The 72,089-nt window shown below is 41.0% G+C and overlaps 1 long non-coding RNA gene across 5 annotated transcripts; it reads right to left on the minus strand.

Moving 5' to 3' along the window:
- Nucleotides 1-18,284: 18,284 nt before the first annotated feature.
- On the minus strand, nt 18,285-35,389 carry LOC133384812 (uncharacterized). 5 transcript variants are annotated; one of them, XR_009762703.1, is made up of 8 exons: nt 35,090-35,389; nt 33,598-33,687; nt 30,406-30,480; nt 28,013-28,095; nt 25,409-25,555; nt 23,502-23,575; nt 23,030-23,143; nt 18,285-18,536 (listed from the first exon to the last, which is right to left on the minus strand). It is a non-coding gene; the product is annotated as an uncharacterized LOC133384812 (long non-coding RNA). The 5 variants fall into 5 exon arrangements; XR_009762700.1 differs by lacking the exon at nt 18,285-18,536 and having other exon boundaries at nt 22,817-23,143; XR_009762701.1 differs by lacking the exons at nt 18,285-18,536; nt 23,502-23,575 and having other exon boundaries at nt 22,817-23,143.
- Between the last annotated feature and the right edge of the window lie 36,700 nt (nt 35,390-72,089).

Consider the following 72,089-nt stretch of genomic DNA (forward strand, 5'->3'; position numbering starts at 1 on the left):
CACCAATGCTGCCTCTGGAAAATTCTGCAAATTACTTGGGAAGACAGACGGACTAATGTTAGCATTTTGGAAGAAGCAAATACTACCAGTGTTGAAACAATGATCCTTCAAAATCAACTTCGCTGGCCGGCCATGTTGTTCGAATGTCTAATCATAGTCTTCCAAAGCAGCTACTTTACTCCCAACTTAAGGATGGAAAACAGAACATCGGTGGACAGGAAAAGAGGTTTAAAGATGTTCTTAAAGCGAATCCAAAAAAAATGTAACATGAACATCGACAACTGGAAAGTCTTGGCCCATGAACGTCCCAAATGGAGGTTGGCAATTATCAAAAGTGCTGTGGACTTTGAAGAAGCACGAATACAGGGCAAGCAGGACAAATGAGCTAAGCAGAAGGCACGTCAAACAAATCCTCATCACGACCATCTTCCATCTGGAAATCTATGTCCTCACTGTGGAAGGCTGTGTGGATCCAGAATTGGCCTCCACAGTCACTTACAGACCCACTGTTAAAGACCTTATCTTGGAAGACAATCTTACTCGGCCACGAGTGATCGCCAATGAATGAATGATGTTGGTGACTGGTCTATAGTTGTTATAGTCTGTTGGATCCAGTGTGGGCTTTTTAAGAAGTGGGCACACCACTGCCTCTTTAAGGGCAGTGGACATCACACCATCATGCAAATATGGATTTACTGCACCTGTGACCCATCCAGTCACCACACTCCGGCTAGCTTTAATAAACCAGGATGGACAAAGATCTAATGAGCAGGTGGTTGGATGCATCACTGCAAGCATCTTGTCCACATTAAGTGGAATTGATCACAAACACTGGATTCGATATTGCATTGGACCTCAGTTGGAACTGCCACAATAGCAGCGACTAAATCACTGCAGAGCCGAGCAACTTTGACCTCAAAGTGTTTAGCCAGCAGGTTACAGTTGGACACCTTCTGTTCTAGAGGTCCATCCCCCTGGTCAGGAGTGACCAGACCACATGGAACAATTCGGATGGGCGTCTCCTCGAGTACACATTGTTGAATACAGTGGCTGGGCAAGAGTATAAAAGAAGCTGCCCTTCAAATATCCTGGTCCCAAACTCTTTAGGGGTTTTGTAGTGTTTTGAATTGCACCTGGGAGCAAAATGGAAACGAGTGCAGATGAAATAAAATTTGGGTGATATGATTGGCAATGCAGGCTGCAGAAACTATTCTCCAAACTCTTTGTAGAGGTAGCTACATGTAGAGCACATTACAATAATACAGTCTGGTTTTGATCAGGATCACTTCCAGACAACCTGTTTATTGATTTGTTTGCACAAAGTTTGCAAGGAAGTTAGATAACGTCAGCTATTTACTGAATATTCATTCTGATTTCTTTGCAGGAAGGTTATATATTGTGTTATTCATTATCGCACACTTTCCAATGCATTTTTCCATCACTTTCCTTATCACAAAAAGTTTGACTTTGGAAGGAAATGGATTTGTTGTGCAAAACCACAAAATCAGCTTTAATTGTGTAACCTAAATTTGCTGGTATGTGATTGAATCCCACCCATAGTGCTCCAGGGTTGAGAGATAGCAACCAGACCTACTTTATCTAGGGTAAGGAGGAGCAGCTAGGCTACATTAGGCAAGGCTAAGGGAAAGCACTCCTAGCCACCTGAGTATCCAGGAACAGCGATCACATTAAAAAACAATAGTCTCTGAGTTTTGAAATACCAACAGCATACTATTTGGGGAAGTGGGATAAAACACCAAAGGAGATTAGTTAGATGGCTTTTAATTTTAATAGAAAAATTTGGAATGGCAATGGAAATACTGAATGATCTATGACTCCAATTTGAAAATGACAGGGGAAAGTGGGAAGTGGAGCAGTTTTGTAACTAGCCAAACATAGAATGCCTTGTTTCAAACAGGAAGTGTTGCCAACTTTTCCTCTCCTGTTCTATGCCATAACTAAGTGCACGACCAGTAGAAATTAATAGTTCAGAGGTAGTCCTCCCCCTGATGTTTTGGAATGAAACTCCCATCATCCCTGATCATTGGCCATACTGGTTGGGGCTGATGGGAGTTGCAGTCCACTTCACAACACTTGGCAGCTACTCTTGTAATAGATGAAGGTGCATGCAGATGCAGCAACAAAGAAGGGCCCTGCATTTCCCATTTGAATTGCAGCCTCTCAACATTCTCTCCCTTCCAGCACCCTTGTACACGTTGTCTTTTCTACCACCACCACCCCTCCTCCATTCTGTAAACTAGAGATCAAGCTGTCAAGTACAGTAGCTACTGCAGTTTAGGAGATGGCTACAGCTGCTTCCACAGATCCTTCCATCTCCTTACCAGAACTGACCACTGTAAAAAAGTGCCTGTCTTAGACATGTGTTCCCTTGTGGCTGCTACAGTGAAAACTTCAGCATCCTTTCCAAAGGGAACCAGAAGACCTCTTTATCCATCCCACACCGCAACCAGATCTACCTCCTGGACTGACTCCATCATGTTTCAATGCATCACCTTCAAACTCCCCTCTGCAGCATCTCTTCTCCCTGCATACATTGCAAGCCAACTTTAGAGTGATTCAAACCACAGTACTTTTAGATGAAAGTTTCACACCCATTTCGTTTACACAGTCTCTGCCTTCATTTATTTGAAATATTGTTTAGGCTGCCTTTCAGGACGAAAGAGTCCTTCAAATCCAGATTACATAAAAAACCTTCTAATTTAATGCAAGGTTTTCACAGTAGCTTGAAAAGCACAGATGTTTCCTTGCTAAAAATTAAATTATGTACTAAAGGAAGAGTTTGTTCTTACCATAAACGGTGTTTCTTCATGGATGACAAGAGGTCTCCAAGTGGGTATTGTAGCTCCCCCTACAGCTCAGAGACAGGAAACACTTCAGCAAATACTTTTGCTCCTCCCCTCTTGTTGAGACTCAGTTTCATTTCTTGGAAAAGCTTTAGAGATCAGCCTCAACAGAAAACTCATGAATCAAACATAGAACACGAAAACAAAAGGACACTCATCCGTACAACAAACGTGTTAGGAACAAAACATGTTAGGAATAAGGTTAACTGACCATCGACAAATAGAGTAGAAAGGAGTTATGGCACTCTGCTTCAGTCCCAACCACTGGAAAATCAATCAATCAATCAAATACTGTAGGGATGGGCCTTGGAGACCTCGTCATCCATGAAGAAACACAGTTTACAGTAAGAACAAACTGTTCCTTCTCTCATGGATGACAGAGGTCTCCAAGTGGGACTTAGTAAAGCTGCAGACCTAGGGTGGGACAATGGTAGGCCGAAAGGGGAATACGACCTGTTGCAGAACTCTGGCCAAATGACGCCTCCACCAAGGTATAGATCAATTTTGTAGTGCCTGGGTGAAGGTACTGGGAGTGGCCACTTCACTGCCTTACAGACATCTAGTATCGGTGCATTTGTGGAAGAACTGGTGATGTAGCAGCAGACCTAGTGGAGTGTGCTGTAATGTGCAAGTGTAGTGACTCATATGCTAAAGAAAGGCAAGGTTTGATCCAATGAGCCAGGGCCAGACTTGATATATTTTTCCCCATAGTGGGCAGGATGGAAGGACACAAATAGGGACTCAGATCGCCTAAACGGTTTGGTTCTATTGATATACACCTTCAGTGACATCTAATCTCTAATGAATGCCACGCCTTCTCTTTGGTGTGGGAAGGGTTAGGACAGAAGAAGGAAGAATTATTTCCTGTTGCCTGTGGAAGGCCGTGTGTACTTTGGCGACAAAGGCTGGGTTAGTGCATAGCACCACCATCTTTTTTGGAAAATACGTACGTGCTTTTCAACAGATAGAGCGCGCAGCTCAGTCACCCTACGTGCTGTCATAATAACCACGAGAACTGTTTTGAAGGAAATAATTCTTACAGGGACTGACCCCAAATTTCAAGGTTAGCATCAGCATCATAACATTTGAGGGCCAGATCTAACCTGCATCTCCTGCTTTCCTGTGTTGTGGAAAGAAGCATGAGGTAATGAGTCCCTGGTAACTCTTATGCCAGAAAGATGTATGGAGACTCAGGCAAGCAAATGTCTTATGTGCAGGCCAAGGTAAACTTAGAGAGCCCCTCACACAACTAATAAATGCCCAGCCTTCTCTACAGGATAAGCTGGATTGAAATGAATGAAATGGAGCAAAGGAACCACTAAACATCATGGCTGGATTCACTAGAGATGCCATAATGGAGTAAACTCCAACTTATCGTTTCCAGCAAACATGGCCGATGGGTCAAGATGCATTACCTCATACAGTCACCTAGTAGAATTGAAATTCGTATTTGATGAGGAAACCAGTTGCAAGATTAAACAACCAGATTAATTTCAAAATGAAAGAAATATCTCAGAGACTATTGTCCCCATAAACCAATCAGAATTCCTTAATGAGATTTTTGTTTTGTTTCATAAATTTACCATTGTCTTAAGACTACCCCGTGGTTACACAGAGAGATAGCCCACAGCTTGGGTAGCCTTACTATCATCTTACAGCTACCCTGTAGTTTATGCAGGGAGGAAGCCAGCAGCTTTCAGGAGAAACTGCACCTCAGCACATATATGCCAATGTGAGTAACCTTGAACCTAGTTATACAAAGCGAAATAGTGAAGTAAGCCTTACCAAATGCTAAAAGGATTTTTAAACTGTCTTAAGTCAACCAGGTGCCTGCTAGTGAAGGGAAGACTTAACCAAGCAGTCAGCTTAATTTACATTCATCTAGGATGATAACAAGGGAACCCTGAGCGCTTCCAAGGAAGTCACTGGATAAATCCAATATTTACTCAAGACAGTTATGAAGGGCTGCAACTATTCAGAGAAGCAAACTGGAGCTTTGCATTGATGCCCTAGAAATAGATAGGGTAGAAAACCTCATGTAATCGACAAACTATATTCAGCTTAATTTGCGTATCTTGCTTATTTACATATTCCAACTAGAATGACAGCAAGATCCTCCTCCATAAGGAAGTAACTGGATAAATCTGAAAAGTTCACACGGACAGTTATGAAGGGCTGCAAATATTATACAGGGTTTTGAAGGGCTGCCACTGTCCATAGGAACAGACTGGGTGTTCCAACTGCAGCCCATGAGGCAATTCATATACCTTCACTACACTGAGGGCAGGGATTATTCTACTATTGCCTCTGAAGATGGCCTGCTACTGTTCAGGCCTTGGGAGAACTGGAGATTTGAGCTGAGGCTCATGAGGCAATCCATATGCCTTCACTACACTGATGCCCCCTAGAGGAGTCACCACATTATTCTACTGTTGCCCTGGAAATGGCCTGCTGGTGTTCAGGCCTAGGGAAAAAAGGAATCAGGACTCATAGAAATATTGAACCAGCTGTTCTAGTGCATCTCATAAAGAAAGGCAGAAAGGCTTTCCAGCCAAGGACTATGACATGTCTCTGTCCTACAGTTCTGAATGGAAGCTAGACCCTTTCCACAGTAGGATTGCCAGGTTTCTCGCAGGGAGAAGAACGAGAAAGACAGCTGACAGGTGAGGAAAACAGAGAGGGAAGGAGACAAAGAATGTGACAGATTTTTTTTTAAAGTAAGAACAACAAACAGAGGGGAAAGAAGCATAAGAAACAAAGAAAGAGATAAAACACAGTAAGGGAGAAGAAACTATTATCCTTCAGAGAGGAAGGACAACTCAGTAGGATGTGCTCCAAGCTGAGACAGGAAACAAAACTGAGCCTCAACAAGAGGGGAGGAGCAAAAGTATTTGCTGAAGCATTTCCTGTCTCTGAGCTGTAGGGGGAGCTACAATACCCACTTGGAGACCTCTGTCATCCATGAGATAATGTTAAATATCCTCAGTCTACGTTAAAAGCACCTTAAGGTATAATTTTGGAGAATTAGCTGTTGGGTTGTCTGCAGTATGAATCATTCACTGTAATTCTATGGGACTTACTTTCAAACATGCATTTGACTGTACAAATATACTTTGGTTTTTAATTATGGCTCAACAGAACATAAAGGGTGTCTGAGAAATCTGTGCAACTAGCACATGAAAAGGAAGCTGTTCTTACAGTGCAATCTTAATGAAGGATCAGGGTGACAAGGAGTGGATCTGCTGCTGCATATGAAGCCCAGGAATGGTGAGTTTTTGTTGTCTGTTGTAGCCTTGCCAGCTCTAGGCTACCATAGCTGAGAGGCCAGATCCACAGGACTTCTTATCCAGCACTTCCAGCTTACCACCTGCTTGGATGGACCTGGGCCTTCTGCCAACAACAGAATCACCCACAACCAGTGGCACTCTTTTCCACTGAGGGAAGCCAGCAGAGAAACCACTGAGTACCCCAAGACATCAACAATATGGGATTTGGACTGTTATTATGCCAAAAATAATGTACAATTAACTATTTTTATATTAAAGAAGTCTGAATAGGGATCTTTCCTACTAAATCACCCTATGCAGCAATGCATCATACTCAGCAAAGACCCATTGAACTCAACGGAATCACCCATATTGGTTGTTTTTTATCAATGTATCTATACATATGACCAGATAATGTGGCCAGCCTTTTAGGAAGGTGAAGAATCTTAAAAAATGTTGGCTTTTCTAAAGATTACAGCACCACCACAATGTCATGCTTCCTCAAGACATGTGTCTCTAAATATGACTGGACTACTTCTCTGTGTTCAGGAAATATGCCCTCTGGAACACAAATGTTTGGGGAAATATAGCTCAAATGATGTGCTAGAAGAAAACACTTTATAACCTGTCTGTTCCGAGTCACCATGTGCTCAGCTGGGTAGATGGAAAGGCTGAAGGGCTCCATAGCAGCTTGAGTGGAAGGGGTGTGTCCTGATAGCTGTTGATTGAAGAGGCGTATCCTGATAACTGCTAAGTGTTAAGTATCAGCAGTTGTGTGCTGGGAGTTTCATTCTCTTCCCTGAGTCCTGACTGAGCAGAGTAGAGGAACCTGCCTCAGCTGGTCTAGAGGGTATACAAGCAAGCCAGGTCTCAGAGAGCAAGCAAACAGGGAGTGCTAATAGGAGTTTGGCAGCACTGGTCAAGGGGTAGGTACCTAACAAAACTTTTTATTATATACCAGTAGAACTCTTCCCTTAACCTTTGAGGACAGGACAAAACAGAGACCACTCCAATACAAGTAGAAACAAAAAGTAATAAGACACTAGGGATGGAAAGGACACCCCAGTGGCTGTTGTGATCTGCAAGGTGTGTGCAATGTTTACTTCATGTGCATCAAGTGTAAGCTGGTTGCACTGTTGGAAGAAAAAGTGAAAGGCTTGGAGCGGCGAGTGGCCACATTCAAGGGTATGAGAGAAGATAAAGGCCTCTTAGAACATTGGAATAACAACAGCAAAGAGAAGTACAGAAGGTGGAAGAACATCAGCAAGTTGAAGCAGAAAAGAAGTGTTGAGGAGAGGAAAAACAAAGTGGAGGAAACTCAATGGAAAAGTGTGACAGGAGCAGAAGAGCTAGAAGACACTGCACCAGTGGAACTATGGAACTGTTTTCAGGTACTTGAGGATGAGACTGGAGGACAGCCTGCGGAAGAATTACAGATCCCACACAACAGCAAGTGAGAGGCTGAAGCTCAGTCAAGCCAAGATAATGAAACCACACCCTACATCGAGTAGTAGCAGGAGGAGAATCCCTAATGTGTGGGATTGAAACCCAAGTATGCCAAGAAGGCCCATGGACTAGCTGGGTATGCTGTCTCCCTGGAGGATAGATTAGAGATATGACTTACCAATACTCATAAAGCCCACTGACATGTATCCTTTTCTTCTCATCCATGTGGGAATAAATGATATTGTCAAGTGAAACGAAAAAGAAATCACATCAGACTTTGAAGCTCTGGGAAGGAAACTCAAGGACTTTGGGGCCCAGATAGTTTTCTCATCCATCTTCCAATCCTTAAAGAGGAGTAGAAAAGGAAAAAATACTCCAGGCAAATGACTGGCTATGAAGGTGGTGCTGATGCTAGATTTTTGGATTCTTGGACCACAGCCTACACTTCCCAGTAGACTGCTGTCAAGTGATGGGTTGTACCTCACAAGAACTGGGAAGAATGTTTTTGGCCACAGAATGGAGAATTTCATCAAGAGGGCTTTAAATTGAATCCTACATGGAGAGAGCTTTGGATACTATTGACCATGGTATCCTTCTGAATAGACTTGGTGAGATGGATATTGGAGGCACAGTGCTCCAGGGTAGTTTTCAGAGAATAGCATAGGGTGATTGTCTTTCAGGCCCCTGGCTGTTGTGCTGCAGCGTACCATCTTGTCTCCAATGCTGTTTAACATCTATAAGAAGCCTTTGGGAGTGGCCATCAGATTTCGGGCAAGGTGTCAGCAGTGCACTGATGATACCCAGCTGTATTTGTCTGTAGCATCTGTATTTCTCTGTAGCATCTGAATAGGAAGAAGCCATGCTGCCTGGATTCAGTGGTGGGCTGGATGAGGGCCAATAAACTGAGTCTGAAATTTAGTAAGAGTGAGGCTGTGGGTATGTAGTTTCCAAGTTCAGATAACTGGTCAGTTGCCTGCTTTGGATGGGGTTGTACTCCCTCTGAAAGAGCAGGTTCATAGTCTGGGGGTGCTCCTGGATCCATCTTTGACGCTAGAGGCCCAGGTGACCTCAGTGGCTAAGTGCCTTTTACCAGCTTCACTTGGTAAGACAGCTGCAGCCATTTCTGGACTGGGATAGTGTGGCTACTGTTGTCCATGCTCTAGTAACCTTCAGGCTGGATTACTGTAAGGCACTCTACATGGGACCACTCTGTACTGAGGTTGGTCTGGAAGCTGCAGCTGGTGCAAAATGTAGTGGTGTGACGGCTCACTGGGCCAGGGTATCAACATGTCACCCTGCTGCTGAAAGAATTGTGTTGGCTGCCTGTTAGCTACTGGGCTAAGTTCAAGGTTCTGATTTTGGTGTACAAAGCCCTAAACAGCTTGGGGCCAGGACATCTGAAAAATCATCTTATACCCAGTTGATCGCTTTGCCAGTGAGGACCTTCTGCAGATACCATCTTATCAGGAGGTCCATTCTGCACAACATAGGAAGCAGTCCTTTAGCATAGTGGCACCTACCCTTTGAAATCCCCTTCCTTTAAATATTAGACAGGCAGCATCTCCATTATCTTTCTGGTGCCTACTGAAGACCTTTCTCTTGCAACAAGCCTTTTAACTAGAGATCTTATCCCAGTCTGCATCTGTGTTGGAATTGCTTTTTAAGATGTTTTAAAAGCTTTAAAAAAAGATTTTTACAGACGTTTTCTTTTAATATGTTTTTAAAGATGTTTTAATATATTTTAATGTCTGTTTTTATTTTTTATATTGTTTTTGTTTGCCACCCTGGACTCCTAAATTTATTTATTTAATAATAGCAGCAAGATAATCCTTGTCCTGATTGAGGTTGATTCCTATGCACAAAAGAAAAACAGTTGTCTTCTGACTGATTAACAAGGGGGAGGGAATTTTAGGTGACTGGGTTTTCTACAGCAGATATACTACTTTGAGTACAATGCCTTTATTACTCTGAATGTCAGATCAATAGGTATATAGCAAGGCTTTAATTAGATTGAGACCAAATGGAAATAGTGTATTTATACATTCCAGAGGTCCTATGCCTGCTCCATTTCTTCTGTCCATGCTAATTGAGAGCTTGTACACAAAAACAAAACAACTTTAAAAACATTTTTTTAAAAAAACATTTTTTTTAAAAGCATCTTTTTAAAAGGGTTAAAAAACATTGGGTTTTTTTACACATATTAAAAGCAATTCCAACACAGACACAGACTGGGATAGGTCTCAACTTAAAAGGCTTGTTGAAAGAGGAAAGTCTTCAAAAGGCGCTGAAAAGATAACAGATGGCGCCTGCCTAATATTTAAGGGAAGGGAATTCCACAGGGTAGGTGCCACGACACTAAAGGTTTGTTTCCTATGTTGTGCAAAACGGACCTCCTGATAAGATGGTATGTGCAGGAGGCCCTCACCTGGAGAATGCAGTGATCGACTGGATATAATATCCTGATCGATATAATATCCTGATCGACTGAAGCAGAGCCAGCATGGCTTCTGCAAGGGAAAGTCCTGTCTCAGTAACCTATTAGAATTCTTTGAGAGTGTCAAGAAGCATATAGATAGAGGTGATCCAGTGGACATAGTGTACTTAGACTTTCAAAAAGCGTTTGACAAGGTACCTCACCAAAGGCTTCTGAGGAAGCTTAGCAGTCATGGAATAAGAGGAGAGGTCCTCTTGTGGATAAGGAATTGGTTAAGAAGCAGAGAGTAGGAATAAACGGACAGTTCTCCCAATGGAGGGCTGTAGAAAGTGGAGTCCCTCAAGGATCGGTATTGGGACCTGTACTTTTCAACTTGTTCATTAATGACCTAGAATTAGGAGTGAGCAGTGAAGTGGCCAAGTTTGCTGACGACACTAAATTGTTCAGGGTTGTTAAAACAAAAAGGGATTGTGAAGAGCTCCAAAAAGATCTCTCCAAACTGAGTGAATGGGCAGAAAAATGGCAAATGCAATTCAATATAAACAAGTGTAAAATTATGCATATTGGAGCAAAAAATCTTAATTTCACATATACGCTCTTGGGGTCTGAACTGGCGGTGACCGACCAGGAGAGAGACCTCGGGGTTGTAGTGGACAGCACAACGAAAATGCGGCAGCTGTGAAAAAGGCAAATTCCATGCTAGCGATAATTAGGAAAGGTATTGAAAATAAAACAGCCGATATCATAATGCCGTTGTATAAATCTATGGTGCGACCGCATTTGGAATACTGTGTACAGTTCTGGTCGCCTCATCTCAAAAAGGATATTATAGAGTTGGAAAAGGTTCAGAAGAGGGCAACCAGAATGATCAAGGGGATGGAGCGACTCCCTTACGAGGAAAGGTTGCAGCATTTGGGGCTTTTTAGTTTAGAGAAAAGGCGGGTCAGAGGAGACATGATAGAAGTGTATCAAATTATGCATGGCATTGAGAAAGTGGATAGAGAAAAGTTCTTCTCCCTCTCTCATAATACTAGAACTCGTGGACATTCAAAGAAGCTGAATGTTGGAAGATTCAGGACAGACAAAAGGAAGTACTTCTTTACTCAGCGCATAGTTAAACTATGGAATTTGCTCCCACAAGATGCAGTAATGGCCACCAGCTTGGATGGCTTTAAAAGAAGATTAGACAAATTCATGGAGGACAGGGCTATCAGTGGCTACTAGCCATGATGGCTGTGCTGTGCCACCCTAGTCAGAGGCAGCATGCTTCTGAAAACCAGTTGCCGGAAGCCTCAGGAGGGGAGAGTGTTCTTGCACTCGGGTCCTGCTTGCGGGCTTCCCCCAGGCACCTGGTTGGCCACTGTGAGAACAGGATGCTGGACTAGATGGGCCACTGGCCTGATCCAGCAGGCTCTTCTTATGTTCTTATATAAGGGATAAGACAGTCTTTCAGGTATTCTGGTCGCAAGCTGTATAGGGCTTTGTACACCAAAACTAGAACCTTGAACTTGGCCCAGTAGCAAATGGGCAGCCAGTGCAATTCTTTCAGCAGTGGAGTGCTTGGCCTGATCAGTCTCACAGCAAGTCTTTCGCCACTTGTGCTCTAGCCGTCATCCAGCCTGTTTCATTGCCCTTAGCTCACTGGTGTACCAAGGTGCAAACCGGGTTCCACAATGCCAGAGAGTGCTCGGGGGCAACCGTGTCAACAGCCCAACGTGCCTCTCTGTTCCACAGCATGACAAGGACTTCAACAGGGTCACCTGCTGTATCTACTGGGAACTCCACCAGGGCATTCAGCAATGCAGTGGATTCCATTAGGCCCTGGGGGCGGACCATCTTAATCTGTCCACCACCCCTGCAGAGAAGGATCAGAGCCATAAGTCTAAACTTCACCAGGAAGTGATATGACCATGACAATGGGTGACATCCACCCCCACCCCCCATGAACTTGAAATGGAAATAACTGCCTTCAAGTCGATTCCAACTTATGGCAACCCTATGAATAGGGTTTTCATGGTAAGCAGTATTCAGAGATGGTTTACCATTGCCTTCCTCAGAGTCTGAGAGGCAGTGACTGGGGATTTGAACTTACTGGATGGCTTTATGACAAGTCTCAGCAGGGCTGGTCCTACCAGAGGCAGAGTGAGGCAGCCACCTCGGGCTGCTAGTTTGTCATGAAAGGCTGCAAATTGTCAGCTATTTAATTTAGTAAGTCACTTTCTATCTTGCTCTTCATCAAAATAAGATCACAGGGCAGGCTACAAGAAAAATTAAAATACAATTAAAACTCTAATGCAGCAGACTGAGAACCACCACAGACCGAAAGCCTGACTGACCAGATAGGTTTTCAGTGAGCACCAAAAGATGACAAAGAATGGTGCCAGGTGTACCTCAAGGTTAAGGGTATTCCACAGCCAAGGCACCACCATGGAAAAATTCCTAACCTGGGTCACTGCACAGTGCACTTGCCACATTGCAAGACCACAAAAAGGACTTCTCCAGCAGATCTTAATACACAGGCAGGTTGATACAGGAAGAGGTACTGCGCTTCAGGTATGTGTCCCAAATTGTTCAGATCTTGAAATGCTGGGCTCCACATCCTTAATTTATTATTGAATTTTTACACCCAGGGAGATTCTGTCTCAGGTGCCCAAATAATGTAGCTACTAAGAACATTTACAAAAAACACTACATAAATATTGAGTGTATCTGAGTTTCATATACTGGATGTATTGAAATATTCACTTGGTATTTTAAGAAAAGACCTATACATGTCTTCAGTTGGATTTCACACTTAGAAAATTCTTTCAATTCTACCTGTTTTAACTCATTCCTGTTTATGTCTTGGATTGGACTATTAGGGTGCTTCTATGCACTGAACTTGTGCCTAAATGTGCAATAGTTCTTTCTGTATTAAAATTGGAACTAAAACCAATCTGAAAAAATGTATTTCAATTTAAAATTCAGATTTAAATACAGATTTTACAAACTTGTCATGAAAATAAGTAGGTAGGTTTCAAGTCATATTTCATAATCTTTAGACCTTCAGCTTTTGCAGCCTTGAAATCAAATCAAGTAAATCTTTACATGTAGCAAGTTCATTAATTTTCAATCCTGTGCAAATTTCATTTCAGTAGTACTTAGACTGACAAATTTAGATATAACTCCTAAGTGGAAGTGTTATATTAAATCTTTAGACTGAATAATAATCATGTTTAGCAAAAAAATAGCAACAGCTGTGAAACACTGGAGCCACCAACTGTTCAAATTCTGTAACAGCCAGTCTGCTTTCCCACTTAATAGTAGTGTACTGAAGACATAGCACTCATATACTATATATAGGGGTGTGTATACTATATGTGTGTGTTAAATGGGGGAAAAGCTGCCAGTGTAAGATCAGAGTTAAGGCTCTCTTATGTTGGCTCAAGCGCCACAAAGTCAGGAAATTGCAAGGTAAGAGTGATGCCTTAACCAGGGTTGCCTTGTGATCAGTGGTAATGCCACAAACTGTGCTTGCTTACAACTTACTCTCCAGGCACCCAGACTTTTCCTTGATCTTTCAAGCCTAAATCCAGATGGGGAGGATTAAGTGCCTGTGACCAGAAAAATATGTCCTATATTATCCTGGTCCTGTACTGCCTTTTGAAGCATCTGAGCCTTGCTGTATTTCTAGAGAAATCCTCCTGTGACTTGACCTATGCTTGTTTGTTGCTTAGTTCAGTAACTGGCAGGATGGGAGAGTGCCCTCTTCTAGCACTCTTCACATTCTTATGCTGGTTTGCCACAGAAGTTGTTTGTGTGACACTACACTAAGACTGAATGAAATGAGAGTTCAAAATTCTTATTTTGGATTTGGAACTGTAACCTGAAGAACAAGAGAAAAACAATCATTCACTACCATGTTGACATTTCCATCAGTAGGCATCTACAAGACATCCGGAGATGCTATGTAAATTGAGGTGCATGGTGGAGATAATATGGGCTGCTGAGGGGTCCGTTAAACAGGTGGGCTACTTTCAAAACTTGCTTTGACATTTTTCATTACTGGTATGATCAAATCACAACAGTGCTAGGAAACAAGGTTGCAGTGCTATACATACCACACCCTAAGTCACTGGCAACATTACCAGTCTCAACCTGAGTGAAACAGAGGTGTCACCCATCTCCTACTATTCAATCCATCCTGCTAGCTACTGATGTAAGCAAAATATCTTGTCCAGATTTCAGAGCCTCTTTCAAAACCTAGTCGACAGAGCCAATAGTAACCATCCTGCTTCTCCACTTTGGACAGGAGCACTGTGGTGCTCCAGTGCAAAGTTGGAAGGCAGTACAGCATAGTGGTTTGACTACTGGACTGGTTAAACACAGTATGAGATTCACAGGAATTATACAGCCACAAGAGTGGCTGTATACTATAGCCAGTGTGGATTTTTCACATTCTGCAATGTTAAATTGAAAATACCCCCATGCCATTCTTTTGCTTCCCGTAAGCTCATTTCAAAACAGAATCTTACAAAAGTTATAGTCCTGAACTCAGAAACACTTGCTTAACAACCCTCTCAATTTTCATGGCGATACACAAAACAGTCAGAGAGAATAGAGAGTTCAAAGTCTAAAAAGAGATGGGGGAAACGAGAGCCCTTTTGGACTTTTTTCTCTGAGTTCTCATAATCGGTTAAAATTCATTAAAAATCAGCCATGTTCACAGAATACCTGTAATCCTAATACTGACCTTGCCCCATACTCTGCCCTTCATCTTCTGCAGTTTAAAAGTTAAAAAAAACACCTGGCTGATTTTTAATTAATTTAAGAAGGTTTGGCTTGAACCCTATGACGTGGGGCATGCTCCGTAAGAACCAACTGTCAGAGTTCTAAAAGCCAGACTCACAGCTGCTTGGCTTGGATTATCAGAGGCCACAACCACACCAGACTGATTTCACTTGAGACAGTCATGGCTTTCCCCAAAGAATCCCGGGAAGTGTAGTTTGTGAAGGGGGCTGAGAAGAGACTTCTATTCCACTGACATAGCTTCAGTGGCCAGAGTGGTTTAAGAGTGAGCCGCTCTGATTGACGGTCTGTGAGGGGAACAGGGCGTTTCCTAGCAACTCTAAGAACCCTTCACTAACTAAGTTTCCCAGGATTCTTTGAGAGAAGCCATAACTCTCCAAAGTGAAATAAAGGTGTGGTGTGGATGTGGCCAGGGATAGCTTTGGTTTAAATTTGGGTGGGAGGCCACATGTGCCTGCTGTAGAATAAAAAGATGGGGAAAACGCTGAAAAGCAATGATACTATTCACAATGTTTTCCTTTTGGAAAGGTAATGGGCTTCCCCTCTGCCCAGTGCACACCCACCCAATCCCCTCCCCCTCCTCCTACCCTCCCTGCCAGTCCCCCAGGTCAGTGTTGGACTATGACCTGGGAAACCAGGGTCGAAATCCCCACACAGCCATGAAGCTCACTGGGTGACCTTGAGCCAGTCACTGCCCCTCAACCTCAGAGGAAAAGTAATGGTAAAACCACCTCTGAATACTGTTTATCATGACAACCCTATTAATAGGGTCACCATGAGTCAGGATCGACTTGAAGGCAGTCCATTTCCATTGTCAAACACGATTGCACAGAAATAAATCCCACTGAATTCAAAAAATATGCAAAGGATCAAACCCACCCTCCCTTCTCCTCCGTTCTATCCCTTCCCTCCCCCTTCCTCTGCCCCTCCCTCCCCATCCCATTCTCTTTCCCCCTCCGCATGGTCACTTTTACCTATCCTAAGCATGATTGCACAGGAGTAAATACCATTGAACTCTATAAGCATGCAAATGATCAAACCTGCCCTCCCCTCCCTTTGCACCCTCCAATCCGTTCCTTCCCCTTTCCCTCCTCCTCCCCCATGGTCAGTTTTACCTATCCTAACCATGATTGCATAGGAGTAAATCCCATTGAACTCAGTAAGCATGCAAATGATCAGACCTGCCCTTCCCCACCCCTCCCCTCCCCTCTTCCTTCTCCCCTGCCCACTCCAGCCCTCCCTCCCTCCTGGTCACTTTTACCTATCCTAAGCATGATTACACAGGAGTAAATCCCAATGAACTCAATAAACATGCCAATGATCAAACCTGTCCTTCTCTTCCCCTCCTCCCCATCCCCTGCGGTCAGTTTCACCTATCCTAAGCATGATTGCAGGGGAGTAAATCCCACTCAACTCAATAAGCATGCAAATGATCCATTCTCAGCAAACTTGGACAGGATCCCATTTCTTACCTCTTGATTTAAAAAGCAGAGAAATTCCCTAATAGGCAAAAAACCTTGCGGTTTAAGAACATACCTATAGCCCACAGATATTTCTACCAAACTTTAAAAAGCAGGGAAATTGGGCAGCTATAGTGAATGCCCCAGGGGAGCAGGAGACCTGAACTCCTCTCTGTGATATTGGACTGCCCTACAAATTGGTCAAAATGCAAACACAATTTGGGTTGGTCTTTCACAATCCAATCTACTTCCTTGGTAGCTTAGAAGAATTTGGTAACATGTGCCTCTGAGCATATGGTGAGTGGTGGCAATACCTGCAATCAGCCCAAATAACAGAAACAAGACATATGCTGTGCTGATCTAGTTTTAGCAGGAAGAAAGCAACATTATTAAGACAGTTGATATAGTTCAGATGATCACTTTAAATCTGTCTGATTTACTTTGCAATTTTAGTGAAGTTTCCTATAGGAAATCGTTTTCTTTTGTTTCTATTTCTGTGAATATGTGTACAGCAACACTTTGCAAAATTTACATTGAAAACACTCCAAACATAATTGTGGAATAATGGCACTGACTATTCTGCAGAATATTCTCCAGTGGACCTCAGGAGTGTCTCAATTTGCACAAAATAGGACAGTGGGAGGTGAAATATATTCTAGCAAAATGCTAGGCGTGCTCTATGTTTTTAATTGACCATGCCCACCTTGCCTTAAATAAAGTGGTTTAAACAGGCAGAAAACATGCATCCACTTTTTTCCAACAGCTAGAGTCATCGCTGAAGTAGCAACATATTGTAATCAGTCTGATTTTACATCAAACTGCAGTTTCAGATTCAACTGTTAATGCACCCAAAATAGAAGCAGAACATAACCTCCAATTTGAAACACAAAAGGCTGTCTTCACCATCATATGAAATTAACCAATAAAAAGGCTTTGAAATTAGTAACAGTAAAATTGACAGATTTCTAGGATAAAAACTAGAGAAAATTTTCTAGATTAGATTGTCTGTAGAAACATTAGTAACACATAAAAGAAGCAAAGTAAGAACACCAACAGACAAAAATATAATTCTCCATCTTTTGAGATGGCAGGTGTTGCCACCACTCACCATATGCTCAGAGGCACGTTACCAAATTATTCCAAGCTACACAGGAAGTGGATTGGACTGTGAAAGACTAACCCAAATTGTGTTTGCATTTTGACAACTTTGTAGGGCAGTCCAATATTTCAGAGAGATCAGGTCTCCTGTTCCCCTGGTGCATTCACTATAGCTGCCCAATTTCCCTGCTTTTTAAAGTTTGATAGAAATATCTGTGGGGTGTAAGTACGTTCTTAAACTGCAAGGTTTTTTGCCTAGTAGTGAATTTATTTCCACGGTTGCTATCCCTCCACGAGCTACATTACTGGGTCGCTCTGAGATTAAATACTGGAAGACAATCACTCCTAGTGAACTTCCTGGGAAGGGTCCAGTATGAGGCATGCTGTGTGCTTTCAGTCTCTCTCTGCATGCAGGAAGCTTGGTGTGTATGCATGTTTGAGTATGGGGCAGGATGTGTATGGGTTTCAGTGTGGACCAGGGGGGCTTGTGGGGTTTCCAGTGTGGGCTGGAGTGTATGAGTTGTATTCAATGCCAGTCTGACTCAGAGAAGACCCATTTAAGTTAATAGACAAGACTAACTTAGAGTAGAACCACTGAAATTAATCAACATGAGTATTAGTTGATTACAACCCTTTGTAAGGGATTGCAAAGGTGGAGTGGAGTGTGTACAAGGGGTTTCCGTGTGTGAAGTGTGTGGGACAGGTTTTGTGCGGGTTTTCAAGAAAACTTTAATTTTTGAGCCGCTGATCAGGACTTCACCGAAGTGATAAAAGGGTCTGCTGTGCAACAAGCCTGAATAAAATACATTAGTGCTTTTTACAAAAACTGGAATACACACACACACACGTTATTAATAACCAGATAAAAATTATCAGTTTTCAGCACTTTCTAATTTACCTTACTGACACTTTAATCGATTCCATCAGGTAGATCATAAATTTATTTTATTTCACAAAATTTATATACTGGCGGGAGGATCTCTGTCAAAGTAGTAAGACCCTAGGCATATTCCCAGCCATAACAATCCCCCAACCCCCATTAATTTTACAGTACTTTTTATCGTGAAAATCCACTATTATTGCAGGACTGAATTCTTGTCACCTTTAACTTGTACAGTGGTCCCCATGGAAGACTACATTATCTGTAACAGGTGAAATGGTGTAGGAACATAAGTGAGCCCTAAGAAGACACAAGTTATCATTTATTTGCATTCTGCATTTTTACAGTAAAAGTGTAAATAATTTTAGACTTGGACATATCGTCACACCATGCACACATTGAATCCCAAATGGATTTTAATTATAAAATAATTATATTTATATTGGCCACTTAAGCTTCACTACTTTCCGCGATAATGGACTGGATGAGAGCTAATAAACTGAGACTCAATCCAGACAAGACCGAGACACTGTTGGTGAGCGCCTTCCCTGCTCAGATGGTGGATGTTCACCCTGTTCTGGATGGGGTTACACTCCCCCTGAAAGAACAGGTACATAGTTTGGGGGTTCTTTTCGACTCTTCCTTGTCTCTCGAGGCCCAAGTGGCCTTGGTGGCACGGAATGCATTTTACCATCTTCGTCTGGTAGCCCAACTACGCCCCTATCTGGACAGGGACGACCTCGCCTCCGTTGTTCATGCTCTGGTAACTTCAAGATTAGATTACTGTAATGCGCTCTACGTAGGGCTGCCCTTGAAGACAGTTCGGAAGCTTCAGCTGGTGCAGAACGCGGCTGCCAGACTATTGACGAGGACCAGTCGGTCTTCGCATATAACACCTATTCTGGCGCGTCTGCACTGGCTTCCTATTTGCTTCCGGGCGAGATTCAAGGTGCTGGTTTTGACCTATAAAGCCTTACACGGCGTGGGACCTCAATACCTTGTGGAACGCCTCTCTCGCTACGAACCTACCCGTTCACTTCGTTCAGAATCTAAGGCCCTCCTCCGGGTACCAACCCATCGGGAAGCCCGGAGGGTGGCCACCAGATCTAGGGCCTTTTCTGTGGTGTCCCCCGAGTTGTGGAACAGCCTCCCCGAAGAGGTACGCCTGGCGCCTACACTCCTATCTTTTCGGCGCCAGGTAAAGACATTTTTATGCTCCCAGGCATTTTAATCTTTTAATCTTCTTAACCTTTCTAATCTTTTAATCTGTATTTTCTTTAATTTGTGCTGCATTTCGTTTTTGTTGTTTTTTGTTGTTTGTTTGTATATGTTTTTGTGGTCTTTAATTATGATATATTGTATTTTACTTTGTTTGTTCACCGCCCTGAGAGCTATTTTTGCTAATGGGCGGTATATAAATCGAAATAATAAATAAATACTTTCCTTTTAAATGTGCATGAAAATTAGCATAGATAACAATGGTGGGGTGTGTGTGAAAAATATACAGTATTAGTTGTGACAATGTCACAAAATATTGATGCCTTTCCTTTTGTTGGTTTAGTTTCCTGAATGTGTATAAATTATTAGAATATTTTTGTGTAATTGTAAAAGTTTGTGATTATTTTAAGACTGAAGATCATCAGCCAAACCTTGCAATAATTCTTAGACTCCACGCAACTTATTTATGGAAGTAAATGCCGATTATCACATACAAAATTATCCTGGTTAAAAAACTGGCTGTTTTTCAACCTCCTTTTGCCTTTGACCTTGCTGGCCTGGGTAAACTCAGCTTGTTTTCTGCTGATACAACTCATATCTTTGTCATGAAGGAGGCTTTGCTTTTGTATGTTAAGTTACTGAAACTAATTTTAGGATCTTTAGCAAGTTTCAGGACTAGACTGACAAGATTGGTTTTTTTTTAATGCAACCTACTATTTCTGTTTACTTATATAAAGCCTTTAATAAAACTACTTTAAATCAGCAGTCTCAAGTTGACAAGTATTCTGTCTGACCACCAAACAGAGATAAAAATTACTGATTAAGCCTTGCCTGGACAAACCAGAAGGCTTGCTAACAGTACTTACTTATTCTCAGATTAACCTCCACAGCCTTCACGCGCCTCCTGGTTTAGAAGTTAAGGGAGCAAAACAGGGGGTACAGTATCTGGTTAATGAATTTGAGAAGGGCACACCTCCGAGCTTGCTTACCTTGCAAGGAATAGATTATTGTGAGTCTCCTTATTTATTTATTTAATTTATATCCTGCCTCTCCTTCCAGCCGGAGGCCAGCTTTTTTGTTACAGCACTTGCGCAAGGTGATGTTTCTACAGGGATCAACTTGAAGAAAACTGCAGTTTCTCTTCTCTCTACACTCCCCGACAAGGTCATTTCTGTTTTGTGGCCAGAAGCTACATATGGTATTAAACTAAAAGTGATCCTTCATTTTTATGTATATTCTCCAGTTAAGAAATGCAAACACAATTATGACTTCCAGGAAGGGTGACTTAGCCTGTGCCTGCTTTTGAGACGGGCTCCTGCCTCAAAAGAAGCTTATTCAGATATATCAGTCAGTTTTTTCTTTTTTTTTGACTGATTAAACTTCTCCCGGGTAGGGAGAAACGAAGAGATTAACCTCAAAGCCTATTTTTGTTGGGGCGACCAGATCTCATTAATTTATGGGACGAGGTCCAGCCGACGAAGGTGGGACGGATTTTCAACAGCAAGCTCTATCTGATAAAGCGAACGTTCACCTTATCTTCTAAGAGAGAACGCACTAACAGGCAAGCACCCTTCTTTCTATATTTTTCTTTTACTTGACTTAAATTGTTGCTGTTTAAAAGAGATTTGCCAGATTGATCGGTTTTTGACATCTCACTGGGGAGCCATAACTTCTCTCTGCTACGCACTAATTAATAGCTTATCTCTGTTTTTGTTGCAAAAAGCTGTCCTGGATTTGCATTCTAAAGATATACACAGAAGAGGGATTTCTATTCCAGATTTTTATTTTGAAGAATATTATATTGTCTGAGACTACTCTCTTTTTGGTCTATTTTATTTTGACGAATCTGTTTTCTGACGACTGCCATTAATTGTTTCGATCCTGGGAACTGCATTTTGTTTACTTAACTATGGAGAGATAAGGCTGTCTGCTCTGTTTATACTGTGATGTCACCAAGTTTGGAGTATTAACCCAATTGTTGCTGAAATAAGAAGTGGTTTTCCTATATTTTTCTTTTAAAATGGCAATTAAGAAAGTGGCTGAGAATCTGGAAATAACTATGTTTCAGAAAATAATGGATGAGATTGAGATAACGAAACAAAACCTGCGACAGGGTTGTAAGGAGTTGAAAATTGAATTGAGTAAAATGACGCAGGAGATTAAAGATATAGGGGTCCCTGTGAGAGAGGTGACCCTGGAAGGGGTCCCTGTGAGAGAGGAGACCCCGGAGATTGGAACAAACGTGGAACAGGAAAAAGATTTGGAGTCTATGGACTTTAGAAATAAAATCTATTGTTTGGAGACACAGGAGATTAAAGACATAGGGGTCCTTGTGAGAGAGGAGACCCTGGAGACTGGAACAGGGGTCCCTGTGAGAGAGGAGACCCTGGAGACTGGAACAGGGGTCCCTGTGAGAGAGGAGACCCCGGAGATTGGAACAAACGTGGAACAGGAAAAAGATTTGGAGTCTATGGACTTTAGAAATAAAATCTATTGTTTGGAACCCAATGTTATCTCTGAAGAAATTAATGAAGATTCTAGAGATAAAGTTATCAATGGCATGGATAATCTTCTGGACTGGAATGACGTGATGGAGCCCAATATAGAGAAAATCTATGGAATTAACTGCAGCCATGTGACAATGGAAAAACTTTCAAGAGATGACCCAGTGTATTTTGAAAAAAAGAACAGAGATATGATTTTACAGCAGTATTTCAGCAACCTATTTAGAATGGATGGCAAGAAAATATTTGGGATAGAGGTAATTCCCATCAGACTCTTACTATATGACTATGGCTTTGACAGCAAGATTATTATGGAATACTGATAATGGAAGATTGGATACTGAAATTACTGGACTTAACAAGACTACTGAAGATGGAAGATGGAAAATGGAACTAATAGGGATAATAGAACAATGGCTACTGAAATTACTGAACCTAACAGATTCTGATGTGATGGATTAATTGAAATGTTTATTTTGACTATGGTTATGACAATAAGATTATCATAATTAGTAATGAGATGGATTAATCGATATGCTTATCTGGAAAAAAAAATTGATAGATATATTTCTTAAAGAATTGAAACCTCTCTTTGACTTTTTGTGGAAAGAATAAAGTAATGTTTATGAGATTTGATGATTAAGTAAGATAACTATTGGAGGAAAGTGATTTTATAATATGACTTAAGAGACAGGATTGTTATATATTATAGACTTATAACTGATCTGATCTTTGACAAATGGGAAGTCAATATTTTACTCTTTATTTTTTATTTTTATTTTTTTTTTTATTTTTTTTTTTTGTTTAACTATTTTTGATTTTGTTTTTTGTCTTTGAATGTTTTATGATTTCGTCTTGTATGTTTTATGAAAATTTGAATAAAAATTATTGAAAAAAAAAAAAAAGAAATGCAAACACAATTACAATTTATATTATTAGATCACATATAGAAATTTGCCATTACCCAAAAAAACCTGCACTATTTCCACACATCCAGTGGATATCAGCACAACGTTTTTATGAAAGGGGAATAAAGTAATGAAAAAAGTGTTTGGAATGGGTCATTGTAACCTTTTGTATACTTGTGTAGCAAGTCTTATAGGCCCAGATTCTTCTGAGGCTGTTAACGTTCAGATCTTAAGACACCAGTAGGTCTGGTCCAAGTCATTTCGACACCTGCAAGACCTAATCCAGATATAAAACAGTTCATTATCTTTTAAATAGACCCAACATCATCTGCTCAATTCCAACTACAGTTTTTAATCGCCACTCCATATTACATTTTATTACAGGCAACAGCTCAGTAAGAACATAGCACAGGACCAGCATGCTAGAACAGCAATACTTTGTTGAAGAGCAGGTCTCCATGCCTCCATATACGTATATCAACTCTTGATGCTAAATATTGGTACTAGAACTGCTCAACCTTTGTCTTTCAATTAGTAGCCTTCGGTTCAGATGTTGCTTTTGAGTGTAGCTAGTGGTCCCAACAATTAGCTCCTTGCTTACCCAGCCCCCCAAAATATATTCAGATGTTTCTTACGTTGAGACCAGTGGAGTAAGGTTCAGCCCCTTCCAAAGCATCCCAGTAGTTTTTGGCATTCAGAACTAAGTGATCTATTGAAACAAACTAAATTCGTTACAATACCAACAATCCTGTATTTCAATTTTGCCAACCAAGAGCACACACACTACCTGTCCTCCCTGACTCATTAAATCTAACAGCGGGGGTTTGACTGCTTGGGTCCAGAGAATGATTGCTTCACTGGGTAAGGGGGTGGTCCCTATTGCTTTGAAAAAAACATTGGCACGACCACTCCTAAAGCAGCTGATACTGGACATTTGGGTTCACATAACTACTAGCCAGTCACAAATAGCCCCTTCCTAGGAATGGTGGTGGAGAGGATAGTTGATGGAGCAGCTGCAAACATTCTTGGATGACACATATTATCTAGACTCATTTCAGTCTGGGTTCAGGCTTGGCTATGGGGCCGAGTCACCCTCACCGATGACCTTTACCTAGAGTAGCACAAGGGGGGGGTGCAACCTTGCTCCTGTTTCTTGATCTTTCTGCAGCTTGAGATACTATCCTAGCAAGAAGTATGCATTATAGGTGAATTGTTTCCATGTCCAAGAAATTGGCCAATTGCCTGCCTTGGAGGGGATTGCACTCTCACTGAAGAAGCAGCTTCATAGTTGCTTCTGGATTTAGCTTTGTCTCTGGAGGCTCAGGTAGCCTCAGCGGCTAGGAATATCTTTTACCAGCTTTGGCTGGTACAAGTGCTGCAGCCATTTATGGATCAGGAGAGTTTGACCACAATACTACAGGCACTGGAGACTTCAAGACTGGATCACTACAATGCACGTTGTACTACGTTGAAGTTCCCTTCCCTTGTTTGGAAATTGCAGTTAGCACAGAATGGTGCAACACAAATATTGAGAGACTAGATCAGCATATTACACCCCTGGGCCAAGTCAAATGTGTTAGTATTAGTCTAAAAAGCTCGTTAACAGTTTGGGACTTAACCTGAAGGATCACCTTACCCCATATATGTCCACTTGAATGCTTGTCAGACCTGGCACCAGCAGTTGACCAATTCAGGTACTGGCCGAGGGCCCAGGAGCTCACAGGGACCCCTTGCTAGTCTGAACCCAACCCTACCACAATTACCACACTGCCATCCACTCACCCAGCTGCTTTCTTCCCTACCAGACCCTTGGATAATTATCAGACATGCTGGGAAGGTGGCTGGACATTGCATACTGGGCAATTTGATGGCAGGCATGAGTGGTTACTGCACATGGGAACTGAGGTTTCCTCCCACTCCATTCAAAAGCACCAGCACCACTCCTCATTCTGGCTCATCCTTAGAACAGCTCAGACCCAGGTTGTCACCAGCTTTAAACTGCCACAGGACACACATGCACTCACCAGAGGCATACACCCATGTGAGCAGAGGGGCAAAAGAGCTCTGCGAAAACTCCAAAGCAAATCCTCCAACATTCCACTCACTCAACTGCCAGGCAGCTGATGCTTGGGTTTGACTTTCATGTGGTGGTGGTGGCCAGGGAAAGGGAGGGCAGCAGGGAAAGAGGGCAATAACTGCAAGCCATGGCATGCAATCTGCAAGAATAATCCCCAAACACTGACTGGGATCCCTGGGAGAAGGCCCTTTCACACATGTCCCATGAAGAGACAGAACAGCAGCAGCTCACCAGTAACCCAGCTGTGCACATCAAGCAATTCAGTGACTCCCGCTGCCTTGAGCAAAGAGAGTGGTAGTTTATGCTTTGCAGGAAAATGTTCTGAGGTAATCTGGAGGGCAGGGGTGTGGGTCAGCCTAGGACAGATTAACAAATGTAGTTCGGAGCAGGGATTGGAGGTGTGCAAGCAGGGCTGGTTATGGAGACCCCTCGTGGCAACACACCTTTGGAGCAGCCCCCTCTCACCTTGCAATCAGCACACCTTTCCCACCAGATCACCCAGAGGCAGACAATGAGCAGGTGTATACAGGTCACACATCTTCTCCTCCTTGGATGGTGAAGCGTATTGCCTAGAGAAAATGTGACAGCTGCCAGCTCTGCCCACTTGCCATCCTTGAAAGGGAGAACAAAGAGGTGAGCAGGGCAGTAGCTCAGTGGCAGAGCTCCTGCTTTGCATGCAAAAGGTCCCAGGCTCAATCCCAGGGCATCTTCAGTAAGGTTGGGAGAGCTATATGATCTGACTCAGTATAAGGTAGCTTCCCAGGTTCACAAGCTAGTTCTTCTGATTGCTAGCCTGTCAGTTTCAATCTCTGGGACATTCCACCTGCAATTGAGGCAATTCTCACCACTGCAACTGCCATGCAGAGGCTGGTAAGGGGATGAAGTAGCTTCCCTTTATACACCTCCACTCTCCCTTCAGATGCTGTGGTAGTAGAAATTAGGTATAGTACCTAAAGACTGAGAGTGAACAGATGCCTCTTTCTCTCTATTACATCCATGGAGAATCCAGGGGAAAGGGTTAAATCATATATAAGTAAATAATACCAAGAAATAGGTCTACTCAGAAGCCCCACTGAGTTCAATGGGACTTACTCCTAGGTAAATGAGTGTAAGATTACTCATTAAACTATACCTAGAAATTGAAAAAGCAACCAGTGACATTCAAAACCTTGTTATTTTATTTTTGACAGGGGGGTTGTATATTGGTCAAGATTTGTTTACTTAAAAGGGCTAGGGCCAAGAGGGAGGAGTGTGATTTGAAGAGGAGAGGGGACAAGGGCCCCCAGAAACCTGGAACCGGCCCAGACTTCAGTCTGCACAACTTACTCTGCATTTGTAAGTAATAGATCAGGGGTGGCCACTCTGTGGCTCTCCAGATGCTGCTGAACTACAGCTCCCATCAGTCTCAGCCAACACAGCTCATGGTGAGGGATGATGGGAGCTGTAGTCCAGCAGCATCTGGAAACCCACCCCTGGAAAAAATCGTTCAGCCTGGCAACTACTGTCTGCCCTGCCCATTTACGTCAGTGCCTTCACTGTACCAAGGCAAGCCAGGTACGTAAAAGTATTTTAATGTGTAACTTTATTTTATAACGTATTATTTTTAACTGCTTATTTACATTTTGGTTTTTATGATTAAGTGTTATACAGATTGTTAAAATGTTCACTAATATTGTATTTTCTCTATCTCCTGGAAGTAAACGTTACATTCTTGTACTCTCTGAAAAAAGAAGTCCCCCTATAGTATGCAGTGTTCAAAAATAAAGAGCATGTTTAAATCAAAACACTGCATACCCTTATCTTTATATACACTACAGTTCTCTGACATTCTAACTTTTGTCTAATTTCTATCTGAGCAATCTAGGGAAGTCATACTTCTTTAAATGGTCTTTTAACAAGACAGCAATTACAGACATCCAGTTTCAAAAAACCAAAGGAAGGCAGTACAACTCAGCATACTCAGAGACCAACAAAAGAGCATAGTATTAGAATTCAGAAATTTTATCTCATTGCTTAAGTGATTAGTAGTACTCAGAAGCAGACATCTTATCACACTTGCATGCTTCCTCAGAGAGGGTATCTTTTTTGCCTTGTGTTAGGCCATTGGTTGGACCCTGGTGCGGACACTTCCACAGGAGGAGTGGGGATAAGTTTTGCCACTTCCTCAGTCTCTACATTTTCCAAAATCTGATCGGGAGGTAATGGGGACCTTCCAGAACAATGTGGAAAAGGGCTGCAGGGGAAAATCAGGAAAAATTGCCTGGCCATTCTACACTGCAGCTAGTGCTTTAGCGCCACAAAGACAGGTATGGGTCCACCTCATTATATGCTATTTCTCATGCATGGCAAGCAAGTTATTTTCTAACTTGTTTGGTCAGATTTACTTTTAACAACCTTACTAGAAAAAAGGTGCGCTTTCCTTCTTTGCTAATCTTCCGAACCTAATTAAAATAGTGGTGAACCTGTGTTCAATGTACAACAACTCTAAACTGCACAATGAGTTGCGCTGACATATAAACACCTTTCCTAAATAGATCTTTCACACCAAACACAGGATTTGCAAGCATTCAACATTAAGTTGCTGGAAATTGCCTCAACAGAAGCAAAGAGCTTGAATAAAGGTAACCAAAGCTTTTGCAGAGTTCAAATGCTAGGTATTTGCCATATATACCATGGGTTAGATCCTGAGAAGTGCCCACAGAATTGGTGGAAGATAACTTTACTGCTCCCATCACAATTAGCTCCTGAGGGCCTGTTGAAAGGGGTGGCTTGTTTTTGAATTCCAAAAAACTGAGTTCTTCCTAACCATCTGGAGAGGCTATTCAGGGGCTACCAGGCAGGGAGCAATTTGAAAACATCAGCCACAGGGCCCTTTCTCTAATCCAACCCTACACCCCATCTCTTTATACTGCTGCTGTACTATATACAATGATACATCACAAATCACACTCTTTTGATGTTTGGTCTAAAGCACACCACAGGTTCTTGGGACCCAGGATGCTAATGAGGTATCAGATTACATATAGCTGACTTCACCCTTTTATTAAAACTTATTTCTGAAATACAAACCTTTATTGATTTCCATGTTACAGGTATCCATGACAATCATGATTTGATGGCAACAGAATCATATATAGAAAATTGTCCTTGTTCTGTAGTAAAACAAAATAAAGCTTCCTTCAGTAAGGCATGCTTTTCAGCAGCTAATTGGCATGGGTGTGAGATTGACAAACAGCAGCATAGCAGAGGCTGAAGATTTAGATCTGGTTTATCACACTAAAAATTGCTGCCTGAACATTTACCTAAAAGTGAAATGGAGTGTAATTCATGAGCAGCACATTGGAAATTCCTGCATAGAAAACTCTGCGGGTATTTAATGGGTGATAAGGCTATCAATGACTACTAGCCATGATGGTTATGCTCTGCCTCCATAGTTGGAAACAGTATGCTTTCAGATACCAGTTGCTGGAAATACTTGTGGGCTTCCCATAGGGGACCGGTTGGCTTCTTGGAGAATAGGATACTGGACTAGATGAGCCATTGGCCCAATCCAGCAGGCCGTTTATGTTCTTACATACAAAATAAAAATACAAAAATATAAGGGGTAAGGAGCAACTGGGAATAATACTCCAAGAGAAAAAACCTGTAAGTTGAACACTCTCGCCTAACCTCCAAAGCTGGATCCCAATAGTACCTTAAATGTATTAAAACACTTGGGTGTGTGCAGGTTCCCCTTCTCTTCCCAACCACACACACAGCATCAGAGCCACTCCTGAAATTTGAAGCAGCGTGAAAAATTGAGTATAGGACTTCCATAGTGTATGGACTGCAAGGGGAAGACAAGTAGTACAGATTGAACAAAAATACCTATTTAAATCTTTTTAGATGCTTAGAAATATTACATGCCTTTACTAACCCGATTTAAAATAAAATCTAAATTTATAATAATTAATATATTCAAGTCAGACAGGAACATAACTCAGTGGCTGAACACAGGCTTTTACATGCATTAAGTTGCAGGTTTAATTCCTGGTATCTCCAGTTAAATAAAGGAAGATCTTAGGTAGCAGAGCTGGAGAATACCTCTGCCTGAGACTAAGGGGAACTGTTACAACATAATAAAAAGTACAGGGCAATATGAACAAATTGTCTTAATATACAGCCACTTTAAATTCAAAATACGTACCTATAAACCCCTGAAAACTGAACCTGTTTACTATCATACATATGGAGTTACACCTGCTCTTTTATGCAACAAAATCAACTGAGGAGAGAATTCCAACTCAAGTCAAGCATAAAATACGTCAGTTTCTACCCAACACGATTTTGCAACTAGATAGCAGCCCTAACTTTGTTTGACATTTAGTGTTCTTGCCACTAGTTCCCTTGCATGTGAGGAGTGCCAAACAAATCTGTTAATTTCACTATCACCAACATACACCATTAGGTACTGCAAGAGGCATATAGACTTGTTTAAAATTACACTTCAAAATAGCACACAGGCTTTATTTTTAACTAGTATGGTTGGTTGGTTACTTGTAGCAACCTGTTAGTACACACTTGTTCAGAAAATATAGTAAAGATTTGTTGCTTTGATTTAAAAACAGAGAAATTTTACTTTTAATACCTACCTACTGTTTTGGTTGCGAATAAAAATGCTGATAGTTACAAGTATATTGCTTCACTGGTCAGTGTTTCATTTACAGATACATGCCTACTCAGAAGTAAACCCCAGTGAATTCAATGAGATGTATCCCAAATGAGTAGAGCATTACAGGATTGCTAGCATGCAAACCCAAAATGGTGGGGGGAAAATTAAGTTATTTAGTTTTGAAGCTCCTAACACGAAATCACAACAAATGTTCTACCAAGGAGTTGATTCACATGCACGCACCCCCCCCTCAAAATAAGTAACACTATCTAGCACCGTCATGGTTAGAATTTGCTTGCAATCAGCAAATGCAGTTATCTATGTCCCAAATAAATTCAGATTAAAGTTTTAAGTACTGTTGCTGGAGTAGGTGTTTGTTATTTACAGAGAACAGTGTGTGGCAATACTTTTAAGTTTTTCATATTCAAAGGGGGAAGAGATTACTTAATGTATTCTGCATTAAGAAATACCCTTAGTTTAGTATTAGGTTAGCCACCACCAAGCTAGTAATACAACCATATCTGCTTCACATTTCCCACACATTAAAAAACAGCTCTAAGCAGTTCCTTTCCAAGAAGTATTATTTTAATCTTTGGCCCTTATGTTTATCAACAACTATCTTGAAGGATTAGTGTCCCTCCTCTTCCAAGTATAATGCCATTTGCTAAACCAAATCCTAGCAAGGCTACCCAACAGATTTATGGCTTATTTTATACAGAGCTATCAATTCACATCACTGCACTGCTCTGTTCTCCAACGTCCATGCTTAATACCCTGCACAACCTTGGCCACACATCCTCAGCAGTTTTACCTTGAATGCTTATCTTGCAGCAATGCTCCAAAACACAGATGCCCTGAAGTCAAATGGCAGGATGTTTTCTAGAAGCTGCAGTTAAGGATGAATAATCCAAATTTGTTTCAGCAGCAATTACAAATTTTGGTACGTTAATAATCGTTCATAACCTATCCAAGCATTTACAACCAATACTTGCAAACATGCAATATAAATGAAAATTATGAGTAGCAATCTAATCCTAAAGCACTACTGAAATCCTACCCTATTGGATTTACTCACAAAACAACATGCATGATTGTAGCCCCAATAGCCTTACACACATCTATGCATATTCTACATTTCTGTAGCTTCAGTTATTTATTAATACACAAACATAGTGATAAGTAAATTGGTTAGCAAGGAAGAACAAAGTATTGGTATTGTAAAGAAAAATATACTTTTAGAAATTAAGGAAAATCTAAATCCGATTTGTATAGAAATTCATTGTAGGGCTTAAGAATGGACTTTGGACGTATCTGCATCTTTTAGAATATTACTGCAGACAGCTATAAAGTTTAGTTTATGTACATGGTAAAATCACAATTTGAAGTAGGAGTCTCCACAGGCTAAATTGCCATTGCAGTAATCTTAAATTTCATCTAATGTTAACTTTGCAAATTTAGCTCAAATCCATGACATTTTAAGGAAAGTAAAAGCCTCTAACATTTTAGGAATAACTATACAGTATCAGATACAATGAAAGTTAAAAATGTATGACCAATATTTGCAAGTCATTAATCTTTCATGATGTTTGCAACCAAGAGCTAAGCACTTTTCTAGCATAACTTATGGAAACTTATCACTTCTGGGATTTAATTACATCCACACAAATATCACATATCATGCAATTGTTGACAACCTATCTTATGAATCAGTGTGCTGAGGCAGTGGCTTATATCAGCCATACAGAAGAACCAGAGATTATTTTATACTCCTATCCTGGCATTCTCCCCTCATCCTTGACACAGTAAAGCTGCCAAGCATGTGCCACTGCTCCAGTGTAATGTGTTTGGACCGTATTTTGAGAAACTGGACTGCAAAATCTCAGACATTGTTCCAGATGTTGTGGTGCATTATATATGGTAGATACTACACGGTTTTAATTTCAGTAAGAAATGAAAAATACACCTATTATGATTTTCAAGTACAATGTTGGAAATTTATTCAAAACTCTTACAGGTTGTGCAAGTTGCTTTATTTGCCAAAAGCTTTACTGATTTTACAAGAAGTTACTAGTACACCACAAGTATTAAACAGTTTAACCACGTTACTGCATTCAATCACATTATAAACACAGCAAGCAATTGGACACTACTCCATTGCTAACTATTTTGTGTTGCTCCAGGACCATCAGCTGAGATTAAGTTGTTCTAGGCTCTAGCCCCACCAACCTCAACAGGCCGGGACAAGTGCAATACCTCACACACACACAGCATTGCAACTAATCCCAACCTGTGTAGAAAGGGGTACAACTCATTGCTTATTCATTGACTTTTCACTGCCACAGTCAGTTTTGCATGGATTTGCACAGCAAAGCATCATACAGCTGGATGCAAACCTGCAAAACTAACCAGAGTACAGTGTTTAATTGACACATAAAAAGCAGAACACAGGAAAAACTGGGTGAAACTGAAGTTCTACAGCTAGCAGTACTTTAAGTGCTCATAATGCAGTAGATTATGAATTACTACCTGCACTATAAGCACTTTAGTGCTACAGAAGCTGTTTGGACTGCTCTGCTCTTCTGGAGAGAGGCCTATGTTAACTAAAGACTAAAACCATTACAATGTCGACACGTAGACAATAACAGGCCACAATCAGTTTTGCATAGATTTGCACAACTACATTCTTCTTGTAGTGCAACTATGCAAAACTAACAGAGGACCGCAAAACATTATTGTATTTTTTATTCAGTATGAGTAACTGGGTGAAAATTCAACTTTTTATGCCAGAAGGAGCACTTAGGGCAGTAGATGCTAATCTACTTCACTATCTGCACTAGATGCACCTTAGAACAAAAAGCAGCCATCATGGCCATTACAGAATAACTTTTCAAACTTTTTGATGCAGTTGCCAGCATAATGCTACAAGTGCCTTCACTGCAGTAGGTTCTATATATCACTACCTGCACTGTAAGCACTTTGACATTACTCTGACATGACCAGGATCTTCGGGTTTCAGTAACTTTTCACCTGACAAGACAAAAGGTTTCATTAATAGGCAGTATCAGCAAAAAATTGCATATATATAGTTAATATCTAGCAAATCCACAGCAGCAATCAGACACACTTCTGTTAGTTTTCCATTTACTACTCCTTAGACCACTAAATGATGAACAGAGTTTTGAAGAGACTTTAGTCACCAAGACTGTTTGGGATACCAAAATCCTTCTAGGATTATATGAATGTTAAAAATGTAGATGTACTGCCTTCAAGTCGATTCTGACTTATGGCAACCCTATGACTAGGGTTTTCATGAGGCTGAGAGGCAGTGACTGGCCCAAGATCACCCAATGAGCTTCATGGCTATGTGGGGATTCGAACCCTGATCTCCCAGGTCGTAGTCCAACACCTTAACCAGTAAAAGCACAATTCACTAAATGCGACTGACATATGTCAATCATGGGAGCATAAAATACTTTCATGTTTAATCACAGATAGGTCTACAATAATCACCTCTGGATGCAAAAAAAATAAAAGGCAAAACGTATGTATGCAAGTACAATTTCCTCAAACAGTGAAATACTATTAATCAACTTTAAAAAACATTAAATTAAATAGCTATTCACAACCATGTTCTTGCTAAAATGTAGTAAAGCATTATTCAGTGGCATCTGTTAGTGAAATATAGACATTTTATTACTGAGTGCTGAAACACTTCAAAATCCCCCAGTTAATCAGAATGCCACTTTCCATTTCTTACTCAAAAAGAATGTTTAAAAAGTACTGCAAAATTATTCACAACTTACCATCTGAATAAAACTCAAGGTTTTTTTGTAGTTGGAGCTGCTAAAACATGTAAGTTTTTCTTGTCTTTATTATGTGCATCTCTAAGGATCAGTAAATCCCTAGTCTTGATCGCAAATTAAAACCAATTCCCTCTTTCTTGACATGTATGAGTACTATTTGCCAAGTACCTTGAAAGGTTGCACAATTAACTGAAACTTACCCCCTCAGACAAAAGGAAAACTTTGTTTTTCAGGCCAAAATCTGTAGCATCAACCCCTCCGTTTTCCCCTCCCTGCCTGTTTGGTTGGTACTGTGGAGAGACAGCAAACAAACAAAGCAACCTTTAATCCTGGAGAAACAGCAATCAAACCTTCTAATTTCAAGTCTTAAGCTTCCCCCTAGGTATGATACTGACAGAGCCCAATTCTTTTACGAACTACCTGTTGGTAAAAGGTCCAGAGTCCCATGACTTCGGCAAGGGAGAAAGTACTTAAGAGACTCTACCGCTAAAGCATGGATCTGGGAGGGTAAAGGTGGCGGGAAGCAGATGGGGAGCACAATGGCGCCCCCGAGCCGGGCCCGCGGCTTCTCTCAAAGCTGCACGTGCTGAATCTGCGAGCTGACTCATCAGGCAGGTGCGCCAGGGGGCGCTGTGGTGGCGGCGGGAGGTCAGACCTCGGCTACTAGAGCAGCGCATTCTCCCTTTCTCGCATCCACCCCCCCCCGCACACACACACACACCAGCACCCGGCCAGGCCCGTTCTTTACTGCCTTTATGCCCGAGATCTCGATGAGATTACAGCCACAGTCACACTACTACTTCGCCTTCTGTCGGCAAGGGAACCCTCCCCTTTCCCCGCGCCTTTTCTTTTCCTTACGGGTGGCGGCGGCTCCCACATGGCCGAGGCCTAGCTAGGAACAATCGGCCTCAGCACGCGCAGTCGCCGCCATGTCCCGGCCCCGCCCCCCTCGGCAACATGGCGCCGCCGCCGCCGCGGCCCCGCAACAACTGCCACCGCAGGCAACTTCGCAGTTAAGTGAAGCCACGAATCCCGCCATCCCGGACAGACGGACTTCTGATTCCCAGGCTAACGGCTGAGGTGGGAACTGGAACGAAGTGAAGGAGCGAAGGAAAGAAAGCCTCACGCACAGCCCGGCCCGGGCCCCACTGAAAGAACACCGCCCCCGCCCCTCCCAGAACAAAAGCCCATGCGGAGCTGCCCGGAGGGCCTCCCACTTTCCCTTCCACCCCCTTTGAACTCCTACTCAGTACTGCAAACTTCAACCAGGTTTTATCCTTAAGAGCGGCTAAATCGACCTCACTTCTCTTTCACTCCCTCCTCCGCCCGCGTGGTGAGCTCAACCGTCCCCCTCTCTCCCATGTGCCCGCCGCCGCTTTTGTTCTACAGAGTTACTTCCGAGCCGAACCGCCTCCCCAAGAACCTCCATACATACGTCCCACTCAGAGTTCCTTCTACTCGGCTGGTACTATTAGGAAACTCAAACCTGAGCGCGGCAGCTACAGCGGCCGCCGCGCGGCCTTTTCAAATCTCCCTCATTCCGGCCCCGCCCGCCCCCGTGCGCGCGAGCTCCGTCGTGCGGGAGGCGCCGCCACCGTTGCGAGCGAGCGAGAGCGCGCGCGCAGACCCGACTGCCATGCGCCTGTCCGCCCCCTCTTGTTCAGCCCCGCTCCTCCGCCCGGCCAAACCCACCTCTCTCCAGTCGCAGCCAACCTGGACAACGGACGCAAGAGATTGCGCGCGCGCGCGCCCCCCAATCGAAGCCGCCGCAGTAGTTGGCGCTGCCGCTCGGGCTCTCGAGTAGGGACTCACGGGCTCTCAAACTCACCAGCAACCAACCGACCAACCAACCGCCGCTCTCATCCCTCGCCCCACCCCCTCCCCTCATTCCTCTTCTCAGAGCGCAGGGAAGTGGCGGGAAGGAGGTGGCGGCGGCCAGGATAATGATGATGGCGGCGACGGCGGCATCGGACGAGCAGGGGGGAGGGAAAAGAAAACCATGTGGATTAAAAAAAATGAAGGGCGGTGGCTCCCGCCTCAACGTAAATATCCACAAGCCTCTCCTCCACCCTCATTAGCATAGAAAACAAAGTGCTTCCGAGCGCTGCACCGCCCAATCAGAACCCGGCCCGCCTACGCCTGGCGAAACCCCGCCCTGGTCTCCTCCTCTTACTACTGCTACTATTATTGCTACTACGTTCGCCCTTCCCACGCTAGGCGAGAGCCGATTCACCATCTGCGATGTGGATTCTACCGGGCGGGAGGAAGGCAGAAGGCTGCTAACTGCCCAATAGCAGCAGCAGCTTTTCCCAGTAAAATATTATCCCCCCCCCGTCTTTTTCAGCACCCAAGAAACATACTGGTTCAGTGCACGCAGATGAAAAACCGTTCGGGTCAGCAGGTCTCCTGTCAATAGATCTGAAATCGCACCCTCCCAATTATATTTCTGACCCAGGTTGCATTTTTTTAAATCACGTAAATTGCTAATCTTTTGACTCCCCGCGATATTCACCGTCGACGTTTGAAGCGTGGTCAACGGATATTCCCTGTGTTTAAGAGGGAAGTGTGAATTATTCGCCCTGGTCGGGTAGAGTCTTACAAGGACGAGGGTTGTGGGACCTCTTACCTCTCTTGCTCTGAAGTAGTGTCTTTGGATAACTTCAGGGTGATTCGAGCAAGAAATTAATGGCTACAAGCTATGAACATAGATATAGTTGCCTGAGTAAATCTGTAAGACACAAATGCCTTACAGCCCGATCCTAAGCATGTGTAAATGCCACTGCATCCAATGGCAAGCTCTTGAAGAAGAGCGCCTAAGGTTAGCGACAGAGGTGGTTTAAACCCATTGATTGCAGTGGCTTTGGGGATCAGAGGCTTCACGGCTGCAATTGTAAGCGTTACTTGGTGGCTAAAGTTTGTTGTTTTTAACCGCATCGAAGTTAACTAGTTTCATCAAAGGCAAATCTTACAAAGGCGTGGGTGACAATGTAAGGAAAGGATTTCAGCCTTACGGAGAAGCGGTTAAAGTCAAGGGGGTTACACCGGAGTAAGTTCCGGAGGGGGGGAGGTGGGTGGTTCTTTGGTGCATTCGGGAGCGGGGGAGAGGAAGGCAAGGGGGGAGGGGGGAGATGCTAGCGGTGGTGCCTCTTTAGCATCCAGCTCCCTCCCCCTTCCTGTTGTGTTTGCTCACCCCTGTTAGTGGCTCATTCATTCTTTCATGGTTGTTTTTGTTAGATTCGCAGGGATAAGGAGGAGCCTAGTTTATAGTCCCTTCCCCCATTACTCCTCACACACTCCCTAGGCTGGTTACACGCACGGTTAGCGCTTCATTGTAAGGATTCGCTTACCCCCCGTGACTGCAGTAATTCGTCGCCTTCATAGATCACCCATAAAGTGACTCTGCGCGAGCATTACAAAGAAAAGCTGGAGCGCACAAACAGATGCGAGCGCGGGGGGCTCGTTTGCTCCCCTATCCCGCTCAAAACAAAGTAATTGTTTCCCTAGTCGCATCAACTTCCTATTCTCACTTGTTTTAAAATAACCCAAAACGTTTCATAGTTTCTGGTTGCAGGAAACTCAAGTCTATTGTTACCTTACATTCACGCTTAATGTTGAGAAATCATCATGATGTAGACTCGCTATTCCAACTTCCACTGTCATGCCGTAGAGCTGGAAAGAATTACGCCACGATTCTGTTTTGTACGATTAGAGAGTTTTAACATCCCGCTGGCTTGAAAGGTCGCGTTTTTCATTTTAATCGTTCGTGTAAAAGTTGTTTCAAAGCCCACTGAAGTTTTCCATTTAACAAGTCTGGTACCTATGGATTTCCTTCTCTTTTATTATTTATAAACAGAAGCACATTTCTAAACTAAAGCAGATTCTTAAAGTTAACATAATTTGGGGGTTGCTTTTAGCTTTAAGATGGTCTCAGAAATAATCGTTAGCCACACATTTTTCATTTTACTTTTAGTACTAACTCCAAAGGAGGAGGAAGATGGCCACTAAAATGATTCACATTATATCAAACTGTTGATCTGATTATGATCTAAAATGCTAGGGTATAGCAAGTCTCAAAAGAAACAAAAGGAAATAATGACATTTAGTAATGACTATTGCTAACCATTTTTGTTGGGAAAAGCAGAAAAAATAATGTTAGCATTCTGAACAAGCTTGCTAAGGTATTCTTTTATTGAATGTTGTTTTACTGTGCTGATGTCACCTCAGTCACTTAAACCTGATAAATAAACAAGACTATTTCATTTATATTGTGCCATATTTATATTTTATATAACAAAAATCTGATGTTTCATTCAAAATAAGTGTAAATGTTGCTTTGTATCTTGATAGGCATTTCCAGTCTCTATACCCTGAGTATAGTAACATGACTCCATGTAAATGAAATAAATTTGTGAGGAAATAGTTCCTAAAAATAGTATCTGTGATTTTAAATTGTACTTTTAAATATATGCAAATCAAGATATGTTTTAAGATGTAACCCTAAAGAAACTTTCCTGAGAGTAAGAACCACTGAACATAGTGGGACTTCTAAGTAAACACGTGTAGGGTTGTACTGCAGAATAATTTTACTAGATTGAAACTTTTTGTTTTCTACTTTACCTAAGAAGTAAAGAAAGTTGAAGAATTATTTTAAGCTATTTTGATCTAAGATAACAATTACTTTTAAACATCAGGTTTGAAACAGATTTGAGTGGAGAGGAGGATGGCGTGCACATGGAGAGTTTCTGGTTTCCTACAAATAGCATTTATTAGAAAGTAAAAACAAAAAGTGAATTTTTATCTATATATTTTTAAAAGCTTATAAGACCAATCTAAGTGTCCACAAATCAGGTAATTTTGTCTTTAAAATGATATTAGAAAATTAGGTTGACTGACCATTGGAATATTTGCTTGCTGTCAAAATATTTAAGGTTGTCCGAAAACACCCATTCAATGCTAAAATCTGTTGCATGCATGCCTGACAGTGTTTCATTGAAGCCTTACAGGATGCAGCTATTAGTTTTTGCTACTAAGGATATATGTGAGCCAAAGCTATCAGTGTTACTCAGAAGTAAAGACAGTAATGCTGGGAAAAACAGAAGGAAGTAGAAAAAGGGGAAGACCAAACAAGAGATAGATTCCATAAAGGAAGCCACAGACCTGAAATTACAAGATATGAACAGGGTGGTTTACAAGAGATGCCATTGGAGGTCGCTGATTCATAGGGTCGCCATAAGTCTTAATTGACTTGAAGACACATAACACACACACACAAAGCCTAATAATTCCAATGGGTTACTCCCTAATTAGGCTGTAATTCTGTATATATTTATCTGGGAATAAGCCCCAGTGGAACACATGCCTAGGAAATAAGCATAGGGTTGTATTGTAGGCATCACAGAAGAGTGTCTTAAGCTGGAAGTAATTGCCACTGAACTCAGTGGGACCCACCTCAGAGCAACCAGAAGTATAAATGAGTTGCAAAGGTTTTAATTTATGTATGCTAAGTTGAGTAAAGTAGTGACTGGAAATTCACATCATGTCTCTTTTATATCTTGTCTCCTTAGACCTGTGATTGGCAACTAATTTTTATCAGAGGCCATATTTTCAATGGAGCAGCAAGGACTGAAGGGTCAGCAACATAGTCTCTGCCTATTGACTCTCATCCACATAAGCTTGGTCAGAGGCGAAGGGCTCTTTTATCCCCTCTCTTGCAGCGGCCATGGCAAAGCTCTCCCATTGCTGGCTGCCCTCTTTTTCCCCCCATATTCTGTGCCCACATCTGACTGCATTAATTCTTTTCCATTCAAAAAATACAAGTCCTGGCATATACAAGTAGCTTCGCCTAGTACAATAAACAACCCTTACGTACAACTCTTACATATAATTAATGTGTTTTTGTGTTTTTATCTGTCTACAACCTGTATTTGGTTGCCTTATTAATAAATTTGAGATTGTCAACCTTTTCTCTGGAAGTGAAGAGATTTATTTATTTTTTAAAAATGACACGGAGGAACCATGTGACTCCATGCATTTTGAAGTGGTACAGTAAAGACAGTTTTGCCACTTCAGCTACTGTTTGTGAGAATTAAGCCCTAAGGCTGAGGTTCTTGCAGTTTGGGCTTTTCATTATATAAATGTGTGTGGAGTTCTAGCTTATAGTGAAACTGTTTTACTTGTTTATCCCCCCAAAAGCTATCCAAAGTAACTGAAACACATAATTAATTACAGTCAATTTTGCCTGTGAATCCAAGCACACTTGTAAGATTCTTCTTTTAGAATCATTGTGATGTTTTATCCAGCTATTTAAATCCTTTTAAAAATATCTTTTGCATAGGTAGTACCTTCCAAAAGAATATTAGAATGAAATAGAGACTAATGTATGGGTAACAGTTCTTTTGTATATGTGTGTGAGTTATTCACCTTTGCGTCCTTCCTACTTCTAAGGAATTCAAGGTGATGTACATGGGATCTATTCTCACTAGGGATGTGTGAGAATATCTGCTAAATCAGACTTAATACCAGAGTTTGACTGAACCTAACAGTCTGCTGTCTTTTCGAACCAGCACTAATTTCTTGCAGTGGGCTGCAGCTGTAATCAGCATGGCTTTTTATTCAATTTCTCCCTGATTTTATGTAATTATATTTGTAATTACAATTGCTATTATCCATTAAGATCCATGGACTTACATAAGCATTTATGTTTAAAATTTCATAATTTTTTTCACCGCCAAAAATACCCCCAGTGGATCGAATTGGCAAGTGCAAAAACAAGCGGGAACAAAAAAATAGGCAGATTGGGATTGAACGATGGACTGTTGGAATACAAGTGGCTCGGAACTAGGCAGCGAACCCCATCCCTAATCCTCACTCAGTTTACAATCTAGTTTAAACTGAAATAGTGACTTGCCTAGGACATCCTATAACCTTTATTACTACCAGCTTTATTGTGGAGTGGGTGTTTGGTCAAGGTATTTCCAAGCTGAACTCTTAACACAACCTGCTACACAGCGCATGCAGGCAAAGAAAAGTACTGTGGCAAAAGTTGTGTACACAGTGAAAGCTTTTATCTTTTTCAGCATAGCAGTTCTATTAAAAAGTATCCTCTGAATCATTTTGGCCTTTTAAAAAAAATTTTAAAGAGAAAACTATGGCAAGTATTCCTGCAACTATAAACATACATTTGTGTACCTATTCAGCTGGGCTGGGCAACCTGTATCCCTCCAGATGATGTTGGACTACAACTTCCATCTTCCCTGAACCACTGGCCATGCTGGCGAGGGCTGCTGGGAGTTGCGGACTGCTCCTTCAATTTCAGTTTTTAAGTCATATTTAAAACCCTATTTTCCAAAGCTTTTGGAGTTTCAACTTAGGGTTGTTTTTTTTAAAAAAAATCTGTATTTATATACCTAGAGTATGTGCACTTGAAGTCCTCACTTTGTTCTCTGTTTGTTTCTTTTCCTTTGTTCTTATTTTGTTTTATTTAGATTGTATGTCTTACTGGGCAGGGACTTATTTACTTACTTATTTATTTATTTTATGTACAGCGCAATGTGCCTCTGATGGCACTATTTAAATTAATAACAATAATAATAATAGAGGGACAGAGATTGGCTCCTGTTTCAAGAGCCTCCCTGGGCTCCTGCAGGGAGGAAGGGTGGGATATAAATTAAATAAAAAATAAATAAGAATACTTACAATTAGTCAAACTTACTACAGTGTTTTCTGTTAGTAAGTCGAATAAATATTGCAAAAATTAATGACCTATCTGCCAACTGTAGTGCATGGGTCATCCCACATTTTAGACAGATGTGGTATTCTCCACATCTCCAAACAATCTGAGGAAGAGTTTGGATAGCAAGTTGTAAGCTCTAGAAGCCTGTTTCCATCTCCTTCTGCATCCCACCATTGAAGGGAGCCCTGTTTTCTTCCTCACACTTGTCTCTTTGAGTCTCTACTCCGGTTTACCTCCATTTGTTTTTCAAAATCTACCTTAAAAAGAGGACATGAAGCTGTTTAGAAATCACTTCAGCTAGTTGCATGACACAGCATTCTTTATCTTTTTAGGTTTGAGCTGCAGAATATGTGTATAGGATTCCACTGTTGATCAATCAGATTAATTGATTAAAAACTTTGTTGTTGAATAAAAAGTTGCTGTCAATCAGGCAGAGTACTAATTTTTTTAAAAGAAAAAACATTAATTTTAATAAATGCTTTTAAAATGCAGATGGAAAACCATCTCGTCAATAGCACCCCGGTTGTGGAATGCATCCCACTCTGGAGGTTAGGCTGGCACCAATACGGTACAGCTTTAGGCACCAACTGAAGACCTGCCTTTCTGTACAAGCTTTTTAAGGTTGTAAGATTGGCCTGTGTAGTGGGAAACTGTCAGACTTTGATATTTGTGATTTTAATATCTTGTTTTACTTTTTTTTATGTTGTAATCTGCCCTGGGATCTTGTGATGAAGGGCAGGATATAAGTTTTACAAATAAATGTCATAAGGGATTCCATCCTGTGTATGAAAGAAGAGGAAATATCTTTTAAAGATTGCGCCTGTTGCATCTCATCCATGTATCACCTAAAATATGTCTGTCTTTAGAACAATGGATTTTTCTCATAAGCAAATTTATGCTGATGGATGGATTAATGAATAAACTAAAACACGTGCTTAATCAACAAAGACTGAGTAACTTGCTAGCTTTCCCCCCTTTGTTTTTATTGCTGCCTTCAGAAGCCCCCTTTCATATTATCTTCTGAAATATATATTTTTGAAAATGAAGGAAAGATTGGTTGAAATGTGTTTGGACATTCAACTCTGCCTTTCCACAATATATGGGAAAATTATGTCCATTCATACTAGGTTGTGTTTTGTTTTGTTTTTTGCAGAGCTCCTGAAATACCTTCTGCTCATAAACCGCATGAACATGTGGAAACAAAATAGCTTTTTGCCTGCTTGAAAATGCTTTTTCCTGTAGTGTGCAAGAAAAAATGGTCCATGTATGGAAAACAAATGGGAAAAAACCTAAACTGAGAGTCTGAAGAACTTGATTTGATGCAGATATTGCAAGTGTTACAAACGATGTAAAGAAATTTCAGACTGAAAATCTGTATTTTTTAAAATATTGTATTCTGTAATTGTAGACACTAGGTCTTAAGACATACTTCACAATTGGGCATGGTCCAACTAAAATTAAGCACTTTAAAGACTCCTTAGTTTCAGAAGGAGAGATTTGTGCATTTGTTGAATTCTTCCTTTGAAATTAATAAGACCCTAACACTGTAATCCTATGAACACTCATCTAGTACTTACTTTTGAATAAATATACAGTGTTTAAGAGTACTGTGTGAGCTTAAAATGTGCAGAGTTAAATCCTATGTGGAATACTATTCACATCTACTCAGACGTTAACCCCTTTGAGTTCAATACCACTTAAGTGTATAGCACTGCACACTTAAGTGTAATAAAACTGCCTGCTTTGCAGCCTGAATGAGGGATGATAAATGGGCCACATTTTTTCAGAACCTGACAATAATTTTCTTGTATATGATTAAAGGTTGACGTTATGGATTATATCATATTGGAAAGCTATTCATTGTTTTCACTTATGTACACTATAGTCCAGAAATCAGAAGGCTGGACTGGGAAGGGCAGCTATGAGAGAACTAGAAAAGGTCCTCAAATGCAAAGATGTATCACTGAATGCTAAAGTCAGGATCATTCAGACCATGATATTCCCCATCTCTATGTATGGATGTGAAAGTTGGACAGTGAAAAAAATGGATAAGAGAAAAATCAACACATTTGAAATGTGTTGGAGGAGAGTTTTGCGGATATCATGGACTGCAAAAAAGACAAATAATTGGGTGTTAGAACAAATGAAACCAGAACTGTCACTAGAAGCTAAAATGATGAAACTGAGGTTATCATACTTTGTACATATAATGAGAAGACATGATTCAATAGAAAAGACAATAATGCTGGGGAAAACAGAAGGGAGTAGAAAAAGAGGAAGACCAAACAAGAGATGGATTGATTGTATAAAGGAAACCATAGCCCTGAACTTACAAGATCTGAACAGGGTGGTTCATGACAGATGCTATTGGAGGTCACTGATTCATAGGGTCACCATAAGTCATAATCGACTTGAAGACACATAGCAATTTTAACTTGATTACTGCAGTCATATCTAAAAATATCTGCGGCAGAGTGCCCGCCAGTGATGTGGAGTAATGTACTTGAAACACCAACATAGTATCACGGTGAGAAAAACTGCACTAATGCAATAGTCAATATATCCCATCCTGTGCATATATTTACTGGAGGTGAAAAGTTAGGATTAGACTACTAATAAACGCATCCTAAGAGTTTGTTGCTCAAGTGGCCAATGTTGTCACCAACATAATTGTTTAACTAGGTGAATTTGTTAGCAATGAAATATTCAGACACTGAGTAGAGATATACTACAGTAATGCTTCAGTTAACAAAGCGGATGTGTGTTCCTAGACATTGCTTCTTTAACAGAAACTTTGATACCAGAGGTAGGAATAACATGGAAATAATAGAGATAGTTCCTACGCCTGCTCATAGGTGGTGGGGGCAGCTTCAACAGGGGTTTAAAATGGTGCCTACCTGGTACCCACCCATTCCCCCTCCTTCTCCTCCTCTGAATCATATTGGATCCTTCAGTCCCCAGATCTGGGAGAAAGCAAGAGATCTCTTTAATGCAAAGCAAACACACAGGCTCATCAATTTTCACCCTAGCAAAGCAAAGGCACAGGCTTATCAGTTTATTGATAGCAAAGCAAAGATACAGGCTTGTCAGTTTCACCTTAAAGCAAAGGTATAGGCTTGAAGGTTTATCCCTGCAAAACATAAGACACAGGCTGGTCAGTTTCACCTGAAAGCAAAAGCATAGGCTTGTCTGTTTGTTGATAGCAAAATAAAGACACAGGCACAGGCTTAGAAGTTTACCCACAGCAAAGTAAAGCTCGTCAGAGTCACCTTTAAAAAAGCCTTGGTTAAAAGGAGCTTCATTCCTGGAGGATTCATTAACTGAGGTATTACTGTATTTTATAGTAAAGGTTATAAATGGACATTTTGTTGTATTCTACAGTATTATTATTGTTATAGCTTTGGGGCTGAGATGGATAATTTCTATGAGTCCCCTTCCAGCCTCTGATTTGGAGCCTTGCACCTGGGGGTGAGAAACCCACTCTGCTGGTCGGATGGCTTTCTTTTGTTAATTTAATAGTGGCCAGGTGGGGTAATGGGTCTGTCAGGTGTCCAGCAACTGATGAATGGGCCAGGGAGATCCTTTTGTCACTGAAACTCTTCAGGAGAGCCTCCCCCACCCCGGGACCTAGGAAAGGCTTGTGTAGTTAGCTGAGTCTGAGAAAGGCTGGGAACTGGAGGTAGGCAGAGAGACTGGCTCTCTGCACCATGGCTTTGGGATGCCTCCTGTAACCCTGATGGAAAAGCTGGATATTGGACTGCTGATGCCTTGAACCCCTCCATCCTAAGCTCAGGTTGGAATGTGTGTAAATAAATAAACCATATTTCATGAAGACACCACAGTCTCTGCTGACCTTCTTTCCAAGGAAACCAAACCCTGAGCGAGTGCAGCGACCCCTGGAAATCTCACCGCTCGGAGATTGGGGTGGCGCATAACATTATTATTGGCACAGAATCCCTCTCCCACCCTACTGAAAGCAGTGGAAGAGAGATTCATTGTGTCAGGACAGTATAGAGTTGTGTAGTTGATAGAGGGAGGCTGGCCATGAACTTAAGGATATAGGATCTGGTGTAAGTGTGCTTCTCCCGTATACATTTTAGATGTTCCGCTAAAATATTGAGAGAATTCCACCGATATATACCTGTCAGGGTGGCGATACATCTGGTGTTCCAGTGATATACTTAACAGGGCTTTCACCAAATCCTATATCCCCTCAGCCAGCTGATCCTCAATATAGGATTGTGCCCTGAATTGCCAAGATGGATTTTATGCTGGGAAAAATTTACTCTGTGCATAGAGAAAGCAATGGTATAGTCATGCCACTGGCCACTGCTGCTGCACCAGTGTAGAGCCGGGCAGTAAGCCTTAGTACCACCAGTGTGTGGGAACCAGCTGTGTCTCCTTTGTTGGCTCAGCAGCTCATAAGATCAGTCTGTAGCAGTGTAACTAATAAAACTAAACATTAAATTGTCTTATGCAAAGTGATTTTGAATTTGATGCTGCTGTTTTCATAGAATCATAGAATAGTAGAGTTGGAAAGGGCCTACAAGGCCATCAAGTCCAACCCCCTGCTCAATGCAGGAGTCCAGATCAAAGCATTCCTGACAGATGGCTGTCCAGCTGCCTCTTGAATGCCTCCAGTGTCGGAGAGCCCACTACCTCTCTAGGTAATTGGTTCCATTGTCATATGGCTCTAACAGTTAGGAAGTTTTTCCTGATGTCCACTCGAAATCTGGCTTCCTGCAACTTGAGCCCATTATTCTGTGTCCTGCACTCTGGGACGATCGAGAAGAGATCCCAGCCCTCCTCTATGTGACAACCTTTCATGTACTTGAAGAGTGCTATCATATCTCCTCTCAGTCTTCCTCTTCTCCAGGCTAAATATGCCCAGTTTTTGCATTGTCCACATCTGCACTTCTAATGAAAATTTACATTGGCTAGAAACTACTGCACTGAAACTACTTCTCATTTTAAAAAATGGTTTCTTCCACTATCTATCCCACATTGACAACATTCACAACAAGTGATGTGTTCTAGACCAAAAAAATCCCCAAAACATTCCTTTAAAACATTGAATTATGCTGTTAAGTTCCACTGATTGAAACTATTCACTATTCAGTTTTCTACATTTCCACATCAGCTTGTGGTTATTGTTTTTTAAAAATGCTCATGAAAATCCATCAGAAATTTCTCCTAATAAACACGTTTTGGCAGAGCAATTTCCTCATATATAGGGCATTTCACCAATATATGCATTTTTATGCACACTTTCCCCTAGTATACACATTTTTGAACATTTTCTTTTAGTTGGAGAACTGCACCACAAAACGGGGAGAAGCACAGAGTTCAAAGGATAGCTGTGTTTCAGTTTGGGACTTGTTTTGGAAATTGCAAATTAAGTAGATTTGCCTTTAAATGCAAACTGAATTAATCCATAACATTGATGGGGCAGAGTCTACAAGTCATTTTAGTCTACACTCCATGCCCTTAGGACCACTTCTTGCTTCAAGCTGTGTACTCAAGTACAAAATACATTTGCGGTGTGTCAGTTGGGAAAGATGTATGCAGGAAGAAGTCTCCCATTTTCCTTTTAAAACATAGTGATAAAGGAGAATCATCTTGTCCCCAGCTATTTCTCCATGATGACACCTTTCATATCTGATGTACCATATATGTATTTTGTGTTTAGGTATCTAACAGCACAAAATGTAAATCTAAGAATCAGCCCTTACAGAACTTGCAAGAGTGATCAAAGTGCAGAGCTTGGAAAAGTTACTTTTTTGAACTACAGCTCCCATCAGCCTAATCCAGTGGCCATGTTGCCTAGGGCTGATAGGAGTTGTAGTTCAAAAAAGTAACTTTTCCAAGCTCTGTCAAAGTGTACTTATACAAGAGGTCTTGCAAAGGACAAGAAATTTCATTTTTGAAACCAATTCTGATGCTTAAAGCACTCATGCCTGCCATGTATTATAGAAGAGCCAGAACTGCTCATCATTTTGACTGGGATGGAAAATTGACCCCAACATGGTGATTAGGCCCTGGGAACAAAATCCATCAACCTATTTTTTCCATTTAGGGTATATTTTCATATAGTGTCAGGACACAGAACTGTGTTGTGCAGGAAGCAATATTATACTGTACAGTCTTATTTTCTACTGCAACTACTGTTGCAATTGGTGGCTGTTAATCATGTATACTATAAGAAGTTACAGTATTAAAATGCAGCGTTTAAGTTGTGTTTTATTTGTATTATAAGAGCACTAAATGATGCTTGGAACAGGGCTGAATTTTCCCCCCAGTGACCATATTTACACAACCAAATAGTGTATAACTGGTGTCAATTATAATTGATCACACATATTACTCATCCTTCCCAAATTGAGGTATTTGATATTCCATCTTTTCCTTTTCCCCAAAATTGATAAATTCTGGCTTTCTATAGTATTTGATCCCATTCTGGTGATGCATTGCAGGAAATGGAAGCAAGGTGCATGATGGAATTGAATTTCGTATATGGACAGGAGGACAATGCTATCGTTTGTCTCAGAAAAGGTGATGGATGATGGAGTGATTTCTGTGTGATATGAGCAACTTCAGGGTGTGTAGACAGTGACAAATGGAACACATTAGAAAATAAATGCCACCTGCTTATTCACCCAACTTGCTCTCTCTGTGAATATTGTAATTAGAGCTGGTGATAATATACCCAGAAGTAAATTATTATAGGTAGACTATTAAATTGCAGAACATTTTAAGGTGCACATATTCTCAGCTTTAGTGAACATTTGACAGCCTGAGAACCTTTACTAAAAATATATTTCTACATAGCCCCATTTCTTCTCCCCAAACTGTCAGTTATCCATTAGCACTACTTATATCATTTAAGAGTCCCACAAAAAAATACGCAATATTATAAGGAATAAAGATAATAGTAATTCATGAAAAGGTTGCAAAACATAGTCTGGGGTTCTTGCCAACTACTTTAATGTCTATTTGCAAACCTTTGTGGTGCATGCTTACTCAGAAGTAAGTCTCACTGTGTTCAATGGGTTATAATGCTAGGTAAGTGCTCATAGAATTGCAGCCTAAGGTGCCTAACTTTTATGCTAACTAAAACCAACTATCAAATACTTGATTTTGGGGAGTGTCAGTGAGAAAAGAATTAAACTGAAAAGTGAGAACTCTTTGGTGCAGTCCACTAAAGTAGGCACAAACTGAAAAGTGACTGTTTTAATACATGAATTTAATTGATAAACATAAATTATATAACCCCTTGGTGCTAATTCTATACAATCTCTCTTCAACACACATTTTGAAAAAACACTGCTCTGTTTTGCAAAATTATTCGAGATAAGGTGCCTTGACTATTCTTGAGCGCTTGGATTTTTGTTTAATAAAATTCAGACTGATATCGATCAGTCTCTTTGAGCTCTGAAAATTAATGTTTGGCAAGTTGATGTATGTTAGAAAAATTTAGCTTTACTAAACATTTGTTTGCTGCAATTATTATCCCATTCCACAATATTTTTCTTAGGTCCTACCTCAGATATTAAAATTAAAACCAATTCTGTATGAAAAATTAGAAACATTTTTTTTTTAAAAACCCAAACGTAACAATCCATCTAGATGGCTGTATTTAGAAACCAGCGAAACCGCTAAAAATATCAATTGTAAACCACTTTAAGATCTTTTGTGCTAGTAAGTGATATACAAATTTTGTAAAATAAAAAAACTACTCTTGAAATTTGAAAATCACTTTTAATATTCAAATCTGATTAGTATATATAAGGGCATATATTCACATTGTACCTGTAGTAGGAATTACTCTATTGTAATGTTTATCTGGTGCATGTGAGAATGCACTCAAACATGTATTCTTAAAATATGTACGTAGTCCTGTATGTATAAGAAGAATTATTTATTATTTATGAGATAAGAACATAAGAAGAGCCTGCTGGATCAGGCCAGTGGCCCATCTAGTCCAGCATCCTGTTCTCACAGTGGCCAACCAGGTGCCTGAGGGAAGCCCGCAAGCAGGACCCGAGTGCAAGAACACTCTCCCCTCCTGAGGCTTCTGGCAACTGGTTTTCAGAAGCATGCTGCCTCTGACTAGGGTGGCAGAGCACAGCCATCACGGCTAGTAGCCATTGATAGCCCTGTCCTCCATGAATTTGTCTAATCTTCTTTTAAAGCCATCCAAGCTGGTGGCCATTACTGCATCTTGTGGGAGCAAATTCCATAGTTTAACTATACGCTGAGTAAAGAAGTACTTCCTTTTGTCTGTCCTGAATCTTCCAACATTCAGCTTCTTTGAATGTCCACGAGTTCTAGTATTATGAGAGAGGGAGAAGAACTTTTCTCTATCCACTTTCTCAATGCCATGCATAATTTTATACACTTCTATCATGTCTCCTCTGACCCGCCTTTTCTCTAAACTAAAAAGCCCCAAATGCTGCAACCTTTCCTCGTAAGGGAGTCGCTCCATCCCCTTGATCATTCTGGTTGCCCTCTTCTGAACCTTTTCCAACTCTATAATATCCTTTTTGAGATGAGGCGACCAGAACTGTACACAGTATTCCAAATGCGGCCGCACCATAGATTTATACAACAGCATTATGATATCGGCTGTTTTATTTTCAATACCTTTCCTAATTATCGCTAGCATGGAATTTGCCTTTTTCACAGCTGCCGCACACTGGGTCGACATTTTCATTGTGCTGTCCACTACAACCCCGAGGTCTCTCTCCTGGTTGGTCACCGCCAGTTCAGACCCCATGAGCATATATGTGAAATTAAGATTTTTTGCTCCAATATGCATAATTTTACACTTGTTTATATTGAATTGCATTTGCCATTTTTCCGCCCATTCACTCAGTTTGGAGAGGTCTTTTTGGAGCTCTTCGCAATCCCTTTTTGTTTTAACAACCCTGAACAATTTAGTGTCGTCAGCAAACTTGGCCACTTCACTGCTCACTCCTAATTCTAGGTCATTAATGAACAAGTTGAAAAGTACAGGTCCCAATACTGATCCTTGAGGGACTCCACTTTCTACAGCCCTCCATTGGGAGAACTGTCCGTTTATTCCTACTCTCTGCTTTCTGCTTCTTAACCAATTCCTTATCCACAAGAGGACCTCTCGTCTTATTCCATGACTGCTAAGCTTCCTCAGAAGCCTTTGGTGAGGTACCTTGTCAAACGCTTTTTGAAAGTCTAAGTACACTATGTCCACTGGATCACCTCTATCTATATGCTTGTTGACACTCTCAAAGAATTCTAATAGGTTACTGAGACAGGACTTTCCCTTGCAGAAGCCATGCTGGCTCTGCTTCAGCAAGGCTTGTTCTTCTATGTGCTTGGTTAATCTAGCTTTAATAATACTTTCTACCAGTTTTCCAGGGACAGAAGTTAAGCTAACTGGCCTGTAATTTCCGGGATCCCCTCTGGATCCCTTTTTGAAGATTGGTGTTACATTTGCCACTTTCCAGTCCTCAGGCACGGAGGAGGACCCGAGGGACAAGTTACATATTTTAGTTAGCAGATCAGCAATTTCACCTTTGAGTTCTTTGAGAACTCTCGGGTGGATGCCATCCGGGCCTGGTGATTTGTCAGTTTTTATATTGTCCATTAAGCTTAGAACTTCCTCTCTCGTTACCACTATTTGTCTCAGTTCCTCAGAATCCCTTCCTGCAAATGTTAGTTCAGGTTCAGGGATCTGCCCTATATCTTCCACTGTGAAGACAGATGCAAAGAATTCATTTAGCTTCTCTGCAATCTCCTTATCGTTCTTTAGTACACCTTTGACTCCCTTATCATCCAAGGGTCCACTTGTCTCCCTAGATGGTCTCCTGCTTTGAATGTATTTATAGAATTTTTTGTTGTTGGTTTTTATGTTCTTAGCAATGTGCTCCTCAAATTCTTTTTTAGCATCCCTTATTGTCTTCTTGCATTTCTTTTGCCAGAGTTTGTGTTCTTTTTTATTTTCTTCATTCGGACAAGACTTCCATTTTCTGAAGGAAGACTTTTTGCCTCTAAGAGCTTCCTTGACTTTGCTCGTTAACCATGCTGGCATCTTCTTGGCCCTGGCGGTACCTTTTCTGATCTGCGGTATGCACTCCAGTTGAGCTTCTAATATAGTGTTTTTAAACAACTTCCAAGCATTTTCGAGTGATGTGACCCTCTGGACTTTGTTTTTCAGCTTTCTTTTTACCAATCCCCTCATTTTTGTGAAGTTTCCTCTTTTGAAGTCAAATGTGACCGTGTTGGATTTTCTTGGCAATTGGCCAGTTACATGTATGTTTAATTTAATAGCACTGTGGTCACTGCTCCCAATCGGTTCAACAACACTTACATCTCGCACCAGGTCCCGGTCCCCACTGAGGATTAAGTCCAGGGTTGCCGTCCCTCTGGTCGGTTCCATGACCAACTGATCTAGGGAATAGTCATTTAGAATATCTAGAAACTTTGCTTCTTTGTCATGACTGGAACACATATGCAGCCAGTCTATGTCCGGGTAGTTGAAGTCACCCATTACTACCACATTTCCTAGTTTGGATGCTTCCTCAATTTCATATCTCATCTCAAGGTCTCCCTGAGCATTTTGATCAGGGGGACGATAGATCGTTCCCAGTATTAAGTCCCTCCTGGGGCACGGTATCACCACCCACAACGATTCTGTGGAGGAGTCTGCCTCTTTTGGGGTTTCGAGCTTGCTGGATTCAATGCCTTCTTTCACGTATAGAGCGACTCCGCCACCAATACGTCCTTCCCTGTCCTTCCGATATAGTTTATATCCAGGGATAACCGTATCCCACTGGTTTTCTCCATTCCACCAGGTCTCGGTTATGCTCACTATATCAATGCTCTTCTCTAAGACCAAGCACTCCAGTTCTCCCATCTTGGTTCGGAGGCTCCTAGCATTAGCGTACAGGCACTTGTAAGCAGTGTCTCTCTTCAAGTGTCTTTGGCACTTGTGGTTAGGCCTGTGGTAATTTTGCTCTTCTGAATTTATATCCTGTGCCCCTGCTCTCACAATGCCTACTTCTAGGCCTACCCCTTTTAAAATTTCATCATTTCTTTGGTTTTTATCCCAGGGGGGAGGTTTATTCCGAACCGGACCTTTCTCAGCTCCTGTCGGGTTTCCCCCCTCAGTCAGTTTAAAAGCTGCTCTGCCACCTTTTTAATTTTAAGTGCCAGCAGTCTGGTTCCATTCTGGTTCAAGTGGAGCCCGTCCCTTTTGTACAGGCCCGGCTTGTCCCAAAATGTTCCCCAGTGCCTAACAAATCCAAACCCTTCCACCCGACACCATCGTCTCATCCACGCATTGAGACTGCGAAGCTGGGCCTGTCTGGCTGGTCCTGCACATGGAACCGGTAGCATTTCAGAGAAAGCCACCTTGGAGGTCCTGGCTTTCAGCATCCTACCTAGCAACCTAAATTTTGCTTCCAGGACCTCACGGCTGCATTTCCCCATGTCGTTGGTGCCAACGTGCACCACGACCACTGACTCCTTCCCAGCACTGTCTACCAAACTATCTAAACGACGGGCGATATCCGCAACCTTCGCACCAGGCAGGCAAAACACCTTGCGGTCTACACGCCCATCACACACCCCACTGTCTATGTTCCTAATGATCGAATCACCCACTACAAGGATCCCTCCACCCCCTGGAGATATATCCTCGGCACGAGAGGATAGCTGCTCATCCCCCAAGGAATGGGTCCCTTCTAAGGGATCGTTTCCCTCTTCCTCAGCTGGATGCTGTCCTTCCCCGAGACCATCGTTCTCCATGATAGCAGGAGAGCTATCATCCTTGGAGTGGGACACAGCTATAACGTCCCTGAAGGCCTCCTCCACACACCTCTCTGCCTCTCTCAGCTTTTCCAGGTCCGCCACCTTGGCCTCAAGGAAATGAAGTCGTTCCCGGAGAGCCAGGAGCTCATTGCACCGAGAGCACACCCACGACTTCTGTCCAACAGGCAGATAGTCGTACATGCTGCAGGCAGTGCAAAACATTGGAAAGCCCCCACACCCCTGCTGGCTTCTTACCTGCATAGTTTTGTTTAAGGTGCTTATTTACATTTACCTTACCTTCTCTGCCAAATGATAGTCTGTCTTTCTTCTGGTGAAAGAAACTACTGATGTAGATGTAGCAGATTCTGCTTTCTCTAGGGAACACTTTAAAGAGGTAGAAAGGCCTTGCCGACAAAGGTTTAGGTAAAATCCTATCTTCCATTGCTGTTGACCCAGACCTCCAGCGCCACTGAAGGTGTGGAATAAAATGAACAGTAAAGAGGGAAAACATGGGGAAATCATGGGTAGATTTGAAGATCATATGTAATATGAACATAAAGAGCTCCCTTGTACTTGGAGACATTGTTGCCAAGTACTCTTCAGTACTCTGTATATTAGTTCATCTGTTTAAAAGCATTATTAATCACATACTGAATATTCTTCATATCATTGCTGCATATCATTACTAAAGTTCAAATGCCAATGAATGCTTCCATTTTACAGGGATGCTTTTAATTCTATCCACTATAAAATTAAAATGAATCCCAAGGAAATCTATTTTTAAAAATGCATTCTGTTATTTATTGTTATAGAATCATAGAATAATAGAGTTGGAAGGGGCAGAAATCTAACTTAAAGCATACCCGACAGGTGGTTGTCCAACTGCCTCTTGAATGCCTTCAGTGTTGGAGAGCCCACCACCTCCCTAGGGAATTGTTATACTGCTCTAATGGTTAGGAATGTTTTTCCTGATGTTCAGTCAACATCTGGCTTCCTCTAACTTGAGCCCATTATTCTGTATCCTGCACTCTGGGATGATCAAGAAGATACATTCTGTCTTTAGGCTGCTTGGAAAGATATAGACAATTTAATATTCTTTTCTATATTTAAATGTGAAGTAGAAAGACAGTTGTCCCAAATATGTAATCACTTAAGTATTTATTTTCTTGCTTTAGGAACTAAAATTATTTGACTTTGTTTTAGGGTAAAAAAGATCCCAAGGATGTGATTATCATTATTTTTTCAGAAGTCGTGAATCCTCTCAGTGACTACCATGGGTCCATGATCTTCACAAAAAGGTTTTTATCAGGGTGTCGCAAAGGCAGAAATGGGGCAGCAGGGCCTCTCCATTGGCTCTGCTGAGACCAACTCTGTTTGGCCTTTCCTCTCTCTCAACTGTTTCCATTCGCGGTGGGTGTTATAGAAACTATTATAGTCCCCCTTCGTGTGAGTTAATATGTGAAGGGACAACACGGCTAGAAAGGGGCTGCTGGGTCTACAGGTTTAGGTTTCCCTGCCAGGCATCCATACTACTGTGTGGACAGCAGGGCAGGGCAGGGGATTTGTTGCCATGAATTGTTAGAAAATGCCATGAATTGTTATTTCTCCCAACATTGCCCCTTCATGTGGGTAACACGGGAAGAGGAATTATGTACCTTCAATAGCTGATGCCCTCCTTGTTTCTTTTTCCTTTTGTATTGTGTCCTGTAGATAATAAGCGTTTTGTACCTTTTTGCGCTAGTATTAAGAGTTAATGCAACAGGTTCCCCCTTCCCCCCACATCATCCCCACATCAGCTCTGGAGGGATGGGGGGAAACCCAGAACACATTTTGGGAGTGCAGGAGAGGAGAGGAAGAGATTGTTCTCTCACAAAAAAGAAATCCTTGAGCTGGTGGAATGATTGCCTTAGGGCTATGATGCATACAACCCAAGAAGCCTGTGGGCAGGGATTCTCTGATTATTAATCTTATGACAGCCATTCTGGGATTCTTTTCAGCTAGGTAATAATGTAATAAATTAATAAACTAAGATGTTGGTGCCCCTGGCAAGCGGAACAGAGCTATCCAACAGAACCCTCTATTTGCCTTTATAACACCCTGATCACCTTGTTTTCAGGAATTGCTAATCCGCTGAAGGATCACAAGACGGAGTGACTCAAAGATGGAGTACAATTCTGGTGATCATCTTGGCTTCCTCTGCAACTGTTCCCTACCTTGAAAAGGTCCTAGCAGAGTTAACATTTGACTAACAATTCTACAGATATCGGTATGGATCCCAGTTATTAAATACTAATAAAAAGGCTGTTATTGAAGCATACCCATTTGGAACATAATAATACCATTATTATGACAGAAACTAGGGTCACTTACAGATATCCTATTTATTGAGCATCCTGATTTATTTGCACAAAGTTTGTGGGGAAGTTTGATGAGGGTTGGTTATACCTCCCCTTAAACACCAGACTGCACCACCTCGTCTTTTCAGCGCCTACTGAAGACCTTCCTCCTCCAACAAGCCTTTTAAGTAGAGACCTTATCCCAGTCTTTGTCTGTTTTGGAACTATTTTTAAGATGTTTTTATTGTTTTACCACTAGTTGTTTGCCACCCTGGACTTGCTTTGATTTGGATTCCTGCATTGAGCAGGGGGTTGGACTTGATGGCCTTATAGGCCCCTTCCAACTCTACTATTCTATGATCTATGATTCTATGACTTCTTTTTGGAGGAGTTCAGGATATCATTATCATTATCATTATCCTGTTACTTATTGCAGAAGTCCAATATGGGGGGGGGGAGTGAGCTCCAAATTGATTTTAATTGTGCAACCTGAATTTGCCAGTATGCAAATGAATCTCAACCAAAAATAGCAATAGCATGGAAGCACCCTATTACAAAATAAATATGATTCTGGATTAATTCTGTCTTCTATATATAAAAACAAAAGCTAAATATTTATGTTTTGTGATATATTAAGGTACATGTTCCATATAAACATTAAGCATAATGTAGATGTTGATGTGTTATAATCTCTCTTTAGTCTATTCCTGTTTTAATTGTTTTGAAATGTTTAAATTACTTTTTTTAAACTGTCTTTATGGATTATTTTGATGTCTTTTTGTAAACCACTTAGAGATTTTCTACAACCAAGCAGTATATAATTTTTGTTAAATAGATGGAATAAATAAAAATAATCAACAGCAACATTTAACATTCAATAGTAGTGAGAGTCAAAATTAAGACTCACAAACATTCACTTTTTGTTAAGAACTTGTGCCTTCTGATTTTGGACATAATCTGGGAGCACTGACTGCTAGTCAGATTAATAGAGGCTTTTTGTGGGTTTCGAAGAAAGCCAAGCATTTTATATCTTTGAAAATCAAGAGTTGAAAACCAAAATCCAGCTTTAGATGGTATTAGTAAGCATTCTATATTTCATCTCTTTCTCTCTGAAACAAGCAGCGCATTTTGTTGAAACCAGTAGTATAGTGGCAAATTCAGAAGTGCAGGGTACCTTCATGTTAGTCGTAGTCACACCCCTTTGACTCCTTTTAAATAGAAAAGTATAACACATTATAGTGGCATCATAAGATGCATGTACACTTTTTAAATTTCAGTACAAAGTTATTTGAAAGGTAAAATGTATAATGTGCTATTTTTGCATGTAATTAAAAAACCTGCATGTACACTTTTATTAAAATCATAACTGAAATTGTTTATTGTGTATGCCTACCAAGATCCTGCTGTGATCTTTTGTTCTAGATTTCCTGCTAGATTACACAGAGAGAAAGGCACTCTTGCTGCTGCTGAAAGCTATAAACTCACTCAACTCCTGATGTGCAGACAAGCAGGAGAATGCAACTATTTTCAGGACTTGCAATGGGTTCTAGCTATTGCCTGGAGGTCAACAAATCCCTTGTTAATTACAACCCTGACTTCACTTATTGGCTAAAAACATGAAAGGGCAGGGATTAGAGATGCTGGCTACTATCTTATTTAACAGAAGTTGGGGGGCCTGACGTTTTGGTGTATATCTCTTGAACCAGACCACCTAGGAACTTACTTTAAAAAAAAAAGAAACCTGAGAGTCTGAAGATTGGGGTGACTCACCCAGAGACCTTAGGAGGACCCAAAAAAACTGGAATCTCCAGGTGAAAACCAGAGACCTGACAACCCTATTTAACACTCAACTTTGTAATCTTAGAATGGTACTTGTGCAGCCTGATGCTCTTTGTGTTTATTGAGAAGCAAATCCCACTCAGTTTAATAAGGATTAGTCCCATTGCTGGCTTAAATATATTTTATTTATTAGTTTAACCTTATAACTTAAGCATGAACGGGGGTGGGATTTTCATATTTTGTCACTAGAGAACATACCATTTGAACAATTCTGACACATTTGTGGAGTTGCCCATTTAAAATAATTTCTTATAATAATAGCATGCCCCCTCCAACACTGTACAGTTGGACACACATGTCTATTTGTGTAGCATATCCCTATTACACCATGAGTCACTGCCTGGAACCTGTACTATTGATTTCTCTTAATCACACAGTTTCCACCTACTGCTTGTTGTAATCACTTCTTCTCTGATAGCCACCTTGCACTGGCTTTTGAAACAGTGTGTGTTAGTAAATTGCCCATAACATTTTTTTTAAAGCCAACCCCATTGAACAATGTTGCGCTTAGAGAACAAATGCAACTCAAAACACTTTCAAGCAATGACATTTAGCACTTGTTAGGGAGAGGCAGTGAAGGCAGAGTGCATTGGCACTTTACGTCCTTATGTATCCATTTGATTTGTATGTGTGCATGAGATGCAAACACATCATGGTGCATCCACTCAGTGTGACTGAAATTTTAATGCACATACTTGGGAGTAAGTCCCATTAAAGTTATTGTTAAATAGGATTCGTTTGATTTCTAAATTTTTGGGGGAGCAGGCTGAAATGTGAAGGAGAATAGTGGATATGTATACACACACTAGAAACAAAAAACTTTCCCTGCATATTCCCAATTGTTAAATAATAAAAGGGACAGTGATTTTCCAAAGACAGAAAATAGGGACTCTCCCTGGTTAAAGCATATGTGCTATAGTTGGGGTGGGATGGTTCTTCACAGTAGGTTTCACTAAATTTTGCATTTGGCATTGTCCAATCTTAAAATTAAATGCAAGTTTTACTTTAATGAACTTTATTTTTTAAATGGAATGGCAAACATCTGCATTCTAGCCTCCAAAGCCTTAGTTTGATTATTTTAATTTTTTGCATTATCTGCGAGGAATGAAGTAATTTGGAGTGTTGGACTGAGAAGACCTGGATTCAAGCATCAGCTTTCCATGATCTCACACAGGATAACCTGTGTAAGTCACAACTCTCAGCCTCCATTGCCCTTCTGGTAGAAAAGGGATTCTGGTCTCTGCATCTCAGGATTGCTGTGAGAATGAGTGAGATACAGATTTTAAAATACTTTCCACACACTCCTGCTATATAAAGCAGTGTCAACTAGATGTGACTAGCAGAATAGTGGAGTTCTATGCAAGTGCACTGTTGAAATGAGTGAACAGTGCATGCTGGCATCTCAAATTATCAGTCTTTTACATTCTATTTTTCCACATACGGAGATGAATCTCAGCATTGGGGAAAAAACAGGGAAACCAGCTTCACACAATGCACATACAACTCTATCAGTCTCCAGGTTGGAAAAAGTAGGTGCAAACTGGCACCCCTCAGAAATGTGGGGCAGGAACGGACTGAACTGAACTTCCTATAATCAGGAAGTACAGTTTCAGTACCCTATAAAGCTTCCTGCTTTCTTTTATGATTACTATTCTCTAGAGTAAGCCAGTGACTTTTTCCTGTTCATGAAACAGGATGCAACTTTCCTGTTTCTGGAAGAGGAGCCACAATTCTTGCACAAGTTCTTTCCTCCCACATTTATTTATTACATTTGTATCCCACCCTTCCTTCAAGGAGCAATATACTTTGTGTTCCAAACAATAAACCTGTGAGGTAGATTACACTTGGGCCAAACTCCGCATTATGCAGGAGATCCATAACTAGATCTTCTGACATATTTTCCTAAAAGCAGGCATGGATCGTCAATTTGGATTAGAGCTGCAGGACAGTGAGGAATGGTGGCAGTGGGGAGGGGGGAGATAGGGGGCTTAATCTTTTCAGAAGCCCACATGATGATGTTTTTTCCTGTGTAACTAACAGCAGCTCTGGGAAGGGAGAGGGCCAATTTGCATTGAGGAATTGAAACAGAGATTCTATCCTCCCACGCCACAACCCAAATCCAAATCACACCCCCTCACTGCGGATGCTTCTAGGGGAATAGATATGTCAGAAGCTTTTCATAAAACAAACTCTCTCTCTCTCATATATATTTATATATTCTATATTAACATACTGTTAAATATACATAATTAATTTCTGACATCACATCACCTTACTTATGTCCTACTACACAGACTTTTATAATTTCAAAAAGAGTTGTTGATCATATAATATGATTACACAAAATATTTTATTTAATGTCTTAACTATATGAGATAATCAGTCCCAAAGAAATCAGTTAGGAAAGGTCAGCTTCTAAGTAAGCAGAAACATTTTATTCACATTATTAAATAGTTAAAGATCCCAGAAAACCAGCCAAATCAAGTATATATTGTTGTTGTTCTTATGTGCCTCCAAGTCGACTACGACTTATGGCGACCCTATGAATCAGTGACCTCCAAGAGCATCTGTCATGAACTACCCTGTTCAGATCTTGTAAGTTCAGGTCTGTGGCTTCCTTTATGGAATCAATCCATCTCTTCTTTGGCCTTTCTCTTTTTCGAGTCCCTGCTGTTTTTCCAAGCATTATTATCTTTTCTAATGAATCATGTCTTCTCATTATGTGTCCAAAGTATGATAACCTCAGCTTCATCATTTTAGCTTCTAGTGATAGTTCTGGTTTAATTTGTTCTAACACCCAATTATTGGTCTTTTTTGCAGTCCATGGTATCCGCAAAGCTCTTTTCCAACACCACATTTCAAATGCGTTGATTTTCCTCTTACCAGCTTTTTTCACTGTCCAACTTTCACATCCATACATAGAGATCAGAAATACCATGGTCTGAATGATCCTGACTTTAGTGTTCAGTGATACATCTTTACATTTGAGGACCTTTTCTAGTTCTCTCACAGCTGCCCTCCCCAGTCCTAGCCTTCTTCTGATTTCTTGACTGTTGTCTCCATTTTGGTTAATGATTGTGCCAAGGTATTGATAGAATCCTTGACAAGTTCAATGTCCTCATTGTCAACTTTAAAGTTGCATAAATCTTCTGTGGTCATTACTTTAGTCTTTTTGACGTTCAGCTGTAGTCCTGCTTTTGTGCTTTCCTCTTTAATTTTCATCAGTATTTGTTTCAAATCATTACTGGTTTCTGCTAGTAGTATGGTGTCGTCTGCATATCTTAAATTATTGATGTTCTCCCTCCAATTTTCACACCTCCTTCACCTTTGTCCACTCCTGCTTTCCGTATGATATGTTCTGCATACAGATTAAATAAATAGGGTGATAAAATACACCCCTGTCTCACACCCTTTCCAATGGGGAACCAGTCGGTTTCTCCATATTCTGTCCTTACAGTAGCCTCTTGTCCAGAGTATAAGTTGTGCATCAGGACAATCAGATGCTGTGGCACCCCCATTTCTTTTAAAGCATTCCATAGTTTTTCATGATCTACACAGTCAAAGGCTTTCCTGTCGTCTATAAAGCACAGGGTGATTTTCTTCTGAAATTCCTTGCTCCGTTCCATTATCCAATGTATGTTTGTGATATGATCTCTGGTGCCTCTTCCCTTTCTAAATCCAGCTTGGACGTCTGGCATTTCTCATTCCATATATGGTATGAGCCTTTGTTGTAGAATCTTGAGCATTACTTTACTTGCATGGGATATTAAGGCAATAGTTCAGTAATTACTGCATTCTCTGGGATCCCCTTTCTTTGGAAGTGGGATATATATTGAACGCTTCCAGTCTGTGGGCCATTGTTTAGTTTTCCATATTTCTTGACAGATTTCTGTCAAAATGTGGACAGATTCAGTCTCAGTATCTTGTAGCAACTCTATTGGTATGCAATCTATTCCTGGTGATTTGTTTCTTCCAAGAATTTTAAGAGCAGCTTTTACCTCACATTCTAAAATTTCTGGTTCTTCATCATATGGTTCCTCCGTGAATGAATCTGTCATCCTGGCATCTCTTTTATAGAGTTCTTCAGTGTATTGCTTCCATCTTCCTTTTATTTCATCTCAGTCAGTCAGTATGTTCCCCTGTTGATTATTCAACATCCCTACTCGTGGTTTAAATTTCCCTTTAATTTCTCTAATCTTTTGGAATAGGGCTCTTGTTCTTCCCATTTTGTTGTCCTTTTCTATTTCTATACAATAACTATTGTAATAGTTTTCTTTGTCCCTACGTACTAGTCATTGTATAGTTGCATTTAGGGTTCTGACCGTGTTTCTATCTCCTTTTGCTTTCCTTCTCTCTTTAACCATTTTAAGAGTTTCTTCAGTCATCCATTGAGGTCTTTCTCTCTTTTTAACAAGAGGTATTGTCTTTTTGCATTGTTCCCTGATAACGTCCCTGATTCAGTCCATAGTTCTTCTGGTTCTCTGTCAACTAAGTTTAAAGCCTCAAACCTGTTCCTTATTTGATCTTTATATTCTCCTGCGATGTTATTTAAATTGTATTTTGGCATTATGAGTGCTTTGTTCTTCTTCTTTAGCTTTGCTCTGATTTTCGATACGATCAGTTCATGATCTGTACCACAGTCTGCTCGTGGTCTTGTTTTTGCAGAAAGTATGAAACTTCTCCATCTTCTGTTTCCAATTATATCATCAATTTGATTCCTATATTGACCACCTGGTGATGTCCACATGTACAGTCATCTTTTTGGTTGCTCAAAAAATGTGTTGGCAAGAAACAAATCATTGGCTTCACAGAATTCAGTAAGTTTTTCTCCTGCTTCATTTCTGTCACCTAAGCCCCATTTCCCCACAATTCCTAGTTCTTCTCTGTTCCCTACTTTTACATTCCAGTCCCCCATGATTTTATCATCATATCTTGTTTTGGTGTGTGATCAATTTCCTCCTGTACTTCTGCATAAAATCTCTCCAATTCTTCTTCTTCTGCGTTTGATGTTGGAGCGTAGACTTGGATGATGGTTATGTTGATAGGTTTCCCATTTAATCTCATTGATATCACTCACTCAGACCTTGTGTTGTAGCTCCTAATTGCTTTTGCTACATCACTTCTCACTATTAAAGCAACCCCGTTTCTTCTTGATTTCTCATTTCCTGCATAAAATATTTTGTAGTTGCCTGATTGAAAATGTCCCACTCCACTCCATTTTAATTCACTCACACCAAGTATTATGATGTTGATATGTTCCATTTCTTGCTTGACAATTTCTAACTTTCCCTGGTTCATGCTTCTCACGTTCCATGTTCCTACTGTGTGTGTCGTACAACTCCGGACTCTCCTTTTGCATCTGTGCGCATCAGCCTCTAGGCTTCCTTTCGGCTTTGACCCAGCTGCGCCATTAGTCACAGCGCTACTCATACTTGTCCTTTGTTCTTCCCCAGTAGTTCGGTGAGTGCCTTCTGACCTGGGGGTCTCATCTTCCAGCACTATCTCGTGTTGCATTTTGGATACTCTGTTCATAGGGTTTTCGTGGTAAGAGGTATTCAGAGGTGATTTACCATTGCCTTCCTCTGAGTTTGGATGCATCTTAGTTTGGTGTCTCAGCTTTGACCATTCCGCCATGGGTGCCCCTGCTAGGAGTCTAGCCTCTTGGTCTAGACTCCTGATGGCTTTGCTCTCAGCTTCTTCAACACTCTGAAACCCTCTCACCACATGAAGGTGTGCATACTAAAGGGGGCAAGTATATATACAACTCCAATAATCTTACTCTAAGAAACAGATATTTTAAAAAGGAGAAATTTATTTTGAAGCTTTGGAACTAGGCAGTCTTTGTGGCTTGTTCTGAAAAGAAGGGATGGAGTGGCTATTATTATTATTATTATTATTATTATTATTATGCTTATAAGCTGCATAAAAGATCCAGAATTCCAGATGGATACTACATCTTTGGAACGGTACAATAAATAGCAAACCCTTCTTAATGGGTTACATATGTACACCTAATAAAGGCCAAAAAACCTTTTTAAAAAGAAAATAAATAATATAATAGAAATGAATTTAGAAAAAGAACTATGTTTGTAGGAGAGTTTAATGGGATTACCTTGCCTAAAATGGATAAAACAAGATGTAACAAAACAACTGGCTCACTACCAGAACACTCTTAAGAAATATTAAGCTAGGATTTTTAGTAAGACAGCTACAGACACTACCATCCTAATGAGAAATGTCAGGAGATACAGTCGCAGTTTCCCCCACCCATTTAACTTGTAGTTTGGCCTTGAGAGAGAAAGGGTGTCAATACTTTGTGGCCAAGCATCGATTTAAAACTCAAGTCACCCTGCTTCACACTCTCAATCTCTACAGTTTACCACTTTACTCTTAGCTCATGTGTTACACTGCTCACATGAGGAGATTGCTTGGTTCTATGATGTATCATTCCGATCTCACCCAGCACTAGAGATGGGCAAGGATTTTGATTCATTTCACATTCCTAGTTGAATCCATGAAATTCACTTTCCAAAATAATATGACAACCAAAACACAACTATCCTTCAAAATCTGTTCTTATTTGAATTTTGTGATGCGGTTCACCAACCAATGTCTACAAAAATGCATACTCTAGGGGAAAGTGTGCATAAAAATGAATATATGAGTGGAAATAACATGCAAAAATCCATTATATGACAAGAAATGGCTTGTAAAAATGTACATATTAATCAAACTGTCTAGAAAATTGTGTTTATTAGAAGAAATTCACACTAAAATGCTGGAGAATTTTCCTGAGGATTTTTTTTAAATGCAAATTGCTGCAGAAATGTAGAGAACTGAATTTAAGATTGGAAAAATGAAATTCAGAGAACCAAAACGGATAGATTTTTCCATCCCTACCCAGCACTCTGCTAGGCCTTTTTTCTGTTGGGTCTGCAAGTTGCTCTGGGCCTGCTGGTGTAGACAGTAACAACATGACCCTTAGTCAGGATTCTGATTCACAATCCACTGCTGTTGGGTATTCTGCCTGTCCTTGATACTTCATTACTTTCTTCAGAGATTTTGCATTTCTTTTCCTCTCCAGTCTGCCAGCTTCTCCTTTTTTAAAACTCTCAAAAATCTCCCATATTTCCTCTATAGCTACTGTCCTTTCCATCTTAACTGCCATGGAATTTGCATGCTCTTTGCATGTAGTTCACTCATGACCACACATTCAGACAGGACTTTAAATTGATAGCTTCTGGGTCACTTGACACTGTAGTTTTATCATTTCTTTGAGGTCCACAGGGTCTGCAGTTTAAAAAGAGCAGGGGACCATATTCTTCAGCCAGCTCTTTCAAGACTGAAGCTATAACACACTAACAGAAATATTTTCAATAAGAGATGCATGCTTTGGTTCTACTGATCTAACTAGACTATTCCTGTGTTTCCAACCTATCGGAGCTGCTTTCTAGATTATATTTTTGCTGCACAGAGATCATATCTGTGTAGAAGAATAGTGTGCTCTGAATTGTGGTATGCAACCATTCTTTTTTGCTGCATGTACAGAAATTGAGCAACCAGTAATTGTATCAGATGCTCAATCACTGTAAATTGAAAAGGTTACCGGTGCTGCACTTCCAACAATATGGATTATTATTTTTTCTCTACAGAGATGATCACAATGTAATGCTTGAAACAGCCTAAAATTGCACATTTCCAATCAGAACTTTAAACAGTGAGTTAAAACTACCTGTCTGCGCTCCTGGAAAACAGTAGGCTTAAACAGTTTGTGGACGATAAATGCAGAGCATATAACATCATTAGCTCTTTGGCTCTGTTAACTTGTTATACCAGGCATGCAATGCTTTTATATTTATGCTGCCCTCTAGTGACTATTTGAAACTATTGTCAAATGGAGTAGCATTATATGCCAGTTAGTGAAGTCCATAATAGCATTCCTCCCAATATTTCACAGAAGAAAACAGAGCAGTTGGCATAATCCGTCAATTGCCTGGGAAAAGTTTCTATGTAGACAAAAAAAAAAGACATTACTGATGTTGCCAAGTTGACATTAATGGGGAGAACATTCCACAAGTGGGGAGCCACAGGTGAAAAGACCCTCTCCCTTGTTGTCACCCTCCAAACCTCCCTGAGAGGGGACACCCAGAAAGAAGAGGGGCTCAGTTGAAGACTGGGTGTCTGGGTAGGTTCACTTTGGGAGAGGACTACAACTCCCATCATTCCAGATTATGCTAGCTAGGGCTGATGTGAGTCGAAGTCTAACACTGTCTGAAGAGCAACAGATTCCCCATGCCTGCTATACCACAAGGGACTTTCTCCATATACACAGACACAAAGAGACATTAGCATGGTGAAAATGTTCATGTTCTGTAGAAATGAAGATGAAGATGTGAAGTGTGTGCGTTGCCCGGGAGACTATGCAATGTATGCTAGAAGAATGGAGATATGGGTTATGCACATGCATCCCAATGTACATCTGTAGGTGCTTCTGCAAACAGCATCTTGAAGCCATGGAGCTCTGGAGCAGTGCCAGGAGGTGCAATCCCAATGCCCCCTTAGGGCATTCATTTCCATCCAAGTGAAAAGTCACAGCATGCACAATGGCTTATAAAGGATAGATTCTATAAAGTTAGGACTGTCCCTGGAAAACAGGGGTATTTGGAATGTATAACAGAGGCCTGCTTCCATTCTTCAAAGCAGAAGAGGCAGGAGTTTTACAGAACAATCTAGTGCATGCTTAATCAGACGTAAGTCCCATTCATTTCATTGGAGCTTACTCCCAGGTAAGTTTATTTATTTATTTATTTATAGCCTGCACCTTCCTCCAAAGAAGCCCAGAGCAGCAAGCATATCAATAGTAAAACAAACTTCTAAAAACAGTTAAAAACTCCTAAAAGCAATCCCCACTCTGAAACTAATAATTTCAGGGTTGCCAGGGACAGGAATGTTCAGCCATCAAATGGCTGGATAAACAGGAATGTTTTTAAATTTCTCCTAAAAGTTAATAGTGAGCGAGAGTGACAAGCCTCATGAGGGAGGGCTTTCCACAAACGGGACTGCCACTGAGAAGGCCCTGTCATGGGTCACTGCCCACTAGGCAGCCCCCAGTGGCGGCACAATCAACAGGGCCTCCCCTGCTGACCAGAGGGCCCAATATGATTGATACTGCAGAAGACATTATTTTAGGTATTTGGATTCCAAGCCATTTTGGGCCTTGTATGCTAGTGCTAATACCTTGAATTGGGCCTGGTAGCTCACTGGCAGCCAGTGCAGTGCTCTCAGGACTGGTGACATGTGGTCCATTTAGCAACCTAGCAACCTGCCCCATTTAGCAACCTAGCAACCGCATTCTGCACTAGCCGCAGCCTCTAGATGGTCTTCAAGGGCAGCCCTATGTACAGTGCATTACAGTAGTCCAGGCAGGAGGCCACCAGAGCATGTCCAACTGAGGCCAGGCTATCGTAATCTAGGAATGGCTGCAGCTGGCAAATCAGCCTACTCTGGGCGCTCTAGTGACAAGTTGGAATCCAGGAGTACTTCCTGTTTATGACCGTGTACACCTAATGCCCAGAACCCGGAACTACCCACCCATAGCACCTCTTCCTTATCAAGATTCAGACTCAGTTTATTGGACCCCATCCAGTCCATCACTGCTTCCAGACAGCTGTCCAACATCTACATAGCTTCTCCTGGTTGCAATGGAATAGAGATACAGAGCTGCATGTCATCAGCATACGGATGGCACTGTGCTCCAAATCCCTGAATTGCAGCTCCCATTGGATATATATAAATGTTGAATAGCATAGGAGACAGAATAGACCCAAATGCCATAGGGCTAAGCTACAGTCTTCTACTGCTACTTTCTGGCAGCGACCCTACAGGTAGGAACCACTGTAATACAGTCCCTCCAAGTCCCACTTCCAGAAAGACATCATTGTTAATAATGTCAAAAGCTGCTGGGAGGTCAAGGAGAACCATGAGGGTTGCACTACCCTGTCTCTTTCCCAATAAAGGTAATCAGTCAGGGTGACCAAGAGTATTGGTGCCAAAGCAGACCTGAAACCAGACTGGATTGGACCTAAATAGTCTGCTTCCTCCAGGCATACCTGCAGCTGGCTGGCCACCACTCTCTTGATCGCCTTGCCCAGAAAAGGAATGTTAGAGATTGGATTGTAGTTTTTTTTAAAAAATCTCTGGATCCAGGGAGGACCTCTTCAAGAGGGGCTGAACTACTGCCTCTCTCAAGGTGGTAAGCATGACTCCCTCCAGTAATGAAGGATTAACCACTTCCTGGACCCATCCAGTCAGTCCTCTCCAACTAGATTGTATCAGCCATGATGGGCAGGGATCAAAAGGGCACACTGATGGCTTCACTGCTGCAAGTATCTTGTCCACATCCTTGAGTTGCAACAACTGAAACTGTTTGCAGAAGGTGTAATTTGATGGTGCTCCAGGGATCTCCAATGGACCTGAACCAATTGTTCAGCACGGATCCAAGTGATTTTGCCCTCAAAGTGATTCACAAATTTCTCACAGCAAGCTATTGACTGGCTCGTTGTCAATTATACAATACTGGTCTGAACCAGCCATTTTACTGATGTATACACCTCCCAGTCTCTCACCCAGGAAGACCTTCCCACCTGCGCTAAGGTCCTGGCTCTCACTCAAAACACAGATACAATTCCAGACTCTTACTCTGGTCCACCTCCATCATCTCATGATAAGCCTGTATCAGATTATAGCCTGAGAAGAGCAGCATCCTTTTCCCTACTTTTGTGTATAAACATGGGGGTTGGCCACTTCACAGACTGACAAATAGATTTTTGCAATGGCATATATGCATGGGAAATAAATGTGTGATACATGTGTTTGTAAACACAGCTCTGCCACCTGCATGCATTACATTTTAACACAGAATCATAGAATTCAAAGGGGCCCGTAAGGCCATTGAGTTGGGGAACCCCTGAACTAGTGCATTCTTACTGGCACAGTGATGAATGCTTACCAGTAAAAGCCACCTTATGCCAAAAGGTCAGAAGATTCCTGCCTTTTAGGTCATGGCCACATTTCTTCAGGGTAATCTGTCGGAGGGGGCAGGGGGACTAGTGGAGCTGGAGCCAGTAGTCAGAAGGGACTGGACCAAAAGTGGGCAGGACATCTCTCTCTCTCCCCCCCCCCCATTTTTACCATCCTTCCACCTGTGTGAAATTGGGCTGAGGGCCGCATGAGCATCTGGACTACAGGTTGCTCTCTTCTGTTTCAGGTTATACAAATGCTCAGATTTGGGGAGTGTCCAGGCGTACCACTGTTATGAGGCTGTCCCTTCATATGGCTGCCCTCCGCCTGGTCCAGGGTTTACATGCTACATTTTGTTCTGCTCCCTGCAAATCTAATGATACAATTTTAATTGTAATTAGTATTGAACTCATCCATAGATCTTTATAGTTCTTTTTTAAATGTTTTTTATCTAGCTGTACTGCTGATTCAATGTACTAAGAGGAATAAAAGAATTCTGAAAATAAAAAAAAGAAAAGAAAGATTATTCTGAATGTGCATTCTACTTTTGGAGAGAAGGGATAAACTATTCTTGTCCTCACAGAATATTTTTATGCTGCTCTTTGTAGATTTGCAAATGTGAACCTTGCCTGCATGAAGTGGGCTTGCCATACACATGTGTGTTGAGTAGGAATGAGAATAATAATGCATACATGCAGTGGTGGCTAGTCCATTAGGACAAGAGGGGCACTGCCCCACCAACCTCAGTCTGCTCTCAGCCAGTTCCCACCTGCTTGCCTTCTTACTTACAGCCAATTCAGGGGATGACACCGGCTGTCACCTTCCTCCTCCTTTGCCTCAGTGTTGCCTTTGTAGAACTTAATTTTTTTAAAAGTTTGTTTTTAAGATGTTTTAGAGAGTTTTTAGTATTGTGTTTGCCATGCTGAGCTCCTTCTGAGAGGAAGGGTGGGATATAAATTTAATAAATAAACAAACAAATAAAATAAACTCGGCAGGGAGAAGGACAGAGGCCAAACTAGCATGGCTGGCTCCGCCTGTCATTGGCTTTGGCTTCACTTACTGTCTGCTTTTTGCCACACCAGTCCCAATGGGCACCAGCTACCACTACGTACATGCAGCGTGGTTCATATTTTGCAAGAACTTATGTATTTTGTACTTGGTCTTATAAGAAACTCCCTTTAGGCTGCATACATACCATACATTTCAAGCACATTTCAAGCACATTTTCCCCCTCCAAAAGAATCCTGGGATCTGTAGTTTCTTAATGGTGTTGGGAACTGTAGCTCTGTAAGAGGTAAACTACAGTTCCCCCAAAATTTCTTTTTGATGCTTTAAATGTATCATGTGTACACAGCTTTACCCGCTGTCATTAAAAAAAAGCATGTATTAGTTTGCAATCTTCTACATACTTACATGGAAGTAAGTCCAACTCATAAAGGCTTAGTTCTGAATAGGCATGCATTGGATTGAACTGATAATAGTTTATGGCTAAAATCCAGCATTTCAAAATCCCACAATGATTTCAGTGAGAAAATTAAGCATATTCTTAATTCTCTCCTATTGGTACCAGTGTGATTTAATAGCGCTTAAAATTATGTCTAGCTCTCATGATCCATGTTCCACGTCTGTGTTCCTTGTGAGCACCTGTATCATAATACTGTAATGAAGTCAACACCAGCCTGTGAGGGAGATGTTGGGTCACTTATTGTGGCCATAGAATGGGATATCAAATTGAACAAAGGAACACACAGACACATAGTTGCAGAATAATAGTGTTTTTGTCCTGCTAAATAATCAAACAAAAATGTGAAGTAAAAGTAGAAGATACTTTCTGAAACTTCCCAACCTATTTCTGCAGTTTCAGTTTTAGGAAATTATAGTTGCCCCTCCAATAATGAGGATATTTTGGACTGCCCAGAAATATTCTAATTACTCAAGCCAGGGATGGAAAAATACGTTAATTGTGGTTTCCCATTTTCTCATTTTCCCAATTGTAAGTTCAGTTCTCCACATTTCTGCAGCAATTTGCGTTTTTTTTTTTTAAAAATCCTTGTGAAAATTCTCCAGCATTTTAGTGCTAATTTCTCCTAATGAACACATTGTTGCAGACAGTGACTAATATGCACATGCACATTTTTGCACACCATTTCTTGTTATATAATGCATTTTTGCATGTTATTTTCACTCATATATTCATTTTTATGCACACTTTACCCTAACATATGCATTTTTGTAAACATTCGTTGGTTGGCAAACTGCATCGCAAAACTTGAATAAGTGGAAATTTTGAAGGATTGTTATGTTTTGTTTCTCCTATTGTTTCAGAAAGTGTGAATTTGATAGATTCAGCTTGAAATAAAAACTGAATGAAAATTCTCACCCAGCCCTAATCCAAACCAAGAATCTCCTGCCTTATTGCTTTTCCCATCCATCCTTTACCTTGTCTCAGGTCATGACTTCAATCCTAACATATGCATTTTTATAAACATTGTTTGGTTGGCAAACTACATCATAAAATTTGAATAAGTGCCAATTTTGCTACCCTGGGCTTCTGCTGTGAGGAAGGGTGGAATATAAATAAAATAACAAATAAATAAACAAATTTTGAAGGATGGCAGGGGTTTGATTCTCTTATTATTTCGGGAATTGCTAATTTGATAGATTCAGCTTGAACTGAGAACTGAATCTAAATTCTTGCCCATCTCTAGCCAGCACACAGGCTTAGGAAAAGATGCAGATGTGGGAAGAGATGGAAGGTTCCAAGGAGGCATCATATTGCAGCAAAAGTTCTTCCCAGTGTAACATATCATTCTGGGAACAAAAAAACAGATTTAGCTATCTCAACTATACTTTGTCGTCTCTGAGATAGAGGATGAATGAAAGTGTTTGATAAACCTTCATCCTGCTCTGGATACAGCAGGATTTTATCTAGCTAGCTTCTTATATACTACTTAGTATAAGCAATTTCTAAGCGGTTTACAAAAGAACCATACCAAACCTCCCCCACCCCACAAAAATAGCATGAAAATACCATAACTTTCAAAAAAATACAATTTTAAAGTAACACAGTAAAGTGCCAATAATACTTAATATTAGACAGGTGCCATCTCTATAACCTTTTCAGTGCCTACTGAAGACCTTTCTCTTTTAATAAACCTTTTAAGTACAAACGTTATCCCAGTTATTCCAGTACAGGAATTGCTTTTTAAGATGTTTTAAAAGTTGGTTTTTAAAGAAGTTTTTAAGATGTTTTGTTTTAATGTTTTCAAGGATGTTTTGTTTAATATGTTTTAAAGTTTTTTAAGGTGTTTTAGGGTGCTTTTAGTGTTTTTGTTTGCCGTCCCGGGCTCCTTCTGGGAAGAAGGTCAGGATACAAATTTAATTAATTCATTAACAACAACAACAATAATAATATAAAGCAAAAACTGAGCAGTGTGATGTGAGTTCAGCCCCTCCATTCTCCCCCCACTCAATTTTCTGCCTGAAAAGGTATCTGCTGACACACTTGAAAAGCAACATAGATTTCTATCCCTAGATGGCACTGTATTACAAGAAAAAATGCTAATTTTTTTGGAGGGGGTAGTCTTAGATATCTGAATTTTGACAGTGTATGAAAAAGTTTTATTTTCCCTCTGTTATTACATGTTAAACATGGAGAGATTAACTGGCTCTTAGAACATTCCATCAAATTGTCTGATCAAAGCTAAATATCAGGAATGCAGTGGTATGATGTGACCACTTCAGTGCATTGATTGCAGGAGGAGTTTCTTTTTTAAAAATGAAACAAGCCATCATATTATAGAAGCTAGCCACAGAACCGAAATCAGACAAATGCTTGCTCAGAAAGAAGACTTCCCAAAATCCAGCAGAGCTGTGGATTTTTCAGACCACTCAGACAGAAGGTTTCAAGCCTTAGGAGTCACTGCTTGAAAAAGTCCTGGTTCTAACTACCAGTGCCCTTGTTGCAAGGACAGAA

Source organism: Rhineura floridana, chromosome 5 (assembly GCF_030035675.1).
Source record: "Rhineura floridana isolate rRhiFlo1 chromosome 5, rRhiFlo1.hap2, whole genome shotgun sequence".
Taxonomy (NCBI): domain Eukaryota; kingdom Metazoa; phylum Chordata; class Lepidosauria; order Squamata; family Rhineuridae; genus Rhineura; species Rhineura floridana.